Genomic DNA, 72089 nt, shown 5'->3' on the forward strand with positions numbered 1-72089 from the left:
CCCCCTTATTTTCTTTGCCCCCCGAACCTGTGCGCCTGTTTCTTTTTGCACCCTCAAACCTATGCACTTTTTTTTTTTTTTTTCGCCCTTCGGGTTCGGGAATGAAGGTTGGCCCACTCTTAGGAGACTCAGTCCGCCCCTGGTAGAAAGATCCGTTTTGTGGTCCAAAACCTCAATTTCAAATAAAAAAGAATTATTCATCGACTTTTTTTCGAAAAGGTCTATAAACCTTCCTAGCACTAACCTAGGCAAAGTGAAAAATTTAACGGAATCGGTCCGATATTTTCCGAGTTGACTCCGGACATATTAATTTGGAGTTTGTGTTTTTTATTTTCCGTTTTTCACGAGAAGACACTTCACTTCTCCTTCTTCACGTAGTATCCAATGATTCTATTTCGCTGATTTCGGCAGAAGGTATATTCGGATTATAGAGTATTTTGTTGTAAAAGCAGCAGTTTTTTAAAATGCAAGAAAAACTAAATTACAACAGACAAGTGAAGTAACTGATGTAAAGGACGCTAAGACTTTTTTGCACATTAAAATGCACGCCCAGGTTAAGGCTGTGTGGTTGTCTCCTTTAGAAGCGCGTGGATTGCTTACCGATCACCCCGCGCAAAATGGAACTCTGCGTTCGAGGAGGCGTGGCGATGTGCCTTCTCGTGAAAAACGGACAGTGATCGTAACTTCAATAAATATAAATAATTCGAAAAGGTTTGCAACTAAAGGTCTGTGACGCGACTCATATGCAACATACGTTGCTTCAAGATTTATAATTTTTTAAAAGTTGCATTTATTTTATTTTATTTATTTAACTTTATTTTTTCAACGTGCACATTTTTTCGGATATGGAGCTCATGGAAATGAAGCCGAGACTTTGATTTTGCATCGAGAAGTACAATCGAAAGCAAATTGTTCGAAAAAAAAAATCGTTTTGATGATTTTTTTAAATATATTAAGGTACCACCTTGAGGGTCCCTCCTTGCGACAAATGTTCATGTTTTTTAACTTTTATTTTCTTTAGTCTCTCAGAAGAATGTTAACGGTAAACATAATGTCCTCTCTCGCTCCAAATAAAAATAACGGCTTTAAAACAGTCAAAAAAAAAAAAAAAAAAAAAAAAGGAGGGGGAGGAAGTGGCACTGTTTCCAACACTCTAAAATGGGAGGCGTAGGGGGGAAACGGTGGTCATATTTGGATTCAGGGTGTCATTTTATATAACGACATTTTATACAACATTTTACAGAACAGACTGATACAATCGACATTGATAGTGTTGTTAAAGATTTTCCGTTGATGACAGGTAGAAAATTAATAGTTAAGGTTAAGAAGAAAAAATATTTCTAAGTATAAATATATGTATTTATCAGGTAATTTATAATCATATTTTTGTTTCTTCTTCTTTCCAATAAAAGGTTTAAGAATTACTTCTAGTATATACAGTTTTTGATCACGTTTAAAATGTTTTGATTTAAGATAATCTTTGAATGATAGTAGTTGACCAATAACTTAATTTTAATGTAATACAAAAAAGTGTGGGGTGCTGTCTACACTTTTGCTGGGTTACACTATTGCTTGGACAACAAACGGAAGAAATTCAAGACAACTGATAAGAAGCCCCCCACGCTTTTTTGTATTACATTAAAATTAAGCGATTGGTCAACTACTATCATTCAAAGATTATTTTTCACTTTTTAGTTCATTTTGCTACGAAAGCGTGTTTTTTTAGTTTTTTAAACGATTATTTTATTTTTCTGTTTTTTAGTCTTATGTTAGAGAATTATCAGGTAAAGTTTTTTTTTTTTTTTTTTTTTTGTGTGTGTGTGTGTGTGGTATTTGAAAATTTGAATCAGATTGTATTTATAAAACGAGTGCGAGGTAATATCTTAAAGTTAAGACAAGGGCATCCCGATGGGAAACTACTGTGAGTCATCGATGTATGTTTGCGGAAATCATATTTATTTATATTACTTTGAAAATTTGAGATGCATTTGAATAAAAGTTTTGTTCAACAATGGTCTGATCAGCAATGAATTTCCAATTGAAGGCTCACCTAAATTTTGGCATGAAATTAGCTAAAAACAATTATATTTCATGTTCTAATTACCTTGGAACATTGGAACAAATTTTGTCTGATGCAGAAAAATTAAAGGTTTTTGCAGATATTTTTAAATAATTTTTGCGAGCATTTTTTAATGTATTTTTTTAAATTTTTCCTTTTTCACATTGTTGGATTTATGCCAAAATATTGATTAAAATTGGAGGAAACTAACAATTAAAAACGTTAATTAATTAATTTGATTATAGAATATTGTATTGTCATCGGGTCTGAGGTCGCGTGCCAAATTTCAAAAGAATCCGATCGCAAGAAGTGGGCGAAATTTGAGCTGCAAGATTCCGTTACAAGATACATACATACATACATACATACAGGTGAAACTAATAAAAGCGTGTTAAAAAAGGGAAGATTTCGATAATTGGGAATCTGGCAATCTTTTTTCATTAGCGTCAATTTTTGGCACCAGTGCCCGCGCGAGAGGTATTTTTCGTTGCAAATCTAAACAAAGCGAACCGAAACATCTATTCACATAGAGTTACTAAAACCAGCAGGGTTACCAAAATAAAATTTTTTACGCAATAAATGAGACGACCGCGCCAGATTCCCAATTATCGAAATATCCCCAAGAAAAATGTCGCTCATAATTCAAAAATTTTTGAAAAATATTTCGATCAACAATATTTCCTGTTGACGTAAGATTATATTAAAATGTAAAACATGTTTTGAATAATAAAATCCTGTTTTCGTTCTGTAAAATACTAAAAATGTCGTTTTATAGGGGGGAGGGGGGCAATTAGCAGTAGAGTGTAAGAAGGGCGGCAAATTTGGTGCCTGCCCCGGGCGGCAGAAACATACGCTACGCCGCTGGATAACAGTTATGTGAACAATTTTTGTACAGCTAATTCCTCATCATGTTTCTATGTCCCTTTTTGCACTTTCTAATAGAACCATGGAAAAGAACTTACGTTTCAATAACGACTAAGAAAATGTTAACAACAAGAGACTTGCAGATTTATCTCTTGGCTGAAAAGATGGTAACCTATCAATTTAGCTCCCGCCCTCAATAAAGGATGAGGAATTGCTCCCTCACAAAAGAGGTAAAGGAGCAAATGATAAAAACGACAGCAAGAATTTTCCCAGTGGATGGTTAGTTTCGTTTCTAAAAATTAAACAAGCAAAAATCAAATCAAAGCAATTTGGGACCGCCTAAAAACTTCGACAAATACGGAAACTTGAGTTCAGCGAAGTTGAGATACTAAGATTTGACTGTACTTTTAATAACAATTCTGCCCAACCTACGGTTAACCGATGTGGCTTATAGTTATGTTCAATGTTATGAACTGAAAACTATGTTCTAAATTCTAGAACCTTCCAAAACAATCTGTCATTTTCATTCTGTATTAAAAATTATTGTTGTACATTTGGAGTTAAATAAAATGGATTTGAACTGATAAAATATAAGCAGACACAATTCTTGGTTCATAATCTTCTTTCCTTCCTTGTTTTCCCATGTTATCTAAGGAAAAGTTATTAATTATAATTTATTTATTATCAATAAACTCTCAATCTATTTATTTAATACTTATTTTGACCATATGTGCATCCACGGAGGAGAAACTGGGGAACCTTCCACTCCCAAAACCTCAAATGTATCTGAAATCATTCAGCACAGAGCACTGAAATACTCTTCTGTTTATACTCATATTGCTACAGTGAAACGTGTCAATAAAACTTAAACTCGAAGAAAGACAGCAGGAGACAATTGCAGCATGACACTTCAATGATGGGTCATGCTTTACGCAAACTTTACTAACAGAAGCGTTTATGAAATTTAAAAAGCTTGCAGTTTCGGATAATGCTGTATTGTTTCAATATTTTATTGTTATTATTTTTTATTTCGTATCATTTGAAAGCTCGTAAAAACAAGACTAACTGGAGTTTGCTCAGTCTAAATGAAATTGAAGCACTTTGAAGTAACTGTTTCTTAAGATACAGAATTGAAAGCTTATTTTGATTTCTCATATGCTTTTGCTTTTTCCTCACAAGTCAAATTGTAAAAGGCGTAAAGTGGACCTAATCATAAAAATAAGATAGGAGTAATGACAGTAATAGGAAGTTTCATTCATGAATTTCAGGTGACATATTAATATTTTAATCAAAGGTTTAATACTCTTATTCCATGTGATGTCTGTAATAGATGCATGAGGCTGTTGACAAGCATGTTGGATATCCAATTTTGTCACATCCTTTAACATGTGTATTTGTATGCCTTATAAACTTTTCTGCACACAGCATGTCATTTGAAATTTTTTCTCTTAAAAATTTACACAAAAAATGGATACAATACACCCTTGATATCTCAAATCTCTCAGGACGGGAAAAACATTTGAGATATCAAGTTTTTGAGTTATCAAGGTTTTAAAAAAATTACACAACTCTCATAATTACACACACATACGCTATATGCACTTATATATAAAAATGCATATAGCGTATATGTAATATGAAACCACTTTGAATTACGATCAATAAAGTAGTCTTCAATATTTTACTAGATTTGAAATTTTATAATTGTCCAAAGTGCACAGGAAGAGATTTTGAAATGAACAACAATTTCAACTTGATTTTTCACCTAAAAATTTAAAAATTCTTATCTTCAACTAGTAGTTCCCCACATTCAAAAAGTTTTCAGCGGCCATTTTGTAGGCGTTAAAAAAGCAGAATGATGAAAATGAGAAACGCATTTTCCGTTTTCGCTTGAAAACCGACTGGCGAAAAATCAACCCTCTTTCCTCAAAGTGGACAACATGTTCGAGAGAAATGCACAAAGATTCGAGAGGGAGGGGGATTACTCTGGGGAAAACACAGCACCCCTTACATACCAACACTCCGCCATTATCTTGCTTCAATCCCCCAATCAAAGTTTCCAAGAAAAAAGATGAAAACTGGTCCCCCCCGGAACTGGTTTTACTACAAAAATTTCCAAAGAAAAACAACAACCGAAACTTGCTTCTGTGCAAAAATTTAGACACATCAAGGGTTTCAAAAAATAAATTTCGAGATAACTATGGAAAATACATAGGGTTTTTTACAGAAAATGCAGGGGGAAAATGTTTTTCAAGGCATCAAGGGTTTCGAGATAAGGAGGTTCGAGATATCAAGGTTCGACTGTACTTGATTTTTTTTGTTTCTAAATTATATAATTTTTAGACTTTAGGCCTCATAAGAAGTCAAAAAACTTATTTCCTCTTCATTCATCATGTTTTTCAGCAGTCTTCACCCAATTGTATGCATGCTTAGAATGTAAACAGAGTCGTCGAGAGTGCATCCAGCTCAAAATAAAAGAGGGGGGTGGGGAATAACCACCCTTTTCTGATCAGAAACAGGGTAAAAATGCATTTGTGTATGTGTTTTGCTGTTTTATCCAGTGAAATGCATAGAATTGCCCTTCACCCCCCCCCCCCCACCGGAAAATTCTGATGAGCCTGGGGGGGACACTTTTCTAAATTTAAACTATATGTGTGCTATAACATTTTTAGAGCTTTTTTGGGGGGAATTAGTAGAAAATGGTTGCGAATTTTGCACTGTATTACCTTACATTTCCTTTATAGTGTTACATAACTAAACACCTATAGATTTCCCTTTTCAATGAGCTTCAAAGGAAGAAATAAAGTAAAATCCAGACTATCTGCAATCATTCATTTTCAAAACAACATTTTTTTCCAACAATGATTAATTGATAAAAGATAAATGCATGCATTTTAACTTAGCAAATGAAAAATCTATTTTTAGATATTCAGATTTCCTTCTTTCTCTCTGACCCTCCTCCAATGACATCCAAGTTATTTTGAGCCTATTAAGTTCAGAAAACTTAAAGTGGGTGGAATCAAATTAAACCTTTTATAGACATTCAGGGGTACTATATGTGCTCAGGCTTCATGGAAAAAAAAAGGTCCTGAAAAAATTAAATTTTTGAATAGCACCCTAAGCGTCATTCCCTCACTAGTAAGGGAATGACAAATTCATTTAGATTGGCTGCTAGTAGTAATGTCTAACTGATTCTCAAACGAGGGTGAGTTACTTAAGATTATTCAGTTTTCAAGCAAGCATTATTTTATTTTTCTGTAAAAGCAGATGTAAGGGAATGATGGATGTAAAAAATCTTATCTGGTTTTATGCTAAAAAATTTCCAACAACTTAAAGATGCAAGTATGCTGATATTTTTTCTTGAGTTTCCAGCAGTAACTTACAAGACTTTTCGCTAAAAGAAAATTATTTCGTTGTGATTCTGGAAATTGACCGTGACTGTCATGAGGGAATGACACTAAGCGCTGGGGACAAACTTGAAAATAATTATGTGAACTAATTTTCTATGAAAAAATTTTGAACTAATTTTTTTAACTTAAATTCTTCAATATTTTAAAATAAAAACGACAAAAATGTGAACTTATTGTTTGCTTAAAAATAATTTGTGCTTACTTTTTACTAACAGTGGGGACAAGTTAGTTAATGACATTTGGGTACTTTTGACTTACTCTTACACTCAAGACATTTAAAATAAAATACAGAAATTTTACTTTTAGTTATCTTGGTTAAACTCTATCCTGAAAAGTATTTAAACCCCTTAAAATATGTATGAGACATAAAACATTCTAAATTATAACAAGGACATGAAAATGATCATTTCTGTGAGAGTAACCCATATGAAACCTGATTTTCAGATCTACGCTACTTACGGATTTTAAGATCAACACTTCTTGCGAGCATAAACCACTTTGACGAGATAAAATAGAGGGAGTGAAGACTTTCATTCGTGAAAGCGAAAATTCCAAGTCATGTGATAGATTTAAAAGCAAAGCATTGGAAAAAATCAGGGGTTTTTTTGCTAGTTTCACGTAAAACGTGTCAACTGTTTGTCTTTGTTGAGTCCTGTGACAAGGGGTCTTTCCCTCCAAGACCATATCCATAATTTATTTTCGGGAGGGGCCCGGTTTCAATTTTCGCACATTGCCCTAACACAAATACATGCACACGTTTTTTGTCTCGTTCTTTTATGCTCCGTGCTGTTTTAATTCTTATAACAAATTCCTTACTATTTTTTTTTCACCTTGTAGTGGGAAGAGTAACAGGAAAGTGGACCTTTAAATGGGATGTAGAATATCCACAATTTCATGGGTTCTGGTTGCTTTCAAATGTACTGCAAAAACTCGAGAATCATGTTTTTTTCCTTTTTTTTACGCAGGATGTATCAAGGAGCTGAATTAGGCACATCTTGGTAATCACACTAGCCTAATCAAAGACTAGGGGCCCGACACTTGGGGATTCCCAAAATCAGCATAGTATAAGTTTTGTAAGAGTTTTTTTGGGGGGGGGGGAGGAGTCTACCAAACTGAGAAGGGGCCTGCCTTGGTCCTGGATATCCCTGAATTGAGAAAGAGAGCAGGAAATCCTAACAAGTGTCTAAATTTCAAGTATGCTTTGCAGCTAATGAGAACTAGAATTGCTTATTCTGTATTTCTTCAAATTTTCACTCGCTTAATTGTTACACAATTAAGAATTAAAAAAAACTTTATTATTTTCCTTTCTGAAATAAGAAAGTAAAAAAAAAACTTTCCTCTGTTTTAAGTTACAAAACATTCCGGGGGGGGGGGGGGGTCGAGGCCCCCCCTCCTGGATACAGCCCTGTTTTCCTCAGCTTTTGCTAAGCAGAGGATTGAATTTGCTCCCTTAATTTACTAATTCCTGCTCTAAGGTGTAAACCTGTGACCAGACCAATTTTGTATATGTAAAAATTCCTCTACCTTCCACTAGGAGGTTTTGGTTTGACCTAGCTTGGATCTGTTTGCATGATTTGCCCACATATGTCTGTAATTCGTTTGCAATAAAAAGCAATCCTAGTTTAGCTTTTACATACACTGTTGTCGTTTTAGCTATAGTTTGAATGTATGCAAGAGTTATTGATATTTTTAGACTACTGCATACACTAGTACAGCTTTTTACCTATTTTGCGGAGTATCCGCCAAATTCGTCGATCTGCGTTCACGGTGCCACCCCATTCCGTGGATAATCGGGTGAAATTCAAAGACAAAGTAACTAGAACGGAACTCGTTGATAAATTTAGAATTTGAAGCAACTGCAAATTACCCAACTGTTTGAAAATTTATTTTTCTTGGTTTTATTTTAAACATCTTTTATTTGAAAGAGGAGCCAAAAGGAATTCTACGCTTCCTTGCCAAACTCTGGTTACGACCATGCACAAAACTCAGTGAGATTATTTCTGTTTTATAAATTGAAATACCTCATCAAATTTCACGCTATTCAGCTCTTTATTTTATGCAATTAACATCACATTGAGTCAGTGTATTAATATTAGCTTGAATTGATTTATTCCTCATAGTTTTTATCACAGATTTCAGCGTATTTGTTTTCTTCTGCAAATGCAAGAAATAATTCGAAATGTGAAAATATGTAGCAATAAATTCAGTTCTACATTACCAACCTCCTTTTTTTAAGGAAAAAACAGTTGTCACTTCAGAGAAGTTTCACTGTATATTGCATGGATTTTAAATCATATAAAATGATGTTGACAGTTTAATTTTAAGCCAATATGTGTGGAATTTAAAATTAAGTAATTAATTCAAAATTACTTTTATATTGAATTGTGTCCATGTTTTTCCCTCAACTAATGCTATTTAGCTAAAGTATTTTATTAGAACAGAGAAAATCTAGGTCCAAAATATTTACTCCAATTTTATGTTACATATTTTTCTTTCTTAAACAAAGTGGTATAGAAATTATATTTTATATTGCCCCCCCCCCTCCCCTTTTTTAATGAAATCAATAAGAATAGAGCTGCTGGTAAGTTGATTCTAACACTCATATAAAAAATGATGAACTTTAAAAAAAGGAATATGAGACAATCAATGTATGAAAATTAAGAACAAACAAAGAATAAACATATAATACAGATTTTATTACGTATCAATATTTACACTTTCTTTAACAACTTTAACAGTATCTCTGCCCCTTTGTAATTTTTTTTAGCTAAGTACTTCTTACACCCTGTCAGTTCTTCCTTTACTTTCTCAACAACTTCTGGTATTTCAGTTTCTAAGAGACTGGGAAACAAATTTAAAAATAAATACATGTTCATTTTCTACATTACATAGAACTTTTTATAAAACATTACAAATAAATCCTACTTTATAAAACAGCTAAAGAAATAATTTATAAGAAAAACTACAAAAAAAAGGAGCAATTGATGCACTTACACTGATCTAAGTTAAAATTCATAAATTGCAAGTTTTTATGAACAGGTTTCTTTTCCCCCAATGTTCAAATGATATAGAAAAAAGTATTGGATTAGTAAAACTTTTTAAATTTTCACGGATTTACACGTTTTGAAGGAGCAAATTCAGAATAATTCTTTTTGCAGTAAAATGTAAAGGGTAAACAAAATTTGGTTACAGACATGAATCTTGTGAAAACTGGTGCTGATCATTTTTGTGGCACTAATCACTCCAAACATTACTCAGAAATAAAATGCTTTACATGTTGTATGACTACTATAGCACAAATAATACAGTTGAACTCTCTTAATACGATCACGTTTAATACGAAATCCCGGCTAAAGCGAACATTTTGTTCGTTAAGTTTGGTTTGTTATCTAATTACATTAAAAATTTCATGTATAATACGTAAATTAAATTGAAAGTCTCAGCTAAGAGGAACAAAAATTTCTGACCTCTTTACTTAAAATGTTCGGGGTTGAATATTGTAATTTTCTTTTTCAGAAAATATTCATCATTTTGTTTAGGTAGTAGAAGTCCCAGTGTGTAAAGAGAAGAAAATATTAAATATTTTATACAGAAAATAAAGCCCGTACATTTGTTTACCTGTGGATAGTGATGTAAAATACCCGGGTATTTATTTTTAGGGGTAAATACCCAGGGTATATACCCGGGTAAATACCCAAAATGGGTAAATACCCGGGTATTTATTTCAAAAATTTATATTCAACTAAAATACTTTTCTGCATACAACCAACAATATACAAAACAATAAATTTTTGCCCAAAAATTGTATTTTGATCACATATTTAAAGAATTATTGTGTGAAACAGCTTAGCAATCTAATATGATATTCACATTAAATGTGTTGGATATGCCTGATCAATGTCGATAGCCAAATTTCAGATATAAAAAGCCATTCTACAAAAAGTAAAAAGATTAACTGGTTACAAAAAAAGCAAACATCAATTTTTTAAGATCCTGGTCTTTTATAACGCAGTAATATGTCCCTGCATGACGAAATATCGCTCAATTTATTATTACTATTTATTTAAGTATATCTTTTGCAGAAATTTCCTCCAAACTTAGTTCAATTGTTCAGGTGTATTCTGTATCACACACACACATATATATATATACACACACACATAATACACATAAACATTTAAAATTTTTAATCTTTTATTTTAGGATCTATGTTTAAAAAAGAAAATAGTCACCTTTTAATACCACCTAAATTTTTTTTGCAAAATGCGCAATTATTAGGGGATTTACCCTGCCTTCGGAAAAACACCCAAAAAAATATTTACCTTCCCACCCTACAGGGGAGCAAATGCAAATGAGCAAGGCAACAGAAAAGAATATTTTGCTTTTTTTTGCTTATTAATGTGAAAACTGTTTCTATATTTTCCATGTTATCACTTAAATATCAATAAAATAAATAACACGATAGTCTTAATAACTTCTCAGTTTATTCTGCCAAACATCCTTCATGCTTCCTTTTTTTTTCATTTTTTGTATGATTGACTAACCTAGATTGTGATTTTGAAATCCTGAAGTTCATAATGAATTGCTTATACTTCTCCAATTATGACATTGAAAAGAAAGATTCTTTGGTTCACCATATGTTTCTTTCATGATTTCATCAAGTCTTTCAATAAAAAAATATTATAAACTGTGTAATACATATATGTATCTATCAGTTTTACCAATTATTTCACATTTAGATTTTTTTAAAAAATCCCATTCACTTCTTTGCAATTCTTGTAAAATACCCAGTTTTTGGGTATTTACCCAGGCCTTGGGTAAATACCCGGGTAAATACCCAAAAAATATTTACCTACCCGCTGGGTATTTACCCGATCCACATCACTACCTGTGGACAATATATTCTGCGGTTGTCGATTATCATTTTTCTTTTTTAACATTTTCCAAACACATTCATTTAATTAACATATTCACATTTATCATAATATTCATTTAATCACATTCATAATTATAAGAAATGAGTGATTAATTTTCTGAATATACTAATAGTTAGATTACAATGTGTGAATTAGTAGTAATGGTTTTTAAATATAGGTAAGCATTTCTTCGTTTTTTAGCAGTATCACTCCTTTATGGTTGTTACGAATAACGGCTAATACGAACAAATTCCTTGATTTTTGACAGTTCATATTAACCGAGTTCAACTGTATAGTGAAATCCTGTTACAAAGAACTTGAAGAAATAGCATTTTTTGCTGTTGTAATGGAATTCAAGCAATGTATTAAAAATTAAATCAAGGCTGAAAATTGATTTCGTTGAAACAGATATTTTGCTGTATTGGTATTTGTTTTATCATGGTTTTACTGTTCAAAGGTTCATAAAAAATATTGTTATGCAGGTAGACTTCAATGCACTCATATGCTTATTAAGTTCTGGAATCTTTCAAACAAAAATTCATAAACAGGAAGACCTCAAATAGGAGCAAATGCTAATTAATTTTGGTATCAATTGCTCTAAGTGGGGTTCGCACAGTTGAACATTTTTCTGGCTGAGTGACTATGGTCATAATCTACTATTATTTTCCAAAGATTTCATCAAATTTTTTTGCAGCATCTTTTTACAATAATGAAAAATGCTATTTTCAAAAGATTTCAAATATGGCAACGCCAATTTGAAGATTTCATGACAAATATTGCGACCCCTTTAAACTACTGAAAAGAAAAGGCCTTATCTGGAAAACCATTTTACTCAAAGAACAAACATTAATCCTTCGTAAGCATTTTTAAAGAAATAAGAGAAAATACCTGACTAAAAGGAAAGCACCTCGATTACATTCAATCCAAGTTTTCAAAACACCAGATGGAACCGTATTGGCCAATACATAACTAAAAGTATCTGTAAAGGAAAGAACCACTGTACTGTATTTTATGAAGGTAGAAAAGCATGATGCATAAATATCATAACAAATATACTTCTAAACATTTAATGCATTCATCCATGCCTGACTCACATGGTCAATCTTATATCTCACATTATTTTATTTCTAATGCCCCTCTGAGATCTGTTCCAGTAAAAACAGACAGGCTAGATTATAATCAAACTTATTTACCACAGATGGCATGAATGTTTAGCAGTTTTCTTGAGTAAACCACATGGTGCATTTTGATTATTAGCCATAGTTTTGTTAGAAATTCTTTGTTATGCACAGTTGTTGGGAGTGAAAAAGGTAATTTTTCCATTTTTATTGCTTTAAATATCATTAAGTATGACAATTTTTATTTGATTTGCTGTTAGTGTATTAAAATTCAAAACAAACGTGTAATCAAAATGTTTACTTTTTTTTGTATAATATTTTAAAAATTACTTTTATCCCACTCCTGCTCCCTAGTTTCACCCACAACTGAAAATGACCCCATAAAATGACATATATACTATACTCGGGTGTCCATTTTCTGTCAAAAAAAAAAGATTATCTATATTTTTACTAAAACAAGCCTCATGTTTTAAGGGGTTAAAAGCAGGCCCGTCAATTGGGTCAATTTTTCCCCTCCAAGACTTCAGAAACAGTGAAATTGGGCATTTTTGTATGTATTTTTTTTTTTTTTTCATATAATATGCATTGAACACAAACCATTTAAAGGAAAATTTAGAAATGATGGACCTGGTTAAAAGAGTACAGTAGTTCAATCAACTAAAAATATTTACTCTACCAACTCTTTGATTGTAATGAAATCTAATCTTTCCAAGTGATATGGAGGAAATTTGACAACATTAAAACAGAAAATATGTTAATACGAAATTTCCATACAGACATCTTTATATTTAATGGCTCTGAAGTACAATATAATGAATAAAACTCACCAGTACTGGTGCAGTCTTTTTCCTTTAACACACTGGCATCATTTAAAATAAGTTGCTTCAGCATAAAATTAGACCCTGAAACCTCTATTATATGTTTGTTTTTGTTATCAGAGTTATATGGCTCAGCAGCTATTTTTGCTATAGAACGGAACGCAGCAGTTCTATCACCTATACATCAAAATAAAATAGGATGCATTATTAGAGCAATTCAAAGCAGCTCGGTTAATAATAAAAGAAACACAAATAAGCCTGCAGCAAAATATCAGAGAACTGAACAAAAAAAAAACATACTCACCAGCAATATGTTTCAAAATAACAGCAGAGAACAGGCAAAATGCATTATCAGTATACAGTGCTGGAATGTTTGAGACAATAAGTTGGATTAAAGGTTCCGAAATTATACTTTTCAGCTCTGAGCTTCGAACAACAGGATTCTTTTTGCTGCAACAAAGTAACACGAATTAATGTTAAAAATTTACGATAAAAATTATTCACTAAACTGAAAAAAAAAAAAAAATAGTTGCCAATTGTGATGATTATGTCATTAATTATTAATTTTCCAGTAGCAAAATATAAAAGTACAGTTGGACTCCCTTAATACAACCATGCTTAAAACAAAATGTACCACATACATTTTTTTTTGATAAATTCGGTATGATATTTAATTACATTACAACTTTAATGCATAATAAGCATTAAATTGAAAAACTTGGCTACCACAAACAAAAATTTTTGACCTCTTCACTGAACATGTTTGTGATTGTATACTGTTACTTTCTTATTTAGAAAATATTCATCATTTGCAAGGTTGTAGAAAGCCCATTGTCTATCAAGGAAAAAATGCTAAATCTTTTGCAGAAAAAAAAAAGCCTGTTGTTTACTTTATTCCTGTTCACATGTGGACATGACAATTTGGCTTCGAATATTTTTTTTTACTGCAGATGACAGCCAGTCCAGCATTGTCATCATTTTCCAATTTTTTCCCCAAAGATATTTTAATTTTGAGAAATAAATAAAATTGTTCTGATTGTACTATTAGATTACAATGCAGGTATTTACAGTAAGAAATAGTAGTAATTAATTTTTTCACATTGGTTAAGCATATCTCTTTTTCACACAGTATCACTTATTCATGGTTGTTCAGGGATGTGCCAACCAAAACTTGCTTTTGGAGCAATCTTGGGAGTAGGAAAATGGTGGATTTGGAGCAGCCTGGAGCAGTAAAATTGCAAATTTGGTGAAGCTTGCAGCAGCAAAAATTTAAATTTTGCATCAATTTAGATCAACTATATATATTTCACCTACAGAAACACGTGTGACATGATAAAATAATAAACTAGTATGTTGTGGCCATCACGAAACTTTCTTCTATATTTTTCCTTTTTCTGATCCCTCCTCATGCTTGACGAGGAAGCAATATTCCTAACAAAAACAAAATTACACATGCAAAAACTTGACGACCATCCCAATGTCTGAATTTTTGTAATAACAAAACAAAGAGCAAAAATTGAAAGTTACTTTAAAAGCCTTACTTCAATTATTTACAAATATTTTATTTATTAACAAACATAAGATGGAAACAGTTAAAAATTTTAAATCATTGAGATAATATTTCCGATCATTTCCATACAATTAAAATCACAAGAAATACGCAGACGACAATCTATTACGATTTATCTTTCTTATTGTTGCATTAATAAAACTATTTTTATTCAAAAAAAAAAAAAAAAAAAAAAAATCAACACCTCTTGGAGCGATTGGAATCAAAATTGAACCAAAGTCTGTTTACGTATGGATTCACATATATTCCAAATTTCAACCAGAACGTAGCATTACTTCTTGAGATAGGGCACTCACAATGGAAAAAAAGAACGAGCGATTGCGCTACCCCCCTTTTAGCTGTTGACACCAAAATAAAATCAGCTCTTATATCCACTAAGGGCTACTTGTCAAAAAAATTTTGTTTGATTCCGTTCGTTATTTCTTGAGATACAGCAGTCACAATTGACGATAAAAAACGTTCTATAACTCAACCCCCGTTTGAGCTATTGACACCAAAATTGAATCAGCACCTGCTCCTGTTAGGGGAAACATATGGACCAAATTTTGTTTGATTCCGCCAGTTACTTCCTGAGGAATAGCAAGCACGCGTAACTCAAAAAACGTCCCATTGCTCCACCCCCCTTGGAGGAATTCGCGCCAAAAACTAATGGGCACAAGTTCACATAGGGGCACATATGTGTACCAAATTTCGGTCAATTTCATGCGGTAGTTTTTGCTGTAGAGCAGCCACAAAAAACTGGTCACACACAGACGTGACACACACACATACACACATACATACACACACACATACATACACACACACAGACAGACAGACATTTTCCAAAAATAGTCGAAATGGACTCAGCACACCTCAAAACGTTCGAATCCGTCAAAATTCGAAATTCGAAAATTTGCACGAATCCAATACTTTCTTTTATATATTAGATATAGAAGAAAGTAAAAAGGATATTAAGGATGCAAAAACAACATAACTACAACTACAAATTGAAGCTTTTTTTTTGTTTTGTTTTTAATTTTGTTTTTCTAATATTTTTCACAAAAGACGAGTTCTGTCCTGCTCTACTCTTTTCTTACACTTCCTTTGATTTAAATTTAGTTCACACATTTGCTTTGTTTAATACATCACTGCTTTAGTGCACATCATTTAAGTTAGAGTGCTTTGATACTTATTTTTAAAATTTGTTTGCTTTCATGTAACATATTCAAAAAGGCTTTTAAAAAAAGCACAAAAGAATGGTTGAATTTAAAAACTTGACCTCAACAGTTACAAATGAGTTTTAAAGAGTTATTAGATTTCTTCTTCTTCTTCTTTTTTTTTTTTTGGTATGTTTAAATTATTCACTTATATATGACATTATTATTATTACTTTTTTTTTTTGGCATATATGTTTATATACTGAACTACTTGATTAACAAATCTGAAGATCAAGCAAAGGCAACATTAAAACCTTTTTTTTAACTGCTTGATATTTAATCATAAAATTAATAATGAAATTACAATGAAAAAAAAATGATTTTGAGAAATGATGTGACAGAAAAGGAATTTTTAAATACACATGAAAAAAATATGAAAAGAAAAAAATAATAAATAAATAAATAAAGATTTTAAGACAGACTACAACTGGAAAAAAATGCCTGAATCTGAGAAACTTGAAATGTCTGCATATTCATTAGCAGAGCATTAGAATTCCCAGATTTTTGCTATGTTAATTGTCTCCAACCAAAATTAGAAATCAATTTTCTGTCCTAAAATCTTAAGAAACCCAAGTTTAAAAACTGGTGAACAATATTAATTTTCACAGATGGCATTCATTTAAATTAATTTGGATGCAACCGGATTAAAATTTTTGAGTGGGCATAGCAAAAAGACCAACTTACAAGTCCTCATCTTCTAAAAACATAGGATAAGAATGGTTGAAAATGATGGTCAATGCAAAATTTTTCAAGTCAATGGAACAAAATTACATAATACATTAAAACGATCGAGTTTTTCAAAAGCAAATGCAATCGAACTTTGAAATGAGCAAAAAATCGGAACTAAATCAAAAAACTCTTAAATACAAGTTGAAAATGCATTAACTTGATAATAATCTACCAAACATGTTAAAGGAACCGCAACATTACATACAAAATCACACTTTTGGGGCAAGTTTGTCTGAATTTGGCACAGAAAAGTCCATTTAGCGGTCTTTTGGAGCAGTTTGGCTCAATTGGCGCAGCTGGCACATCCCTGGTTGTTGCAAAAACGGCTAATAAGAGCAAATTTTTAGATTTTTGACATTTCATATTAACCGAATTAAACTGTAAATGGTAGTGTTAGTTTAAAAAAAAGGATGCAAACACAATAAAACACAAGTATTGGCTAAAAACAAATATGTATCTGATTCAATTTAAAAGTATAATAATTACTAAAACATACAATTAAGAAATAAAATATATTGTCAATGTTTTACGTATTTCTCCCTGCTCGGTTCGATTTGGATAACTAATGGTCCTGAAGTATGAGTCTTTATTTTTATTTTTTTGTATTTGCAATCTATGTTTATTATTACTCACTTATGTAAATTTTTAAACAGTAAAAACATTTTTACATAACATGGCATATGCAACTTTAGTTGGCACTACTCTATGCATAATAATTAGAATCAGTACTATCTTCATCATTGAGATGAGATGATTTAGCTTATTTTTTCCAGGAACATTGAGCCCAGACACTTGGAAAACCCATAGCGCATAGCCATCACAGATCTTATAATTCATAAGACAAAAGCGAGCCATTAGAATAAACAAAAATATACAACAAAAGTATTTCCTTAAATTCAAAGCTACTATACAAAATGATTTTTCCACTGAAAGACCCAACAGATTCCAGTAGCAAAATAATAGGATGTACTTAAAAAACATAAAGCAAAACCATATTTTAAGTACATCCTATTATTTTGAAACAAATTAACTGGCAATTTTCCCGTGAACTATGGTAAAATTACAAGTCTTGCAGCAGGCTGAAACTGCAGGAACAAGTTGCGGAGGGTTATGTTGATAAAACTTTAATCTACTAAATTGTTTTCAAGGTATCTCAGCAGGAAGCGTAAAGTTTGATTCTTTGCACTTTACTTTTCATTAAGATTTTTGAGCCATTACAAAGCACCAACAGCAACCCTACATTTTCCCACAAATCATCTTGAATTCTTTGCAAAATGTATAATAAATTTATAACAAATATTTTTATTCATGTACATGAGAAGCTTACCTGTTTACATTGCCATCACCAGTTTTTAAAATACTAATTATATCTGGATGTATAAAATGTGGATCTCTGGGATTTACAAGATAAATCAGAACTTTTTTTCCATGAATATTTTGAGAAAGTTCAAGCAAATTCTTCACAAGTTCCTGCAATACAATATTGTAAAACACAATAATTATATAAATACACATTTTGTAACATCTAATTTCAGAGATGTCAAGCTGAAAAAGCAAGGCAGCTTTTTTTTTCCTTATTATTTTTAAAATTTCTGTTGTTTATCAGGAAAATGCCTTTTTTTCTCCTTAACATAAGTTCAGAATAAAAATTTAAGATTTTTAAACTCGAAATGAGAAATAACGCTATCTTGTCACAGTGTGCCGTAGTATATAACTAGGACCAAGTTTATATGCAATTGCATATTTTTGTTTCTTTTGATGTTGGTTAGGGTACATATAAATGCATAAAAATGGTAAAGTTATAAAATAAAGCTTTCCACTTGGGTTTGGATTTTATTTTAACTTGAACAAGATTTAAAACAAATATTTTGTTTTTCACAAAGAACAATAAATCAGGTCACCTATGGAAAGCTATCTTGTAATAATGTACAATGACATTTCCAGTGCCCAATAGAACAAGAAAAGAAGAACAATTTTGTAAATAGAACACTTTTATGCTATGGAATTTTGTGAAGTAAGTTTGAAAGCGAACTTTAATTGTGTCTGGCTTGACCTCTGGAATTATTGAACATAAAACTTAATGTTTGTTAAAGTAAATTTAATAGCTGTATAATACTTTAAATTTTAAATCTTCTTGGAAATATTTAGTATTTGTATTAAATCACAAAAGAAGGAAATACTTGAACTTACTTTAATTATGTACTTTCCAAGAGCAACAGTATCATCAACACAATCAAATAAGGCCAGTAAAACCATATGGCCATGTTCTTCAATAGCAATTTTAGGCACAAAAGTAGTCATTGCTTTCATGATAACTTTACGATCCTTCAAAAAAAAAAAAAACATTATGTGAACTACATGAAAAATAACTATATATGTTACTGTGAGGGACCAAAACCTGGTAAATGTTAATATTCAACGGAGAATGTCAAAATTCACATAGAAAAGACATTAAGGGAAGAGTGAATATTTCCAGTGAAGTACCTGTGAATGTTGACACTCCCTAATTTCAGTCTTTCACAGCAACATTTATTTATAATTATGAAAGTAAAAACATCAAAAAGTGGTAATTTAAAATATATAATGCTAAAACAGTAAATGACAATAAGACACTAATTGAAATTGTCGCTTCTAAAATTTTCAAGAGAAAACATATTTTCCTCTGCTCCTCCTCCCCCTTTTGACATAATTGTTTCTTGTTAGCTATATCACTATTACTATTCTTTGTGAAGCAAATTACCAGGCATAAATCAATTACTCTACATAGTAGAGACGTACCGAGTACTCGGTAACTACTCGGTACTCGGCCTACTCGGCCAATTTGCCGAGTACTCGGTACTCGGCCAAATTCTGATCAGATACTCGGCCAATACCGAGTAGTTGCAAAAAATTGAATATTGTCCAAGACAGATACTAAAATTTATAAAAAAAAAAAAAAAAAAAAAGAGCAAGCATTATATTCTGCAATCATTTACAATTAAAATTTATAAGTCAAATTTTAATTTTGAGAATAATGAAGTTTGTAATGCTTCAATGGAATAAATCTTTATTTTAATGTCTTCAAAGTTAATAAAACTTATTTATTAAAAATTAAGCAAAAAAGGTAAGTATAGAAAATATGGAATTTTTATATTAAAAATGGATTTTTGCATCAACCAAAAATTAGTTATAAAAAATATAAAAATATCTTTGCTTAAAAAATAAAAGGAAAACGTTAAAAGTACAGTGCATGAATACTGCAGACACATGTTTTGGCGTTACAAGGAATTCTTTTTTCAATGCACAAAATGGGAGCTCGTGGATTTAAAGACAAAACTCGGATTTTTTTGTCGAATGTCTTTACATTCTTTAGCTCACATGTTATGCACTGAAGAAGACGTTCCTTGTAATGGGGGGGGGGAGGGGGCAGAAACACGTGTCTGCAGCGTTCCTGCACATTTGTTTTATCTGCTTTTAAGAATTATTTATATTTGGCGGACTAGAACTATAATTGAAGCAAAAATACCCGGCGTTGCCTGGGTCAGTATTAAAGACAAAACTCGGATTTTTTTGTCGAATGTCTTTACATTCTTTAGCTCACATGTTATGCACTGAAGAAGACGTTCCTTGTAATGGGGGGGGGAGGGGGCAGAAACACGTGTCTGCAGCGTTCCTGCACATTTGTTTTATCTGCTTTTAAGAATTATTTATATTTGGCGGACTAGAACTATAATTGATTGATATACAGTGAAAACCCTCCAAACGTACACCCCTCAAAGGCAGACACCCTTCTTATGCGGACAATTTTTAATTCCCCAGTTCCAATGCAAATAACATTCTTAAACTCCTGTCCTGCGGACACCTCTCTATTGCGGACAAAAAAAATTGTCCTGTTAGTGTCGGCTTTAGAGGGAGTTTACTGTAATTTGTTTTAATTCCAACTTGATTAATCATACCTTTTATTTATTTTTAATTTTAAAAATAATTTTTTTGTAAAATTTTAGACACAAACAAAATCGTTTATATAATGCGTAATTAAATTTCAGCAGGAATTTAGTTTTAAAAACTATTATATGGACAAGGAGGTCTATACTAATTCCAATAAGTTCAAAATTCATCACATGTGTGTTGGTGGTGGTTCTTAAAACATAATTGTTACTTGGTAACTCGTCCGAGTAGTGAAAGGCCGAGTACTCGGTAACTCGGTACTCGGCCGAGTAGTGAAAGGCCGAGTACTCGGTACTCGGCCAAAGTGCTACTCGGTACGTCTCTACTACATAGTGATCTATTTCTTGAAATACAGAAGTAAGAATTTTTTATGAAATATATTTTTTTGCAAGATAAAAAAGGCTCCTATAATATTTCCTGAAGCAGGGGTCTGTCCAGGATTTTTCACAGGGTCCGTTTTTTGTGAAAAATCAAAAAATTTTGCAAAAAAAAAAATTTTTTTTTTTGTTAAAACGAAATTTTAGAATTTAGAGATGGCACAAACTGCATCAATTAAACTTAAAGTTGAGTGTTTTCCTCTTCTATGACAAGAAAATCATTCTGGATTTTTTTTTGATATTTGGCGGGGGGGGGGGGGGGGCATCGCTCTTTCAAGTATCAATATTTATCTACCATTCTGCATTATGTTAAATTTTATACTAGATATATTTCTGTACAATATTTAAAATAATTGTAACAAAAATATAAATAAATAAAACAAAATTCAGAATAGGGTTCAGCATTCAACTTTTTGACCCAAGACACTCTTAAAAAGCACAGAATTTCGTTTAAAACTTATAAATTCTGTGATTTTAACAAAAATAAAAAAGGTATTTCAATTGTTTACCTCTTAACAAAGCGTAATAATCATCAAAAATTCGAAAAATCGGATTCCCATAGTGGATGTAAAGAGATTGCAATTCTCAAAGTGAAGGCATCAAAAGTATAAAAACGGCTTGTAAAAGAAATATTTTTGATAAAATTATTTTAAAATTGCATTTTAGAGTCCTATGATAACATATCATTAATATCTGTGGACACAGTTGACCCCCCCCCCCCAAAAAAAAAAAAAAAAATTAATAAAATAAAATAAACCATCAGCATTTTAATTTTTGACTCATAACATAAAATGGAATTTTGCTTTAAAAACTTAAAATGAGAGTTCGAATAGAAATAAAGAGACTTTTCATTTATTTGAATCCTAATAAAGCAAAGTTAGCTTGAAAAAAGAACAAAATATAATTCTCATATCGGATGTTAAAAGATTGCATTTTTCAAAATGTAGACATCTAAAGAAAAAAAAACGGTAATTAAAAGAGTTTATTTAAAGTTAATCATCCTTGTTAGCATCGAAAAATCAAAACCCATATAATTTTCTCCCAAAATAACAATTAAACATCGCACTGCACCGTAAAAACGCAAATATTGACAAGCCGACAAAATGATGAGAATATTTTCTAATCAAGTCATTATAAAGGTTCAACGCCAGACGCTAAGTGGTGATAGTTTTGAAGTTGGTAACCCTACTTGAAGCGATCATATTTTTTCCTCACCCTTACTATCCCTTTGCAGTTCTAAGTTCATTTTGCAGATATATATTATTATTGTTTATTAAATCATGAGCGGAGAAAAGTGCTTACCAATACCTTTTCAGAAAAGTTTACAACAACACCGCTGCTAAATAGCTGTGATAAAACAAACAACCATTATATTTATTTGGCAGTAGCAATTATTTATCGCTTGCAGGAGCATTGCAAGAGTGCCGATTTTTTTTTTTTTCAAAATTTGCCGATTTTGTATAAGCTGATCCCTCTAATTTGACTTAAAAAAAGGTTCCAAAAATTATCGGTTTATACACAGAAATATGCGTTATTTTGCTTTCAGATCCGATCTTGTTTATCAGAATTTTGTGAAGGGTCCGTTTTGTTTGATCGGGATTTTGTGAAAGGTCCGTTTTGTTTGATCGGGATTTTGTGAAAGGTCCGTTTTGTTTGATCGGGATTTTGTGAAAGGTCCGTTTTGGTTGATCGGATTTTTGTGAAGGGTCCGTTAACGGACTCAAATATCCTCTGGCCAGACCCCTGTGAAGGCCAATCATCATTCATACTACAGTGGTAACAATTTATATTAATACAATTTTTTCAAAACTCTGTAAAATGTTGCATGGGCAATTTATAGATAAACTATTACATTGAAAAAAATAGAAGTTAATTCCAAAAAATGTTCAAGGGCAATTCTCTAAAAATTTTCCTGTGCTTAACGCTAAGTTTATTTTATTTTATTCAAGTAACTAATAATTAAATATGAGATTAACTGTTATGCTTTGATAGTATATTAAAGCATGTATTATTCCCCAACAGCATTATTTCTTGAAGACTTTGTTTAGCTAGAAAAAATAAAAAACTAGCCTAACGCATGGGACATTTTTTGATAATCACCTTCAAAATGTTTACAAAACCCTTTTTATAACATGCAATTTACAAGGCTGAAAACAGTCAAGTTGCAAAAAGGAGGAAAATAACTTTCGATATCGTCACATACAACAAACAAAAATAGTTTAACAAAATATAACAGACGAAGGAGGAAAAACAAGAATTTTTGCATGAAATCATAATTAAAATTTACACAAAACACCTTTCTTTTATATTTTATGCTCCTTACTGCACCAATTTTACATCAATTTTAAACAGAGCTATAACACTTCAACTTTTGATTTGGAATGATATTTATGGGGGGGGGGGTGGCTATTTTGAAAGTAACTAAACTATCTAATTTGAATTTTTACATCTAATTAACATAATGTAACTTTATTTCAAATAATATGAAAATCTGCACACAGACACTGAATAAAATTTTGAAATATTCTTTTGGGGAGGGAGGTGGTAATGAAGAAATTGTAGTGTTAAAAATAATCATGATCATTAATCGGCCAACTATCAACAGCTGATTAATCATTAATTGGCCAACTTGCTTATCAGTGCATCCCTAATCCAAAATATTGCAAAATTATTAACAGTACAACTTAGTCATCCACATCTCCTTTGACTTTTTAAATCCATAAATTTGTTTTCAAAGTTTATGATTCTAACATAACTATTACTATAATACTTACTTTGATATTTCCATGCCAAATACAATGCATAGCAACCCTTGAGCCATCCTTAGTGTGCAATATTTCAGGCACAACAGGACGAAGAGATTCTATCACTTCTGATCTAGAAGCAGGGTCACAATAAAGCATGAACTGCAACAAGATGTAATGTACAATGCTGTGCTTCACAACTGACCTATGAAAGCATTAAAATAAGTACATATCATTCACATTGTAATAAACATGACTTTAATACTAATTGCAAAATTCCATCGCTCGGTAGCTTTCATCACTGTAGCTACTTATTCTTACAAAAAAAAAAAGTTGGCTTCCATTGCTGTAATTTACTTCTATAGAAAAGAGATAGAAAAAGAACAAATACAAGAAATAGAGAGATAAAATATTTAAAAGGAAAAAAGAAAATGCTGAATGCTTTTTAGCATTCAGTGGAAATAATGATCAGCAACTTGTAGTAACAGTATCAAGATTAGTAATGCACCCTAAAAGCATTTCTCTTTTTTTTACTACATTCCTCATATAATATACTTCTAAAAACTAACTTTTAAAAAGTCCAGTAATGACCATTGCTATTGAATAAAGAGATGCATACACATCAGGAGATTTTTGGAATATAATATACAGAAAAAGCACAAATGATGGATGCAATTTTAAAAAATCATGTTTTTGAAAACTTTACGCATATTACAATAAGAGACATATAAATATAAAGAGAAATATTTCAAGTTTTTTTTTTTTTTTGAAGTAACAAATATTTGATGTGTATCCTCTTAAAAACAAGCATCTAATCTGCAAGCCAAGTCGATCGACATACTGTTGGATTTCCTTTTTTGGAGTTACATCAAAGACAAAAAAAATCATATTTCTTAAATTACAGCACATATTACAATAAGTGATACAGGAATGTAAAGATAAATGTACCAAGTTTTCTTTAGCTACAAATGTTTGATGTGTCAGGGTTGCCACGGAAATTCAAGAATGAAATTCCCTGACATTTCCAGGTTTTCCAGGTGGTTTTGAGAAAAATTCCAGGTTATCGATCTCCACCTTCATTTTGTAACATTAATATATATACATCTCAAATTTTGATAAAACTTACCTCATTTTCAAACTTTGCAGACAATGGTTACCAAATTTAATTTACTCAAGTTGAAATAATCAAAAATATTTACTAAGGGTGGTTCATTTTTTTTTTTTTTTTTTCTCTCAGGTCAAGTCCAAGGCACCCCTTACCTTTTTTTAACTTACTAATAGTATTGTGCTGTAAAAGTTTTAGCTTCTTACTCAAATTTTAAGAGGTTGCTCAATGATCCCTTAATTTAACATTAGCCCCAGAATAGAAAAAGTCACAAATTTAGAAACATTTGATTTCCCCAGCTGTTTTTTTTTATGTAAGTAATTATTTTATTGCAATAAATATGCATATAACTCGTGTAGATTATAGCGTGTAACATTGTTTTTTCAGTTCAATGTATTTTTTTAACCCCCTCCTCATACTTATGAAGTTTGGGGAGGGGGTCAGGCACCGGCTTTCAGTTGGGATAGGAAGTTCCAGTATTTTACCATCCACAAGTCTAAAAACATTGAGTGGTGTCTTGTTTTCTAGGAGAAACCTTTTTTTTTTAAGTGTATTTTTGAACTACCCTAATGTACTAACACAAGTGAAGCAAATAACTGTAATAAAGAATTAATGTAAATGTAACATATCTAATTTTCAATAGCGAGGAGCCACTGTCTTACATCAAGTGAAAGAACTGCGAAATTAACAATTGTGACATCCGTATCACGAAAATAAAGTTAATTGCTAAAATAATCTGAACTAAAAAAATATGAAACCTAAATTTTTTCAATTATTGCCTTCCATCCCTCCAATTCATTGAATTCACAGTGCTTTTAGGCTTTGGCCTGTAAAAAAAATCATGCATCTTTTAGCTTCACATATTTCCCCCGTTTGTTGCTCATAAAACAGGGGTGCTCCCCTCCCCCAAGTTCAATGGCACAACCTCCCCCCCCCCCAATATTTCTGAACACCTTAGCGCTTTTTTTGTTTTTAACCCTCTTTTTTTATTTATTTATTTTTTCCTATTTATTTATTTTTAATTATTATTGTTTTGAAAGAAAAGTGTGCTCGCTCCTCTGCAATAAAATACACACACACAGATGAAAATAATAAAGTAAAATAATATGAGTAAATAATTTGAATAAAAATAAAGTGAAATAAATAATTAAAAAATCCCCCCTCCCCCCCCCCCAAAAAAAAAAAATTTGATGGCAATTTTTTGATTTTTGGAAAATAAACCTATTATATTTTTCTTTAAACTGATTTTTGTATCACTTGGTGTAAAATGTGCAGTAGATTCGAAAAAATGATTTTTTGAAATCAGATCTACCATTTGTGCTCATCTTGAACATGCAACTTGAAAAGACTTATTGAAGCTAAATTTTCAGATGAGGAAGATTAATACTTGATAATAGCATACAATTTTAAATACTTAAACTAAAATGAAGAAATAAGTTTTAATCTCACTTTTCTAAGACCTTCATAAGTTCTCTTTTGATGTTGTCTATAATGACTGATTTAGTTTCTGGGCTCTTTTCTAAAATTTCTCCTAAAGATTGAATGTTTGAAGTCTAGAAAAGAAAAATGCCATTAACAGCATTTTTATCAAAAAATTGACAACATATAACAAACACATACACACACACACACCTGCAAAGCAATTCCAACTTACTTTGAAAAATTTATAATCAGCACCGAAAAATTCTTGAATTAACTCAAATCGTTGCAAAGAATTAGCACACTCATTGAATGCTGCTTCTACAACTTCTGCAGCTTCCTGATACAAAATAAAAATAATGTATTTAAAAAAATGTTTTAAATATTTATAACACTTTTGCTAGTTTGAATAAAGAGGATTTTGCCAATTTAAACAAAAAGGCCCTTTTTGGTAGCAATATATTTGGATTGATGATATTCAAAATGCATAATTTTAAACAAAATTCAGAGATACAGCAAGACATTCATGTTCAACCATTTAACTACATACTATGGAGAAAATTTGACTGTTAAAGTTCATACACAGTTAGCAAAATGTATTTCATTGACATTTTTATTAGTTCAAGACAACTTTATTGAAATATTTTTAGAAAATAAATGCTTTTATAAAAAATAAAAAAAAACATTCCTCTCATTAATAACTAACTTGATGAGAGTTTTTTTTTTCGATAACTTCAACAGCTAAAGTGATTGAATAAGTGATCTTAAAAATTAGTTTAACAAAATTGTCAAATTAAAAATTATAAATTATTTTAAATTATAAAATAAGTCATTTTTGAATAACAAAATAATATAATAATAACATACACACATATAAGTTGAAGATAACAGCAATAAAATCCATTAATGTAAAATTTTACATAACCTGATGACTTTAAATTAAAAGCTTTGCTTGAATTAATTACAAATATTTTATTTGTTAACAAACGCAAGATGGCAACAGTTAAAAATTTTAACTCATTGAGATAATATTTCCTATCATTTCCATACAATTAAAATCACGAGAAATACGCAGACGACAATCTATTACGATTTATCTTTCTTATTGTTGCATTAATGAAAATATTTTTATTTGCAAAAAAAAAAAAAAAAAAAAAACCCACCTCTTGGAGCGATTGGCGTCAAAATTGAACCAAAGCCTGTCTACATATGGATTTACATATATTCCAAATTTCAACCAGAACATAGCATTACTTCTTGAGATAGGGCACTCACAATGGAAAAAAAGAACAGGCGATTTCGCTACCCCCTTTTTAGCTGCTGACACCAAAATAAAACCAGTTCTTATACCCACTAAGGGCTACTTGCTGATAAATTTTTCTTTCATTTCCTTCATTATTTCTTGAGCTACAGCAGTCACAATGGACGACAAAAAACGTTCTATAGCTCAACCCCCGTTTGAGTTACTGACACCAAAATTGAATCAGCACCTGTTCCTGTTAATGGCAACATATGGACCAATTTTGTTTGATTCCGCCAGTTACTTCCTGAGGAATAGCAAGCACGCGTAACTCAAAAAACGTCCCATTGCTCCACCTCCCTTGGAGGAATTCGTGCCAAAAACCAATGGGCACAAGTTCACATAGGGGCACATATGTGTACCAAATTTCGTTCAATTTCATGCGGTAGTTTTTGCTGTAGAGCGGCCACAAAAAACTGGTCACACACAGACGTGACACACACATACACACAGACAGACAGACATTTTCCAAAAATGGTCGAAATGGACTAAGCACACCTCAAAACGTTTGAATCCGTCAAAATTCGAAATTCGAAAATTTGCATGAATCCAATACTTTCTTCTATATATTAGATATAGAAGAAAGTAATAACATGTATCTTTTTAGCAGAGTAAACTGTGAACTATAAATATGTAGAGACAAAGTTATTATTAAAGAAACTTTATTTCTAATAACTAGATGATCGCCGTTGCAAAACTTCAAGAAGCACTTAGGGTTGCCAAACAATAATAAAGAAATATATATATAAACAATAATACAATTTTAACATAATGATGTTGTATTTGACACTAAATCTTATTATTAAAGCTAAAATATTTTAAACAAATAAATTTTAAAATAAAACATATTACTAATTTGCTAAACTAATAATAGAATAGAAGTTTTTCACTTACATTATGGCGAATAAGGGAAATAACATGTCCGTGAAATGTTTTCATGATTTCTTCTTTTTGTCGCTTTGATCTGCAATAAATGTCAATTATTGATGCTCTTGAAAATTGATAAATTGCAATCATTCATTATTTTATTGAGAGAGCAGGAAAGTAAATTTCGCAAAATCTTACCCATATCGCAACATTTTTAAGACACAAAACTTTCCATATTTTGCTTTTGAGAGTGAAATAATATCACCTAGAAAAAATAATCCTTAATTAAAAACACACACAGCTTAGAAATTAAATATTCCGACTTAAAAATAGTACTTTAAGATCAACTTAATAAAACTGATTATTAACAAGAAAATAATGTAGGAAATGTAATTGCATGCTACTAATTCTTTTTTTTCTTCAGGGTACGTGAATTGTCACTAAAACAATTTAAAAATAAATATTTGAAAGGGGAAAAAAATGTTCCTCTTTCTTCCTCACTATAATTTCATTTTTCCCAACTGTCTATTACTTTCTACTCAAACAATATTTCAGTACAATTTAACCATGCGAAGTGTACTGCAGTGGGCAAGTAAAGCAATTTTTTTTTTGCATTTTCGTCATAATTGTATGTGAAGAATAATAACGTGAAGAAACATCTAATTCCTATTAATACATTTCTCAAGTATTAGAATTGAATCCAAAACTTCTTCAAATATCTCAAAAATTCATTTCTACCAATGCTGCCGGTTACCTACCCACAGCAGTCTAGATGTCCATTTCCTAATGAAGTGAATAAAACAAATGACATAATTAATATTTCAATGGCTTTAAAATAATTAATTTTAGCTAGTAGTATAAGAATGAATCTAATAATTCATTAGAGGAAGAAAGTAAAGAAAATTAATATAAGAGGTTTTAAATTTTGTGCTGAGAATATTTTCATTGATTTACTTAGGAAATGAATGTATAACTATGCCACAAGAGTAGATATTGATCTCCATAAAATTACACAGCTGGGTCTGGCCAGAGAAAGCTAAATTCCATCTACGGAACCTTCACAAAATTCCGATCAATCAAAACGCTTTTTCACAACATATCAATGGGTCAAATCACCTATAACAAAAAATATTTTAGAAAAGCCTGGTAATTCCTAGTCACAAACCGGGAATTATCAGGAATTTTGAGGTTTCTGAAAAGAAATATCAGGAATTGGAATTCGAGAAGATCATAACCAGTTTTCAAACAATGAGGAGCTACTGTTCCTGTACTTCTGAAATGTTCCAGTTAGATATTTACACATGCATTTAGCCTTAGTTTCGTAGGCAAAAATGATGCATAACAATAACAGGGTCCGTGCGAGGAAGTTCAAACAGTTAGCCAGTAAATTAGCCAAATTTTGAAAGTAGTCAAAGATTATGTTGACCACCTTTTCTATAGAACTTAAGAGAATACAGTAGAATTTTCTAAAATATAAAATACCACCAATTACTAATTTTAAAGATGTAGCATTCACTGTGAAACACTCTTTTTTGGGGGGGGGGGAGGGGGGGTCTTTCCCCTCTCTTTTGAAATTTTTTTAACAGTCTTAACAAAATTTTAAGAATTGATGGGAAAAAAAATTTCTTGGAAAATTTGAGAATTCTTTTTGCCAATACATTGCCAAATGAGAGTGTGTTTCGTCGAATTTACAATTTTAAAGCATTTGGCATACTGGTGTAGAGTAGGCTATGTGTGTGGGATTCCAAATTTAAGGGCAGAGAAATTATCAAACCAATGCAGGAAAATAAAGACTTGAGTTAAATCTCACAAAAACACCGAGTGAGCAAAAACCAGGGGTATATATGAAGAAGGTCTGTGGCGAAATCTGCTCCATTGAAACTTTTAAGGGGGGGGGGGGATTTTTTATACAGCCTTTGATCTCTTTTGGGCGGCGGGGTTCGCTCTTAGGGAGGTGTTCCACAGTATTTGAGGGGTGGAGTGTGATATCGCCTTGGGAGAAATACGCACCCTTGCCCTACCCCTACACAGCTTGCGCAAACATAGCAAGCCTAACCACCCACTACAGCTATATCATCAGTGCATTCCATCAGCAGAGAGTAGTAGAAATTTATTGCACACTTTAAATACCTTTCAGTTCTTCAAACACTAGAGAGCGGTGACTTTCGGTTCCACTTGCAAGAACACATTCCAAAACACGGACAGTATCATGAGCAAATGTGAACTGGAAAAGTCAAAGTTAAAAAGATCAATTTACATATGCAGGGTGTCCACCCTTATAGTGGACCAATAGCTAATTCCTAAACCATTAGAGATAAGCGTATAGTTCAATTTTGAAAAAATGTTTAAATTGCGCAAAGACTCGAAATTCGTGAAATTTTTGTCAAAAAATCAAATTTTTAAAAAGTTACAAAATTTAACTTTTTATACAGTCCCTTAACTTATTATACTTAACTTAAATTTAACTTATTATACATAATATTTAATAAAACATTCCGGACACACTAACATTTAACATTGATATTTACAACTAAAAAAAATCACTCTTCTACGACAAAAATTGATCACCAAGTTATGAATATTTGAAAAATCATTATTTTCGAAGATATTATGACATCAGCGAGCGAGTTGTTAAGGGCACCTATGCGAATTGACAAAGTGTGTTAATAGGTTTAAATTTATTTTAGGTCTTGTTATCGGGGGCAAGATTAAGGGTTGAAAAGATTTAGCAAGTGCTATTTATAAGCTCGAAGTCTATTTATGGTTAAAAGGCTGGGGGGGGGGGGGGGTATTAAAGTAATTTGTCGTTTTGTTTTAAGAACCTCTAATTTCTATCCCCTGAATATCATTAAGTAAATGGACTTTTTTTTTTTTAAATTCAAATCAAATGTTATTCTTTAAACAATTATACTCTCTTTTTTTTCTGCTTAAATCACGAGTTGCTTATTGTCTGCATTTGACCAAAGTTGATGTTGCTCTTATTTTTCAGATTGCTATGATGACGGTTGTTTTTAATATTTATTCAGGGAGTAAAATTTTTGTTGTCATAGTTACAAATCATCTGTGGTTTGATTTTATTCATTTTTTTTTTCTGGGCTTAAAACTCAAGCAGACCTTTAGAAATAAAAAATTAAAAAAAAAAAAAAAGCGTTCTGTATGTAAAATTAAATTTTTTTCAGAAAAAACACCTATATAGATGAACTTAAACAGAAAAACTTCATCTTCACACAAAATTTCAAGATTACTAATTCTCATCATTTAAGATTGATCAGAAATAAAAATACCTTACGTTATACGCTGTAAATAATCTTTATAAGTGTACTGGTGAATATCGGCCATAAAATCTTTATCTTTACTACCACATCCAAATCACCATTTCTTTTTTTTTTTTTTTATGGATAAGCCTCTATTACCTAGTCTAGAAAATTAAATCATAATATTATGGCAGGTGCAAATTTCTTAGTCATTTCTATTTCATTCCATTTGTGCAAACAAAAAACCCAAGGAATAGGCTTTCGCAATTCATGATTGTGAAAAACATAATTTAAATTCAAATTATGTTCCTCTCCACCACGAATTGCGATAGGACCCTACTCGTTGAATTTTTGTTCTACGAATGGAATGGGTCGGAAATGAGAAACAAATTCACACCCATCAATTAATTTATGAAACATGACAAGCAATCATATCAGTTTTATAAAAGGATAAGAAAAATGAGACCAACGAGAATATTTAAGTTAAAGAGCACCTAAAGTCTAGCATTGTTTCAGAAAAAGAATTTATATTCTAACAAAAGATTGAAGCCACCGCTTATATCGTCTGCACATTTTTTTTTCTTTCTTGGCCGGAAACTTTCGTTACACCATTAAATGAAATGCGTAGATAGAAAAAAACATTTTTTCAACATTACAAAATTATCGTCTGTCCTCTGAAATACCATGACAAAAATTCTAAATAATTCAAACATTTACGGTTTTCCTTTTCTTTTAAATATACTATTGTTTTCCTTTATCAGTACTCTGTAAATTTAAATACAGTGATAACCTTTTACATAAATTGAGATACATAATATGTTTTCCAATCAAATTCACGCGCGTATGGTAGATATTCTTGAAACAAATAAGATTTTAAAAAAAGCTTTTAATCATAAATATACCTTTGAGCTTATAAATAGTACTTGCAGAGTCTTTTGAACCCAAATATTGCCTCTTGATGACAAGAATCCAAAATAAATTTTAACCTATTAACACACTTTGTCAATTCGCATATGTGCCTTTTAGAGCTATCTCGCTGACGTCATAAAATTTTCGAAAATAGCGATTTTTCAAAACTTCATAACTCGGTCAATTTTGGTCGTAGAAAAGCGATTTTTTTTTTTAAGTTGTAAATGTTAGTGTGTCCAGAATGTTTTACTAAATATCATTGATAAGACTGGAGGACTGTGTAAAAAGTTAAATTTTGTAACTTTTTCAAAATTTCATGAATTTCGAGTTTTTGCTCAATTTAAAGATATTTTAAAAATGGAATTATACGCTTATCTCTAACGGTTTAGGAATTAGCTATTGGTCCACTTTTAGGGTGGACATCCTGTATATCAAAATTCAACAACATTTTCAAGCAAAGCAAAAAACATTTTTTCATCAATACAGTATAACTTCGATTAAACAATTTACTCAATTTAATGATACATTTCACTGGTCTGGATTTGACTATATTAAATGTCTATGCTCCCCAATTTATGATCCTGATTTAACAATAACTTTTTCCAATCCCTTGACAATCGTTTAATCGAGATTTCACTGCATATCAATTAACAGAAGCGGACCAAGATCCAATTAGGTTTGTGACGTACACAATTCAAGAAATTCAGATTCTGAGACAACAGAACTAATTCCAAGATCCCCCCCCCCCAAAAAAAAAATGCTTTGAAGAACTAAATCAAGATACTTCCCTTTAAATGGCCATTTTTGATTCAATGTTTATGTGGTTTGTTGTTTCAATGGGGTTGCATTGTGGCTACTAACAATTCACACCTAGTGCATTCCCCAGAGTATGGCACCCATTCTTTCTTGTGGTACCACTATTGATGGATGCCATTACCAAGAGAACTTGTACGGCCCAGTTACCCCCTCACATGATGGCACCTGGTCCCTACAAGGTGAAATTGCACAAGGAATTTAATTTTGCCAAGATACTCAAAGTCAAAATAATATTCAAGGGATCTTTTACATGCCATTTAATCATATGAGAACGAAAATGTCAATTTTTTGACCCTTGAAAATCTAAGAATTGGTGCAAGGTTCAAACCTGCTCTTTTGGGAGTAAGAGGGCAATGCCTCATTTGATTAATATCTTTGGAAGGAGGGTTTATTGCTATTTATAAGAAGTGAAACAGTTTTAATGTGGCAGTTTTTGTTTGAATCAACCTCATTACTCACTATCAACTGAAACAGAAAAATTAAAACTTTTCTGTCCGAGTAGCATATAGCAAATATGTAGATATCCAACATGTAAGGTTTCAACTTTCAAACAATGTAATCTTCTGGTTCAAAAAAAAAAAAAAATACTACTAATAATAATAATTGCAGCAAATCAAAACTACTATTGAATACAGTCCTTGCCTATTTAATGAAGTTGCAAAATTCAATAAGAAAGTGCAATAGAAGACTTCATTAAATAGAGATTTACATTTAAAGACACATTTTCACTTGCTCATTGCTAAGCTGAAAATTTTAATTTTGTTGTGCCAGCCTCATTTTTTAAATTAACTATTTAATGTGTTCAAAATCATTATTATTTGTATACTTTTATTTCAAAAAACTAAACTTTGTGGCACAACAGCAAATGGAGGCCAACACTGTGCACATCTCAGTTTTGATGATAGAGGGCTCTGGGGTGCAAAAAATGATGTTCCTATTATGTGGTCAGCAAAATGTGGAACTCCCTGTGTATAGTTTTTAAGCTCATTTAATCGACCCACTGAATGAAAGGCTGAATCGACGGTGTACAACACGCAAATACTTTTATGATATAAATAGAATTTATGTTCTCTAAATATCTATCACCCAATACGCCTTGATTGGCCAATGGCAAATACATCATGCAATTATTAACTACACAGCGAAATTGTGATATCTCAAGTTCTCCAGATAAGTAATTCGGTCAAGAGTCATTTCAAGGTATTTTGGAGAATTATGTCCAGTCTGTAACATGACTTTTTTGTCTTAACTATTTAATTTACTGTTTGGTTAGCACATTATTTTATTTTGAGTTTTTCCTACCAATACACAAACTCAAATTAAAATAATGTGCTAACCAAACAGTAAATTAAATAGTTATGGCAAAAAAAGTGTCATGTTAAGAACTCTTCATTTGTCTAAAATGCTGTAAAATGGCCCTCAAATAAGTTAATATAATTTTACATTTTTAAAACATTTAAATAAGAAAATAACAACTTTAATTGTCCATCTTTAGAATCACATACAGTTTTTAAAAAAGCAAACAAATAGGAACAAAATTATTTTAAAAAATCAACATTCATTGGAAACTTACTAGTTTTAATATAGTTGCACTAATTGGTTTCATAACCGCACATATTATAATACCACTAAAAAAAATTATATAAATGCTGAACTTACTCTCAGGGTTGGCAAGTTTTTGCCGGGGGCGGGAAAAACCACGGTTTTTACCGCCCGGCAAAAATAGGTATTTGCCAGTTTTTGCCAAAGTGGCAAAAATAGATTTTGTGTTAACAACTTACGGACAGTTTTTTTCCTTTTTATATTAAAGTAAAAGCATGAAAAGATTTTGATAAAATTTTAATTCAATTATTTTTATAGTTTAAAAAAAATTTAAGGTTTAACTTACTTTTAAAGTTATGGAGCATTTTTATTTTGAAAATTTTAAACATTAACATAAAATTTCAGTTACTAACATCTAAGCCAAATAATTAACTTACAATGAAAATGTACTTAGCTTGTTTATTATAGCATTTTTTACAGAATACTAAAAATCTATATAAAGTATACTTAATCAAGATGCATCTATAAAATAAAAGAAATAAAATTTGACTCATTCTGAAAAAAATGTTTTAGCAAACATTTAAAATCTTAAGTTTTGCAATCCCAACATTTGTTTTTAATTTATTTTTCACCTTATAAATTAGAAGAAACATGGGGAGAATTAAATTATTAAAGTGCATTATTTATATTATATTGTCCCTATTTCTTGATTAACAATATAATGCTACTTTATTTGCAATTAGGTTTTTGCCGTTTTTTCCATTTTTGCCGTTTTTTTTCCATTTTTGCCATGGTTTTTCCACTGTCCTGGCAAAAAACCCAACCCTGCTTACTCTTGTCTAGGCGCAAATAGAATAACATCTATCATAAAATGCAGTTTTACAAAAAAGCGAACCATCTAGTCACCAAAGCTGACTAGTAAAGCAATAAAACTTAGTACAATAGTTCTTAAAAAACGACAGTAGTTTCCCAGCAATCAGTAAACTTTCAAATGATGAACTTCACATGACAGGAACTTACTTCTTTAACTCTGCCTTTAATTAATTCACATATCTGGGACAATAATTGGCTTTTTCTTTCAGGATGACAGTCTTCTCTGAAAGATTTGATTAAATTATATTTAAGTTCAAATATTAATAAAAATTAATGATTTTTCAGTCTACAATTAGCAGCAACACATTATCTGGAACAAATTTCAGTATTTTCCCCTGGTTGCCGACATTTTGTGAAGCAGAACCAAGCAAACGCATTTTAATTTTACGGCAGCCTTTGGCAGGCATTAAGATCACATTAATGTTAAGGCAAAACAAAACACAATTGGCGAGTTTTTACCAAAACAAATCGCAAAAAAAAAAAAAAAAGTTGCCAGCCCGGGGATTATACTGAAACTGTTTCCGTTATTCTACTGATTAAAGGACATGGAAACATTTGAAAAACCTCAACCAATACTGACTAAAAAATAAAAGTCTTAATCCATAATCAGTAATAAATGCAATATCATGTGTAGCTCTTATGACAACTGCATTTTTACAAAATTGATTAAAAATATATACATTTTTAATCAATTATTTATTATTGCATTATTTTTGCAAAAAAAAAAAAAAAAGAAAAGAAAAGAAAAGAAAGTAGGTGACATTTTCCAAAACACAAACCATGCATGAATGCATGTAAAAATTGGAAAACTAAATTTCCGACATAAAGCATTAAAAAAGTGTCCAAAGGTGTGCCTTTTATGATGGTGTCCAAACCATGCAATCTTACAATTCTCGCAAATAAAGATTTATATTTCATAATTGATGCTTAAACAAAAATACTTATGTTGGAGGTTACTAGGAAAAATACAACTGTTAGAGCAACAATTTAGCAAACCAACAATACATTTTACAAATAAATATGTATACAACAGTTGAAAATAATTGACAATCATTGCTGCAAGCCTAAAACTGCCTCTAAGAGTAACAATTGCGAGATTACCTGAAAGATAGATTAGTTAATTAAAACCTAATTTTGAACAATACTTGATTTCAAATACTTAGAAAATACATACTGTCAGCCTCGCTTAATCGAGTAACGGATAAACGAATACCCCGCTCATACAATAAAACCTCCCGGAATCCAATCTTCTCCATAGGCGCAATGTTAAAGATCACTGCTTTATTTAATAATTTCTCCACATAATCCAATAATACTAATCATCATTCTCTAATATTTTTGCTGAACACTTTTTAGAATAAATTAAGAAAGAACAATTACTGACGAAAAAATATAAAGTAATATTTTTTGCCGACAACATGGGGAGAAAAACAACATTCTTATTCCATCAAAATGCTTCCTTTATTCTATAGTTTCTTTTGCCTTTGCCATTACAAAAAAAAAGGACAGCACAGTCGATAATGGAATTAAATAACACAAAGAAATATACACATTTTAGACCATAATAAATTGATAAATATTAAATGTAAAACACAGCAGACAAGGGAATAGTAGGGGCGGGGAGTCAGAAATATGTTCTCGAAAGACCTTGAGCAAGCAATCTACTGTTATGGAATTTTTCGAAAAATAATGTACTGAAAAAAGGTGCCAAACCAAAGATTTCATAACTCAGGTTGAAAGTTACTTATAATAGTTATTGTATGTAGTTGTAATATATATACTAATTATTAAACTATTTCGTTATTAACTTAGCTTATTTCAAAAACTTTTTGCCAATAACATTAATAATTCATTTATATAGCTATTGCATTCTTATTACGTTTTGAGACAAATGTTTTTATTTTAGAAAGGTAAAGAAAATTTCCCCGCTTAATCAAACAATATCTCTTGGAACCGACAATCTGCGATTAGGTGGGGCGGACAGTATATAAAAAAATAATAATAAAGAAAAAAGAAATGAGGCAGTGAGAAGCAAAGGGGTCTAAGTGCCAAAATTAAAAATTTGGAGACAACCAGTACAAACGGTAGGTGAAACTCTCCTCCGTTTTAGCGCAAGAGATAGTACCAGCAACCCTGGTGGGTGCTGTTACAAAGCATGATTTAGAAAAACTTTCAATAAAACCCTACCGTAACTTTAAATGTGTTTTATTCAAAACTTGAAAATGTCCACTGATACCCCTTTGCTTCTCACTGCCGCAAATATAGTCTACTTCTTTAATAAATCTTTTCCAAAAATATGATATCAATTTTAAAGACATCTAAATTATAAAATATTTAAATAGTTCACACCTTCGAAGCTCTTCCCATAGTTTCAACAAATTTTTTCCAACTTCAAAATTCTTCTGATCACTTTTCTTTCTAACTAATTTACGAGCCTTTTTTTTCAGCTCACAAAGTTTTATTTTTTTGTTTTCGGATTCAGTTTGATTTTCATTTTTTCTTTTTAATGATGGTTCTGTTTTATCAGGTTGCAGATCATGCTTTATTTTCTTAATTTTAGAGAAATCATGTTTCTTTTGATTTGGAGAGAGCTTGTTTTTTCCACTCTCGTGATTTGATTCTTTCTTCAGAATACTTTTCAAAGCTGGTGTATCTTCTTGAAGTAATTTCTGAAACAAATTAAAACAAGACTTGAGAAAACAGAACATTTCAAAAGAAATTTAAAAGCAGAATCAAGATTTGACAAAATTATCAACCACAATTTAATATAAAGATTAGGGTGGTCCAAAAAAGGCCCTTTTTTAAAAATGTCTTATTTTTACTGGTCTTACCCTCCTATTTGGTTCCATTTATGTAAAAATAATAACTGTGAAGTTTGAGCTCATAATTTTAACTTTTAGAGGTAGCTCAACATCCTCGAAGTTTGGCAATATTTGATTTCACGCAATAAATGCAGAAGGGAAGAAAAAAGCTAAGCAATACAACTTTGTTCCATTTAATTGTTAAGCATATTTAAGTTGAAAATTGCATGACAATAACTATATTTAAATCACTATGGATGTGATTGGGCTAGTAACTACCGATCTATTTTTTGCTACCTGTATAACTGCAAAAATGTTTTTTAACAGCCTGAAACAAGAATTGAAATTTATCTTCTCATTGGTTATTATTTTTCCATTAAACTCTTATAATATATTAATTTTTTTCAGAAAGATTATTAACTAGCTTCCTTCAATAAATTTTAAAGCTTTGGGGTAATTCTTCCAAAACTCGCAGATTTGTTTCATCTTCCGAATTTTGCATGATAAAACCTGTCAGGTAAATTCATTCTTTCAGATAATGAAACTGATCACATAGTTAGGAAGTCCTTCAATTTCATGAAATTTTCGGCATAATCTCAGGGACTTTGCAGCATTATTTTTTCATTCATTTCTTTAACAGCTTTACCCAATGGTCTTCGATTCAAGTGTGTCACTTAATTGTCAAAAAGAACCATGCAATTTTTCTTACTTCTTTATGAATATTTTTATATTGTAATTATGAAACTGAAATCATTACATGTGCATTCTGAAGTATAAGAGCAGTCATCGAATAATTTAAATAAACATGTTTAGCAAATATTACCATATCTTTTGCAATCCAATATCTTCTAATGAAGTGATGGTGAACGAGTGGTTTAAAATTTATTTTAAAACAGTACTAGATTTTTACCATCCATTATGGTGCACTAGGCATTAGGTAAAATAAATCTTCTTCTATCAGAAGGGGTTTTATGCAGAACTATTAAAATAATCCAGTTCAAAAAAATTTTCGATAACCAACTTTTGAGTAGGAGTCCTACAGCATTTTTTTTTTCACAAATTGTATTCTATAGTCCTTTACATCAGCTACTTTTCCTTATTATTGACTCTTGTAATGCATTTATCCTAATTAATCAACTCTCAGTAGGCCTAGCATCGGTTACAGGAGAGTAATTTTGGTGCAGAAGAGAACTTGCATTTATTTAAAAAGGCCCCATTAATCAGTTCCATAATGTGATGTTAACATTCCAGATTTAATCGTTTCTCCCTTTTATTTTTTTACCAGTAAAACAGGTGCTTTACTTTTGTCAGTATTGATGGCTCTTCAGTCAGAACACAACACAGGTCAACTTACAAAGAATTGTAGAGAATTTCATAAGTTGCAACATTTTACAAAAAACATTTGTATATTTGCAGAATGTATATCATGGCTAATGTTGAAATAGTATACATAAAATAACAATTTCACAATGTAGTCAAACCTCCGAATAGCGGACACCGTCAGGACCAAAGTTTTTGACCGTTAACGAGGAGTGTCCGCTATAGGGGAGTCTGAATTTACTATGGCATTTTAATTTTGTATTTTAAACCTTAACCCTAGAACTATACACTGTATGTGTATAGTTATAATTTAATTTAGAACTATACACATACAGTGTATAGTTCTAAATTAAATTAATGAGTATTGCTTATATAAGTGAACTTAACTAATAAGTAAATAATCCGCTGAATCTTTCGGGGAAAATAAAATAGGAAGGCATTTTCGTAAAGTGTTTCCTCTAGCTCAGCGGTTCCCAAACTTTTTGAGCTACGGAACCCTTAGTGCATCACTTACACTTCAAGAAACCCCTAAGACAAAATGCTAATGATCTGAAAGTCAAATGATAAATAACAATCATTCGCTATCATAATTAATTCTTCTATATAGAGGAAACTATCGGTTTCGAGAAATTTTTCACATTTTGACACATTAACCAGTTTTAAGTTGTGTCCAACCTACTTTAAGCATTTTTTGAAGCTATCTGTCTATGCGTCTGCATTTATATGTATTTGACTCATTTTTTGTGGGCATTCCAACTTAAAGCGTAAAGCATGGAATTGGACGAAATTTTGCAATCCCTATCGCTCCGCATGCAAAACATTCAAAGCTTACAAATACCGATGTTTTTTGTTCCAGTTAAAAAAGCTTCAGTTTGTCAGGAAGTTCATACAATCTCCTAAAAACTACAGAAAGCCAGCATATTTCTGTATGGAAAAGTAGTTATTTGTGTTAACTAATTTTACTGTCTCAACTATGAATAATATAAGTATAGCTGAATAGTCATCACTGGAGGGGATTAAACTTGATAAAACTACTGTTAAAGCTCAGGGAAGAATTTGCTTCAAATCAGATGGAATTTTCCTTGTTATGCTGGCATGGCGATGAAAAACACAATGACGACTACAATCTAGCATAGCATTTTAAATCCTTGAAATCTTTTTTTTTTTTAAATTTTTTGTTATTGCAAAAATTATTTTCCACAGTAAATTAGCTTGCGGCGGAACCCTTCTTATTGTTTGATGGAACCCTAGGATTCCGCGGAACACACTTTGGGAATCGTTGCTCTAGTTGAACAAAACCAGTCAAGCACAATGGAATCAATGTTGTTGATTTTCAGCACCTTTTTTATTTTAGATTATAGCAAAATGTAGCGCAATCGGCAACTTTTCACTTAATCTGGCAATACGGTGCCGATTCCTCATCAAAGTCTGGTGGGAAAGGAGGCAGAGCTGACGCTCGTCTCCCAAAATCTAGTAGAAAGGAAGGGGGGATGACGTTAAGTTGCAAGAGAGTATTTTTTTTTTTTTTTTGCTTTTTGCTGGAATTTCGTGCATGAAATGAAAACAAAACTTTTATAAGCTGCGACTAAACAATTCGACTTGAATGGCTCCTGTTTTCAGAGAAAAGGGGGGTTAACCCTTCTATCGGTACTGGTTAGTCCCAGAACATCGTTAAGGAGTAGAAAAAATGCTTGCCACAAAAGCAGTGCTGAGCAAAAGCTTACCAGACACAGAAAAATAAAACGAAACTCGGCTGATTTACTGTTTGCTTACGGGAGTGTCCACTAACGAGGAGTGAAATACATTATACGCCCATCTGGAGGGTCTCAAGATTCAGAAACTGTCCGCTAACGGAGTGTCTGTTAAGGGAGGTTTGACTGTAATTAATTTCTGTTAAGGGAAACTGCAATCATATTTGTGATTAGTTTGATCCTTTTGCATTGGCTGTGTGTGGTTCCAGTGAACTTTCACATGCTGTCATCCTATTGCACGATAACGCTTGACCACAGACAGAAAGCAACTGAGGAACTTTTGCGGAAATTTAAGTCGGAAGTCTCGAATCACCCCTTTATAATCTAGATGTATCCCCATATGATCCCACATCTTTGGGAAACTCAAGAAGGCACTTTGGGGACAGCGATTTTATTTGAACGATGAAGTAAAGGAGTGCTTTGTTTGGTTAATTGGTGCCAGCAGCAGTCAAAAGACTTTTATGAGTACAGAATTATACGACTAATTTCTCAGAGGGATAAGTGTTCATACAATTTCAGTCAGTATTTTTGAAGAACGTCAAATAGAGTCTATTTTAGAGCCCCGTCTCGTTATTTAGTGACTGACCCTCATATAACTTAACTGTAACAAGTAACCAAAATTAAAATTGTAAAATAACCCTGACTGAGTTGCAAATGTAGAATCAGGAGGGAAAATTGAAAATCTTTTTTAAAGTCTCATCTATTAAAATTCAATTACAAGTATTTTATTTGTTCAAACAAATAGGAACTGGCAACTGACAAAAATTTTAAATCATCTTGTTTTCTTTCCTTGTTGGCCAACAATGAATTTGGTTACCAGTCACGTGAAAAAAGGCTTAGCCGCATTTAAAATCAGTTTTTTAAAAACTTTGAAGTTCAAATTCTCTTACATAGAAGTCTTTATTTTGGTCTAAATTTTTAAATACGTTTTCATTGCAAAAATTGCAAGAAAAACTTTTAGAGGCTTTTAATTAATATCTTTGTTGATTAATGTCATCTGAATATGCAACCTAGTTAAGAACTTTTGATCAACTCTCCTTTCGAACAAAAAAATTTTCAAACTCGATCCATCAGTTTAGGCGTTAGAGTGAAACAGACAAATACACAGGCGTACAGATACAGATACACGTCAAACTTATAACCCCCTTCCTTTGTATGTTGGGGTTAAAACTTAAAAATTTAAGAAGAAATAGAATTGTATTGTTAAATCATACAATCTAGTAAGCCAATTCTGGATGCTAAAGCACACAAGCTGAAAATGATTAGTGTAATAATTAATCAGGGGTCTGTCCAGGATTTTTCACAGGGTCCGTTTTTTGTGAAAAATCAATTATTTTTGTGAAAAATCAATTAATTTTGTAAAAAATCAAATTAAAAAAAAAAATTGTAAAAACGAGATTTTTGAATTTTGAGATGGCGCAACTGCATCATTGACACTTAATGTTGAGTGTTTTCCCTCTTTTCTGTTGAGAATGTCATTCTTGAGTGTTTTTCGAGCATTGGAGTATGGGAGGGCGGCATCGCTCTTTGGGAGATGGGTATGCCTCAAGTATCAGTACTTATTTACCATTCTACATTATGTTAAATTATACTAGAAATGTTATATGTATAGTATTTAAAATAATTGTAATAAAGAAATACAGGCAGGGGTTCAGCATTTAACTTTTTGAACCAAGACATTGTTAAAAAATACAAAATTTCATTTAAAATTTAAAAACTCCATGATTTTTACAAAAATAAACAAATATTTTAATTGTTGACCCCTTAACAAAGCGTACTAAACATCGAAAATTCGAAAAATCCAATTCCCGTAACGGATGCAAACAGATCGCAATCCTCGAAGTGAAAACATCAAAAGTATAAAAACGGCTTGTAAAATAAATATTTCTCACAACATAATTTTAGAATTGCACTTTAGAGTCCTATGATAAACATTTCATTAATGTCTGGACAGAGTTGAATCAAAAATAAATAAATAAATAAAAAATGACCATCGGTTCAGCATTTAAATTTTTGACTCCTAAAAGAAAATTGAATTCCGCTCTAAAAACTTAAAATAAGCGTTGTTACAAAAACAAAGAGACTTTTCATTCATTTGCATCCTAATAAAGCGAAGTTAGCTTGAAAAAAGAATAAAGTATGATTCTCATATCGAATCTAAAAAGATTGCGCTTTTCAAAATGTAGGCATCTAAAGAAAAAAACGATGAATAAAATTAATTAGGCCTTTTTAGCATCGAAAAATCAAACCCATATAACTTTCTCCCAAAATAACAAGTAAACGTCGCTCCGCTAGACGCTAAGTAGCGATAAACAGTTAAACATCGCAACCGCCAGACGCTAAGTGACAGTGGCGATAAGTTTAAAGTTGGCAACCCTATATGAAGCAATCACATCCCCCCCCCCATCCCTTCTATCCTTTGCAGTTCTAAGTTCATTTCGCTGTATATTATTGTTTATTAAATCATGAGCGGGGAGAAAAGTGCTTACGGCTGACTTTTTCATAGAAGTTTGCAGCAACACCGCTGCATAAAACAGACAAGCAAAATTATAAACCAAACTGACTTTCAGCAGTTAATTTCTTTCATAGAAACCAACAACAAGCATTATATTTATTTGGCCTTAGTAGTTATTTATCGCTTGCAGGAACGTCTTTTTTTTTCTTTTGCAAAATTAGCAGGTTTTGTATAAGTTGATGCCTCTAATTAAAGTTTAAAAAAGGTTCCAAACATTATCGTTGGAAATATGCTGCGTTATTTTAATTTGAGATTTGCTCTTCCAATAAACAATTTGTGAAAGATCCGTTTTTGTTTATCAGAATTTTGTGAAGGGTCCGTTTTGGTTGGTCGGGATTTTGTGAAAGGTCCGTTTTGGTTGGTCAGATTTTTGTGAAGGGTCCGTTAACGGACCCAAATTTCCTCTGGCCAGACCCCTGTTAATGCCATCCTTTCTCATAATATGTGGAAGCGGTCCAGTTTAAACTATCTGTTTTTAATAACTATATACCATCCCATTGAGTTATAAAAAATGCTTTAACTATTCAAACCAACTTAAATTTTATTCGAATGATAAATATCAAGGTAAAAATTTAAGACAGTCCAACTCTCCCAATTTATTCCAAAATACAATCAAATGATTCTTATCTTTCTCAATGTAACCTTACGTTTACACAAGAACAGACAGAGAGAGAGACAGAAAATTCAAACACAAGTAAAAGATCTCCAGATAGCATATCCCTCCCCCCTTCAGGTAAATTAACTTACCATGACTCAACACAACATAAATATTTCTAGTCAAAGAATGAAATTGCATGATAAATGGAAAACCCTGACTTGTTTGATGCTTTTTTTTTTTTTCAAATTTTTGCCAGGGTAGTTCCAAAACAAATATATAAAATTGGGAAAATTTATCTTTTGAAGAATAACTCAAAACTCAAATTCAATCACCATTGATCATAAAATGTACTTACTGATTTTTTATTTTTAGAATTCTTCCATAGCTTTGCATTTTTTCTTTTGCCTAACTTAGTATTTATTTTTGATGAATCTTCAGTCATTATTCTAGAAGGTAAATTGAAAAAAATAAATTACATTGTAAAAAAACTGGAAAAACAAACATTAAACAAATATAAAACATTTACATCAATGTCTAGAAGTTATTCCAGGCATTTTTACAAGTGTGTATTTTTATGAATTTTTTAAGAAACAAATTCGGTTTTGTGAAAACTCTCATTCAATTTTGTAAAATTTAGTTTTTAGCAATAGTTTTTTTTTTTTTTTGTTACTATTATAAAAGGGGGCATTCCAAGGTATTTTTGACATTTATGTAGAGTTCGTAACGTGACCTTTTTTGCCATAACTTTTTAATTTACTGTTTGATTAGCAAAATTTTTTATTTTGATCTTTTCCCACCAACACACCAGCTAATATTAAAATAATTTGCAAATCAAACAGTAAATTAAAAAGTTATGGCAAAAAAAGGTCACGTTACGGACTCTACATAATGTCAAAAATACCGTGGAATGTCCCAGCAACAAGATAGGTCATAAATTGGTCATTAACTAGAAAGTGTTAAACTTTGTCATAATGATCAGGTGTCTCAATTTTAAATTTTTTTATGGAATGATTTTAAACTTAACACATTAAAGACACACTTGGAAATGTGAAGGCACCTGTAGCAGGAATAGTAGGTCTGTTTTGCAGATTTTGGAGACCTTATGCAAACTATTTCTTAATTGAGTGAAAAAAAAGCTCAAATTTTGGAAGGAAGGAAGTTTGCAAATTTCAGCTAATGAAGATTTGCATCATATTTTCTGGGATATAATCCATAGGTCAGCGGTACAAGGGGAGGATCAAGGGGTCATGAACCCTCTAAACCGTCGACGTAATTAAATAATTACATACCCAGCCAGGCATGTTCAGGGTAAAAGATATAATGCCCAGTCAGAGTTTTTACATGCCCTCGGCATGTCAGGCAATGCAATAGGAAAGTTTTCGATTTTTCAATTTTATTTTTATATGATAGAGTAACATGTATGAACATCATAGGTGAAAAAATTTTTACGATACGATAAGTAGTTTTTTTAAAATTAATTTTTAAAGTTCAAGCGCTTGTGACATCAAATGACATAGGAAGTGACGTCATGCACTCTTCAGAAGCCGAAGGGCATGCAGTTGGCTTCGAAGACGAAATGTAAAAGGCTTATCTCCTCGCATTTAACTCCTTACGTTTCTGGAACATTAAATCTCTCATCCTCTCGGAAATATATGAATATCATCATTGATGTTACTTGAGGAATATTATTTAAATTGTGCTTTAACGAATCCGGCCTCCATAGTGTGTTCAAAAGGATTACTGAATTTCTAAAAAATAAAAATGTCAGCGCGCTCAAAATGTCCGTACGAAAACAAGGGATCTTCGGCGGAAGGCTGCCCATTAGTGCCTTGTGACGTAAGCTCGTGACCTTTCAGAAGAGCGCACTTTTGTGCATGGATTTTTAAAAATTCATTAAAAATCAATCACGGTGTTTCAAAATTCGGCGATGGTGAATTTTTTAGTTTTGAGGGTCAATTAACAATATCCAATAGTCAAAATATGAACATTTAATAGGTTGCAACTTCCCTATTTTCGAGCCCTAGTCAGCAATAGTATCTGTAATACATTGTGTACAAGCAATGTATGAATAAAACGTAAACGATTTGAGTTGATAACGCTTTATCATCAGCTAAGTTTTTTGATGACGATGAAAGAGGATCTAGTGAATTTTTGTTATACTACTATATCAAAAAATGGAGGACTTCCTAACGAGTCAACCGGGCATTATTTGGCACTCACCTTACATATACATTGATAACACGGACACTTCGCGGTACCCCTCTCTTCTTTCCACCGAACCTAGGTTGAGGACCCATGCAAGTAGACTACAAAACCCCCTCACATCAAACTATACTTTGTTTACTAACACCACCTATACTTTTGGTCTCATTTTGCACTCTTGTAAACAGAGCACTAAATCAAAATGTTTAAGATACACATTTAGTTAGCATTGTTGAAACCTTTTTCAAGATTTGAAGCATTGTATACAGATAAATAAGGGTTTAAATGACAATTCTAATTTCGATACACTGAAACTGAAAGTATCCAGATAAAAAGACAGAACTTGTTCAAGAATCTTTATGACATATCATACATTCTGCAGAAATTATGTGGTATTTCAGCTGAAACTTACATACTTCTCGGAAGCAAACCATTAATAAATATATTCACAAAAATACTCAAACTCAAAACACGTTGCTCTAAAAAAAAAAGTTTGTTTATATGAAATTAGTTGAGATGTTTCACTACTTCTTGTATCATTAATAATTGTTCTAGAGGCACGACTTCGGCAAGTGACGTCGTGCAAGAAGCGTGACAGTGACACGTGCACTTGGAAACATTCAAAATTAGACTAACTTTTTGAGCAATCACGATTGCTTATTGTTCTCACTTGACAGTCCTTGACTTTACGGTTCCTTTTTCAGCTTGGACCAGGGCTGCAGCACCACCGTCCACCGGCGGCGGTGCGGCTGGTCTTGAGCACTGTCCACCGGAATCCACTTGGGCTCGGCGGTGGCGTCCATGTCCTACACACGCATGCTCATACACACTCCCCTACGCGCACACGCCTTCACTCACCTTCACACGTAAGCCTACACACACAATTATACATACGTTACCACCCAGGAGGAGGGACATGCTTGGGGAGGGGGAGCCATTTCTAGAAACAATAACTATAATCAGTAGGATCTTGTCGCAACTCGTGATTGCGAAAAACATAATTTGAATTTAAAGTTTCGGAATTCCAATTAGAGTTAATTGGGGGAAGTGGGTCACAGATCTTTTTTTTTTAAACTTTCATTTAATGTTTTGCGCCCTCGAACCTGTGCGTCTTCGTTTCATTGCTCACTCTTGAATCTGTGCATCTTTTGAGGTTGGGGGGAGGGGGGTTGCACCTTCAAGCTGCACCTTGTTTCCTTTTTTTGGTTGAGCAGTCACGATTGCTTATTGTTCTCACTTGACAGTTTTGAATTCTTATTATTTTATTTCCCCCTCGCCTCCCTTTGTAGCACCACCGTCGACCGGCCGCCTCACGAAGCTGCTTCTCTCTTGCGAAAACCGTCTCCATGTTGCGTCACTTACTTGCCTACACTTACACATACACCTACACACACACCGACACATACACACAACTACTCACAAACGCACACACATGTCTACGTACACACGCATACACATACCCCTCACACACAAACAAACATACTTCCCACCCACACACGTTTACATACACACACACACACTCGTGATTGCGAAAAACATATTTTGAATTCAAAATGTCAAAGTTCAAGTTTTTTTTTTTTTTTGTTCGCGCTCAAACCTCTGTGCTTTCGTTTTTATTTATTTATGTTGCACCCTTAAACTTTAATGCCTTTTTTTTTTTTTTTAATCGCTTTTTGGGAGTCAAGGTTGACGCCCTCTGGCGGGACCCAGTCCGCCCATGGGTTTATCAGGGATTATGGGAACTGTGCAAAATACGTAGTTGCATTTTTGGATCCCCTTCGAGGCCCCTATTATTTAAAAGGTCCATTGCAACGATTCAGCGTAGCAAAACAAAAACACTAAAAGTTGCTAGCTTCGAATTAAATAGTCTTTGCGATTCTAATAATTTCTATTAATATCAAAATTTATGAAAACATTAGAAGCTCCGCCCCTCGATGGTCTACCCACCGTTCGTCGGAGTGCTTCCAGGCAATCTGTCCGAGTTCGAGTGACAAGCCGTAACTCTGGGAGGGGGGATCTCCCTCCCAGTCTAGGATTGGGCGCAGATAATTTTGGGTCTTGAGTGCCGAGCACATTGGACCCAATGTTTTCCCGGCGCCCAATGCACAGAGCTCACGGCGCTATATACAGGGCCCTGCTCGGCGGGTTTACGGGGAGGGGGGGCGATCGTTCCCTCCAAAAGGTTTGTAAATTCAAAAGTGTTCTGGGAAAAGGTCACTAAATTCTTCCCCTCCCCAGCACATCACAAAAATTGTCTAACAACTGTATTTTTACGACGTTAATCCCGAAAATTTTCCAGAGGATGAGAGTTCTTTATCCCCTCTCTCTCCAATGTCATCGTAGATCGTCAAAACTTTTGAATTTCTGGTGCTTCAATTTCGAAAAAATCACCGGAATCGAAAATTTTTTCGAAAATGTCGTTAATGAGGGCATTTAATTACGTTTTCAGAACTTCAATTCCGAGAGAATTCCGGGGGAGAGCCCTCGATCTCGAGTCTTTCCCCTAGAGTCCCTCTAACATAACGTTTTTGAACTTTCAATATTGAAGAGTTGAGGATTAACTCCTGACTCCATCCCTTCCCTTAACGCTACCAATGATGGCAAACCATCGCAAGGCTCCAATTTCGAACAATTCCCCCCCCCCCCCCCCCGATAGAAAGTTCCAAACTCCGTTCCTTCCTCCAACGACCTACGTCACAAAAGATGACGTATAACTGCGTTTTTGAGACTTCAACTTCCGGAGAGGAACTCCCATGTTCTTCTTTCCTCATAGTTCAACATCATTCAAAGATCGTCTAAAGCAGCGTTTTTGGAACTCCTACTTTGAAAGTTTCTCAGGAAAAGTTCTGAACCCCATGTCTTCTGCTACGCCATCAAAGATGGCCTATAATTTAGTTTTTAGGACTTCAATTGCAAAAAATTTTCCGGGGGAACCCCCTGGTTTTTAGCATTACTAAAGATATCTAAAATTGCGTTTTGGAAGCTCTAATATCATAACCTTTCCTATTAACCACCAAATTGTGTAAAAAGTATTCCTAACAAACATTTTCGGGGGAGAGCCTGCAAACACTCCTACTTATGAGCGAATATTAAACAACTCAATCAACAAACAAATCCATAATTATATCTTCAAATTTTATTTACAAAAGCAATTTTAGTATTTTATTATGCTCCGTATGAAAACTGATAAAAAGAGATGACATTCTAATACTGCAACCTTTTTCTTTTATAAGGAAAAAAGTACAATTGAGGACCTGAATAGCAACTGAAGAAAACTTCACCATTCCTCAAACGAATCAAAAGTTGAAAGGTTTAATTTAGATAATAGATCCAGAATACTAGTAGAATTTTTTTTTTTTTTTAATTTTTTATTCTTCTGTGTTGTACTCGAAAAACTTAACTTTCATTCAAACTCTTTGAACGATACACATTACTCCAAAAAATATTGAAAAAATATGCTTCAGTTCTTAAAATTTTTTATATTCATTAGTTCCCCCTCCCCCCCCCCCCTTAATGCATTACTCTATCACCTCTCCCAACTGGATCCGCCAGTAGTCCTGCTGACACTGCAAAGATCAAACACTATTTTGCGTTTACTTAAAATGAGAGGGGGTCTTCAAAGTTCCGTAGGCCTTGGCCTCACTTTTAATTAGTCTGGCCTTGCATATCGCAGTGCTTGAAACAATTGCTTGGATCTCACTTGGACTGTTTACAGCCAAACATAAGTGCATACACTATATGACCAAAAGTTTTGGGACACTATTAAAAATTCACACTTTTACGGCTTTCTCGTAGACTAATTGCACTAATTTTTTTTCACGTAAAAGGTATACTCCAGCTGTCACTTTCCATTCACTTAGGGCACCAGCCAAAATTAAGAAAACAAAAAAAAAAGGTTTTTGATCATCCTTCATTGTAAATATCTGGGAATAAGCTATAAATTTCAGAAATAAGTTAACGAACTGTGTCGATTTTTTTTAAACATTTTCGTGAAAGTATCTCTTATATCCACAGAGATAAAAGCATTTTTTTCAAAAATACAATTTTTTTTCAAGGTTTTCGGCTCATGCTCATAACACACAGTTTTCCGTCAAAAGTTATTTAACTTTCAGAATATTTGACAGCATGCAAGAAAAACATAATAAAATTTGAAATTAAAAAGATTGAAAACTTTATGAAATATGAATGTTTAAAGCAATTAATTTTTCACTGTGCATGTGCGAAAGAAAGCAATTTATAACCTTCATAATCCAAAACCCAGGTAGATGCTGATCCTGCAACTCAGATTAAAATTATAGCTGTATACCTTAAAACTTGAAAAACTTATTAGCAATCTAAGACGAATCGTGAGGGATCAATTGCAAATAATTCCCTTTTATCATGAATCACTCTGCACGATAACAGGAAAGTGTTGCCGGTTTGCGAATGACGCCTTATGATTTGTTTTGCCTATCCAAGAATTATTGAAATTTAGTTCATTAGATCGCTTTATTGAAAGATGTTGAGCTGGAATTTTATTATGAGTTGCAGGATCTACTAGCGCTTTGGATTATGAAGTTTATAAATTGTTATCTTTCGTGCATGAAATAGGAAAACTCGATTGCTTTAAACGTCCACATATCACCCGATTTTCAATATTTTAACTTCAAATTGTATTATTTTGTTTCTCTTGTATGCTGTCAAATATTCTGAAAGTTTAGTATTGTTCGATGGAAAACACTGTGTGCTATGAGCCGAAAACCTTCAAATAAAATTTATATTTTTGAAAGAAATGTTTAAATCTCCGTGAGTTTAAGAGATACTTTCACGAATATACACTATGTGTCCAAAAATAAAGTCGCATGCCTTAATGTTTGGTTAGACCACCTTTTGCGCATATCACAACTTTCATACGCCATGGCATTGCTTCAGTGAGCTTTTGTAGAGTATCCGTTTTTATTTTCGCCCACGATTCCATCAAGAAGTCTCCTAATCGTTCGATAAATGAAGGAAGTGTGGTGCGTGATCTTAAATCCTTTTTGAGTACGTCCCACAGATTCTCGATTGGACTGAGGTTTGGACTTTGTGGTGGCCAAATCATATGTTGAAATGATGCATCGTGCTCATCAAACCAAGATTTAACAATTGTAGCCCAGTGCACTCCGGCATAATCGTCTTGGAGTACACCACTACCGTCAAGAAAATAAAAGTCCATTGGATTTTGCTCTCACATAAGGCCACTAATATTTCAGGTGAGAGAAGAGAAAATAAAAAAAGAGCAATATCAAAAAAGGTTTGCAAATAATTGGATTTTTTTTTTTAAAATCTTAATGAGCTCAAAATTTGAGGCATTTTTCATTATTTTCATCAGAAACTTAATTTTGTGACATGTAAACACTCTGAAGTATATCTATTTAGAAACCCATATGATAGGTATAAGAATCCAAACTTGGTATCCTCCATTTATCCCTATTTAGGAAACAATCTTAAATAGACTAATAAACAATTATCAAAAAATAATTACATGGTGAAATCATTAACTCGATAATACTCAATGACTCAGATTTAAAAGTGAAATTTATTCATCTATATATAGTTTACAACTCCAATCCTAAGAAAATGTACAAAGATCATTTCCAACAATGAACAGCCATTATATGGTTGTGATATTCAAACAAAATATTGCAGTCAATTTCTCATGCTAAGGAGGCCTTTCGTGATTATAGATAACAGAAAACTTGACGTAATTTGGTTGAAACAATAAATATTTGATATTTGATTTATGGAATGTTACACAAATGCAAGGCAAAAATATAATGACTGCAAATGATTCACGCATAAGATTCAACATTGAATTCGTAAAAAATAGAGACATTTAAAAATTTAATTTCTGCAATGACATCAACAAGCTGCATATTAAACAACTGCAAGTAAAGAGATATTGGAGAAAAAATAATTTGTATAACAGAATCCCTTTAAAAGTATAATATGCAACTGCTTCAATTGTAGAATAGTAAAAATCTGCTTTTCACATAAAACTCATGTATTTCTAATTTTTCCTGGAACATAATTTTTGTCGATAGATGGATCTTGCAAAAACATATGAAGGCAACGTTCATTTTGAGCCAAAGGATGACCAGCAACCCTGGAAAGCAAACAAATACTTTTTTAAAAAGATGCTACAGTAAAACACTTGAGCATTAACTGAAAAGGTAATGAACACATAATTAGCAGTTAATTACCGCCCCCTAAGCTAGGGATAAAGTAGAACTACATGCAATATACCAGACAGCCTGATTATCACATCCAGAGACTGCAGTTTGTTCTTGTAGGAACTCATCAGTCTGGATTAGTGAATAAACAAGCTGGAGGCAGATGTCATCTCATTGAAGTTGAGAATGCCAACAAACTTACAGATAAATTAAATTCATCTCACCATCAAGAGCCCCTAGCGAGATAAAGCAAAACTACATGCAATATACCAGACAGCCTGGTTATCTCATCCAGAGACTGCAGTTTGTTCTTGTAGGAACTCATCAGTCTGGATTAGTGAGTAAACAAGCTGGAGGCACATGTCATCTCATTGAAGTTGAGAATGTCAACAAACTAACAGATAAATTTATCTCACCATCAAGAGCCCCTAGCATGAATAGTAGGTATAGTTTAGGTATTGAGCAGTAAGTTACCGCCCCTAAGTCAGAGATAAAGCAAAACTACATGCGATATACCAGACAGCCTGGTTATCTCATCCAGAGACTGCAGTTTTGTTCTTGTAAGAACTCATCAGTCTGGATTAGTGAACAACCAAGTTGGAGGCAGATGACCAGTTTGTTTTCACTTTCAGCTTCAATGAGTTGACACCTGCTTCCAGCTCAGTTATTCACAAATCCAGATGATTTGAAAAATCCAGATCCATTGATGAGTTCCAGTAACAACAAAACTGCAGTCTTTGGATGTGATCATCGGGCAGTCTGGCATATTGCATGAATTATCAGACAGCCATTAGTACAATACCCAGTTTTTAAGCACAAAAACAATATACAGTAACCCCTTGCTACATGGTGCTTGTTGGGAGATGACAAAAAAACATGATTATACAATAGACCCTCGTTTAACATGGGGGTTATGTTCCACGGAAATGCCGCGTAAAACGAAGTCGCATAAGTTGAGACTTAATAATAGTGTTAACATAGAGGTTAGGTTCCGTAGATGAAAAAAAATCCATTCTAGTGACAGATAAAGGTATATAGTAAGTTTAATGTGTACTTATTCCAATATATACGCACAACGTGCATATAGAAAATGTGAATTAACTTAGTGCTTATTAAAAAGAGCTGTTTATGGTATACAATAAAAAAAAATCTCTGTAATTCGATGTGGGGCATTAATGCTCAGGGGTGCCGACTTGCAAAAATTATTGGGGGGGGGGGCCACCCATCACTGGGGGGTTTAGAGGGGTTATCAAATCCCACGGAGGTCCTCCCCCCCAAAATAATGGTCATATTTGTGTACCTTGAAAATGCCATATTTTCTGGTGTGAATAATTTAAACAGTATGTGACATGGCGTTTTTGAAGTAAAACAATCTAAAAATTGGTATACAAATTTTCTGGTTCAACTAGACCATGTCACTTGTCTTAGTAAGGGACATGTTTTTGTTCTATTTTATGGGGAGGCATGCAGTGCTGTAGCTAGGCATTGATATAAGATAGAGCACAAGACTTGCATGGAAGAGTACTCCCAGAGACGCAGACTTAAAAATATTTAATTTGTGCATGTTTTTAAGACCAGTTGTTTTTTCATTAATAATATCAGCTAACATATTCAAGTGTAAACGCAGTCTCTCAATATCTAGATCATTTTTGAAAAAATCAGTTGATTTTTCAAAATTTGTTTCACCTCTGTTTGAAACCAGCTGATGGTAGCAAGGAAACACTAAATATTTTCACCCTTAGTTTCTTGCGAACCAAAGTAAAAAAACTTTTTACACACATTTATTTCCCCATTATTGGCAATTTTAATGTGATTTAGTGGTTAACTCTTTAAATATCACCAACATTGGCCAAATAAACACCAGATTTAAAAATTGAAAAAAAAAATCACCAAGTTTTTCGCCAAGCCGAAAGTTTGGCGATATCGCCAAGTGTTTGACAAATTATAACACCATTTGAGTTAGCATTGAAATTAACAATTCTTCCCCCCCCCCCCAAAAAAAGAGGTGTAAAAAACCCCCTTAGGAACAGCCGAATGCAACCAAAAGGATAGGTGCACAACTAGACTCCACTAGAAGTCTACGTACCAAATTTCAACTTTCTAGGACATGCCGTTTTTGAGTTATGCAAGACACATATGCACATAGGTACGTCACGAGAAAACTCGTTGTAATTAACTCGGAGATCGTCAAAATAGATATTTTGGGTGTCTGTATGTTCCTAAGCATATATCCACGTGTGGTCAGGTCAAAAAAAAAAAAAAAAAAAACTCAACATTCATTCGGGGTGAGCAAAATGGAAATCAAGGCCGATTTTTGAGCGAAAACTTTTTTGTGAATACAATACTTCCTTTTTCTGTAAAAGGAAGTAAAAAGCAAGCACTCTTGTTCAACTGCAATGACCTGTGTGAGACCAGTTGATGTAAACCGCCCAAAAATTCAAGATTGCATCGTTTCACAAACCTCAATATAAAGTGCCTTGCAGTACTCCTTTGGGATTTTGAAAGTGTGCTGTGAGCTGGCTTTGTTGTTTTCATACCTCTTTGATACATGTCAATTCCGAGGAAGCAAATGATCATCATTTTGTGAAGGTTTTTCTTTTAAACATAATTCCCAAAAGAATTTAAAACTATATCACGCCTCCCATTTAATATACAAATGAAACCCTCAAATATTTTTTTTCCATATCAGCAACACTATCATTATTTACACCACTCATTTTCAATTGACCTGCTTACTACCATAATAATTATTTGTTTTAACTCAATACAATGTATTTTACGAGGTAAACTCTTCAAACGAAGAAAATAAAAGATACATTTACGAGCTTAGAAAGTATAATATAACTAATAATTTTCTTGATTCATTGGAGGGGCTCTGCCTCTTCAAAAATATTTGAGAGGGCTTGGGCCCCTCAGGCCCCATGGAGCCAGCGCCAGTTAACACTTCCATAATCAATTGCTTAATCTCCATGACAGGATTTTCCTTCACTAATAAACCAGAACATTTGTCAGTGTCTAGGAATGGCTCAAAATTTTCAGTGAAAGCTTTTGGTTGTGTGTCATTGATGTTCTCATTGGTTTTGTTCTCCCCTTTGTCACTTCTAAAAGTACTTTCTGATAATTCTAAATTGTGCGAATTTAATAACTTTACTTCTGGAAAGTGCTCTGGAACCAATCTACAACCTAGGAGTTGAAGAGAGGGAAATTTTATTTGTCTGCAATTCTGCATCCACGTAAAATAAAAGTGTCAAATCTTAAACCAAGTATATTCGAAACCGCATAAAATGCGAGTCTACTGTATATCCAAAAACGCAATAACAAGGAAGTCGTTAAAAAAAAAAAACTAGAATTGTAAAATTATGAGAAATTTTAAAAACTTTGAAAAATAAAACTAATTTTTTTTACAAATTAAAATGGAGTTTTACAAAAGAAAAAACATTATCACTTGCTCATCAGCCCCAAAGCAGAATACTACGAATTTTGCGATGTACGTCGCAGAACAGATTCCTGAGCTGCAGAACAATTCTGTTCAAATATGAGAGGAAAGCTGACAAATTTTCTGCAGAGATTCTGCAAGTTTCAGTGAAATTTCTGCAGAAAATCTGCAGAAACCATGGTGCAGAAAATCGGCAGAAACTGCGGTGCCGAAAATCTGCAGAAACCGCGATGCCGAAAACCTGCAAAAACCGCAATGCAGAAAATCTGCTGAAACCTTGATTTACCGATAATCTACAAACACGGCAGTGCCGAAAATCTGCAGAAAATTTGTAGAAACTGCAGATTTTCTACAGATATCTTCCAACTCAAGACAGAATTTTGCAGAACTTTAGCAGATTTCTTAAAACTAGAAGAAAAGCTAAAATTCTCGCAAATTACGATAATTTGGCGGAAAGCTCACGATGTTGAATTCGATATGCTTTTTTTAAACACAGTTAACTGTACACTACTTCTTAGCTGTTGTAATTGCGAAAAAGCTAGCACATGTTCAGAAACATAGTACATTAAACCAATAGAAAAACAATAATAAAAACATACTTATTTATAAAAGTTTCTAAGCCTTTTCTTCTATCCTCGATGAACTCTTCATCATAAATTCCGTCATCTCCTCTTAACGGTAGCTGTCTTTTCCAAGCTTTTCCAGGAAGAGGTGGCACTACAATCTTAATCAAAAGAAATTCTACGTTATACAATGATTGCACTCGCAAAACTATTTATTCCATCTTCAAAGAACAAATATCAGTTTAACATTAGAACCATGGAAATTTCCATCTACCTAAAACCGTGGGCAAGGGTCAATTTGACCCAAACTTAAAATGGGTTCTTTGATGTTTAGAAAGAGGTAAAAAAATATTTTTGATGAACAAGAGTAATACTAAGATTATACAATATAATAGTAAGATATAAAATTCTCTCCCATTAACTTTAATCATTTATTCATTTCACTTTGTAGTGGAAATTTTTTAGCGCATGTTAAAAATATTAATATTTTAAATAGAGACGTACCAAGTACTCGGTACTTGGCCAAATTCTGATCAGATACTCGGCCAATACCGAGTAGTTGCAAAAAATTGAATATTGTCCAAGGTAGTACTGAAATTTATCAAAAAAAGAGCAAGCATTATTTTCTGCAATCATTTACAATTAAAATTTATAAGTCAAATTGAAATTTTGAGAATAATGAAATTTGTAATAGTTTAATGGAATAAATTTTTATTTTAATGTCTCTAAAGTTAACAAAACTTATTTATCAAAAATTATGCAAAAAAGGTAAGTATAGAAAATATGGAATTTTTATATGAAAAATGGATTTTTGCTACAAAGAAACATTAGTTATAAAAATATAAAAATACCTTTGCTTAAAAAATAAAAGGAAATAAAACATTAAAAGTACAGTGCAGGAACACTACTGACACATGTTTTGGCGTTACAAGGAATTCCTTTTCCAATGCACAAAATGGGAGCTAGTGGTTTTAAAGGCATCCGACAAAAGTCGGATTTTTTTGTCGAATGTCTTTACATTCTTTAGCTCACATGTTATGCACTGAAAAAGACGTTCCTTGTAACGGGGGGGAGGGGGGGCGGGCAGAAACACGTGTCTGCAGTGTTCCTGCACATTTGTTGTATTAAAAAAATTATTTATGTTTCACGGACTAAAACTATAATTGATTGGTATACAGTGAAACCCCTCCTAACGGACACCCCTCTTATGCGAACAATTTTTAATTCCCCAGTTCCAATGCAAATAAAATTATTAAACCCCTATCCAGCGAACACCTCTCTATTGCAGACAAAAAAAATTGTCCTATTAGTGTCTGCATTAGAAGGATTTTACTGTAATTTGTTTTAATTCCAACTTGATTAATCATACCTTTCATTTATTTATTTTTAATTTTAAAAATAATTTTTTTTGTAAAATTTTTGACACAAACAAAATTGTTTATATAATGTGTAATTGAATTGCAGCAGGAATTTAGTTTTAAAAAATATATGGACAAGGAGGTCTATACTACTATTCCAATAAGTTCAAAATTCATCCAATGTGTGTCGGTGGTTCTTCTTAAAACATAATTGGTACTTGGTAACTCAGCCGAGTAGTGAAAGGCCGAGTACTCGGTACTCGGCCAAAGTGCTACTCGGTACGTTTCTAATTTTAAAGAAAATTCTGTAATTTTAGGAAGAAGGAAACATTCCATGATTTATTTTAATTGTATTGCTTGCTTATTTTTTATGAATAAATCTACAAAAAATTCTTAAATTAAAATGACAAAGCTCTTACCAGCAATATGGATAAATTCTTTGTGTGTTACCTGCAATTAACACAGCTCCTTTTTATACACTTAGTGCACTTGCCACATATTGGTTTTTTACAGTCAAAACAGTTGTCAACAGTTTGATTATTGCATTTTGGGACATGACAACGCACTCTTTTTGGAACTACCGACATATCTTTTTAAGATCCGGGTGTCAGTTTGGCTAAATTCCGGCTTTGCAATATGTCTGGATATGTTCTTTTAAGTTTTGTTGAAATGTATGTTGTTCTCGGTTCTTCGACGAGCTGCTGAAGAAACTCTTTCCTTGAAATGTTTTTTCCTGTAGCTTGTTTATACAAAATCCTGGAGTTTATTCCCGCAAGGTCAAGGATATTGTAAAAGACGTGAAAGGTCATCTCCTAGGACCCAGCTTTTACGGTGTACTTTCGAGCCATTTGGTCTGCGACATCCACACCACATTTTGTAGAGTTATAAAATGATACTGTCTCTGGTAACATTTTCTTATTATTAGTGTCAATATGAACAGTTGGATGCAATGAGCTAAGTATTTTGTAGTAGTTACCGCCCTAAGCCAGGGTTAAGGCAGAAATACTTTAAATACACCACCAGCTCAGTTATTCCATCCGAGGACTGCAGTTTCGTGCTGGTGGTGTATTTAAAGTATTTCTGCCTCAGCCCTGGCTTAGGGCGGTAACTTACTACAAAATACCATGCTTTGGCATCAATCTTTGAGTTGAACCGCACCATTGCTGCGGTCACTCATCTGGTGTACTAATTCTACATTAGCTACCAGTTTGTTTGGCTCTCTTAGCTCCCTTAAGAGGTTTTTCGCCTCCAGCTCATGCAATTCCTATTCCGAGCTGATGAGTGCTAAAAAGCACGAAACTGCAGTCCTTGGATGGAATAACTGAGCTGGTGGTGTATTTAAAGTAATGAGCTAAGTAGTATGACATTTTTCTTTTGCTTCCCTTGATAAACTGTCATGGTGCTTTAGTAATGTCGTTTCATGCAAGGGTGTCTTCATTTTTTTTTAAATACAATTGTAGGCACTTCTTTACGATTTCGTTTTACTGTTCTAATTAAGCTTGTATTTTTTCTTTTAAAATTTTTGCTAGGTTCAAAGTTGTAAAATAATTGTCCGTGGTGACATTTCTTCCTTTATTTTCAAACGGTTTGATTAAATTCAGAACAACATATTCGCAAAGATTCTGATTAGTAAGATGATTCTTATTTTTACCTAGATATGGAAAACCATTCACTATGTACTTTGTGTCAGCATCTGCGGCAATCCAGAATTTTATCCCAAACTTGTCAGGTTTATTCGGCATGTATTGCGTAAACTTGCATCTGGCTTTTTGTGGGAAAGATTTGTTCATTAACTGTAACGTAGGGTCCGGGTTTATAACAAATGATAGAATTTTCAGTAAACATGTCCCAAATTTTTGAAATTAGACAAAATTTGTCCGTTTTCAAACGTTTTGATCTGGTTGTTTTTTTGATTGAAGCGTAAAAATCTCAAAATCTCTAAACCTGTCTCTCGCCATTGTTTCACGAAAAAGAGGAGGACGCCAAACAGTTTACCATAAACTGTCAAGTTCTAGCCCTTTTGCGCAGTATAGACCTTGAGCATATAAAATTGCAATGAATGCATCAATTTCTTCTAATTTTAGGGTTCAATCATTGTTTCCCAGCTGTCCATGAGCTTCTTCTTCTGTACACATTTTTATGTGATGAAGCAAATTTTCATTTATGAGTAGTCTCCACGAGCTGGACGCAAATTCATCATCAATGTTCCGCTTTGCGTACAATGTCGGGCCGCAAGCTTCTTTACAAACATTATGTTGTGAAATTCTTCCACAATCGTTAGTTTCAGAAGAAATAATTTTCAATTTTGATCCATCTACCGTAAAAATTTCTCCATTTTCTACCTATTTTGGTGTTATATTTGGAGATTTTGCTTTACGCTTTTTTCCTCTTGCTTTTGATGTTACACATTGGTTGTCGGATAAGCGATTCGTATCATTGTCAGATTGAGTCGCAAAATCAACGTATAAATTATCATCTGATGATTCATTCTTCGTTTGATGACGGGGCATATTCTTCACGGAATAAATCATGGTCATAATTTTCATCTTCGGACTCATTTTCCTACAGCTCTTGCATGTATTCAAGAGCTTCCTTGACCGAAAGCAAACAACGTTTTCTTGACATTATTCTGCCGAGACCAAGAATGGTTTGCAACTAGCAGTATAAACACAGCTCTGTCAGATAAGAAAAGAAAGAGAAATAGCTAGTTTTTCTTATCAGTAACCTGTCTTGTTCCATGACCTTGACCCATTTAACCTTCAGTGTCTACTATATGTCCTTTTCATACCAATTGGGGAGCAGTTTTGACTCTTACCGATTCCAAGAATCGTTTTGTTTTGCATCTACTAAGCGAAGGGTCATTCTGACCCTTACCGCGGTTTAAGGTATAAGGGGGTAAACAATATGCAGGGAGGCCCGTTAAAGCCATTTGTGATGGGCTCCAAAACTCCTCTGCATGCACCTATGTGGAAATGGTAGGAGAAGTTTTCAACATTGAAAATGAAATATGGTAAACAGCTGAAGAAGTTTGCTTGTATCACAAAAATATAACAACTACAAAGATGAGTTTAGAACAATGATACGGGTACAATTATTTCTTTAATGAACACAAACACAGGAATAGATGCACTAATATACATTTTGTTGAAAGACAAAATCAAATCTAATTTAATTTTAAAACCTACCTTGCTATCTCTTTCTAGTTCATTCCTTAGCCATTCAAAGTCACTGTATCTCCTTCGAACACTTGAATCTTTCAATTTAAATACAGGTAAATTTGTCTATAAGAAAAAAACAATAATTACTTTAATAAAACCATTAAGTTAATTTAAGTTAAATTTAAACTAAGTATTTACTTACAATCAAGTGCAACCCATTTAAAAAAAAAAATACTGAACAATAACCAGATTTTTAACACATTAACTTTTGAGAAAATAAGAATCCGAAACACTTTTACAAAATCTTAAATTCATATCATTAAATCAAATAGTTAAGACCAATAAATTTTTTTGGCTTTACGACAGAATACTAGAAAAGAAGATGAAGAAAATTCAGTTGTAATATTGAAGAGATTTAGTTCGTTACTCGGAACCACTTTTTAACCTTTTCATAATGCCAACAGAAAATTTTTTCAGAAAGTGAGATATTTGTTTGACATATTAGATTGCTAGTTCAATAGCCAATAACATTTAGACAAACAAAGTATCTAACTGAAACATATCTTTTCATTCAATGCGAGTGTAGTTTTTATCTTCTCTCAAGCACTTGTCTTAAGTCTTGGTCTTGATAATCAGTATTGTGCTAAATTTATTTTGTGATTTTTTATTATTAGTTAACTTCATCAGTTGGATTGAGTACACTTTACAAATAAGAGCAGACTTATTCAGAGTAGTGATTCTGGATGTATACACATCTGGAGGGAGCCAGGCACCAAGCAATAACCCTCCGACAGCCTCGAAAGTAGTTTCTAGGTCCTGCAGTTCTCGTTTGGGGAGGCATGCTACTCAGATACTGTACAGACCTCCAAAGTTACTTAAAGTCAAAAAATGTAATTTTTTACTTCAGTTCAGAAAACATTTCCAAGATACTCGACCCTCTTTTCCTTGCCACTCAAAATTTAAAACTGCTTTTCTAGGACTCTCATTTTGCAAAATTTTCGACTTTTATCTCCCGCACTTCCGTCCTGCTAACTTAACCCAAGGCAGACTAAAATGGAATTTTAAACTTTTGATATGTTTTTCTTGAAAGCAATAAATTACACGTAAATAGTTTTTCGGTATTAACCTTATCTTAAGTTTCTTAAATCATCCCTATTTCTGTTGTTAATTTTAAATTCCAACTTGGCAAAAGAACAAAGATGGGTAGAGGTGGTGGTTTTTCGGAAAAATCAACGATTCCCTACTGTTTGCGAGGTGGACAAACACCCCAAGCAAGTTTCTGTTAAGATTTGGAATGGCCCCTCACAAACTGATCGGCTAAATCCGCCACTGGTCTCTTTAGTCCTGAGACAGCATACCGCCAAGGTTAGGACCTGATGACTTCTCCTCATAGTGAAGGGGAACTGTAAGACTGTAATACAGCCCTACTTAGACATAAGTTGTTACATTGCAATAAACAAGTTCTTAGATCTTCAATGCCAAAAATTTTCTCACCAATGAGATTTCAAAACATCCATTCCTCCTGCAAAGTCTTAACATTTTAGCCTAAAACTTAAGTTTTTAAAATTTCAATATCAAAAAAGTGTCAGGCGCAACCTCCAAACCCTGCTCTTTTATCAAACGTGATCGTTAGGAGTTCTCCAAAGACTGCCTTAAATTAATGAGTGAAGTTCTCTATTTCAAAAAATTCCAAGTGGATCTTCTTAAAGTGCAAATTTCCTCTCTCCTGCAATATTTCCAAAAGTATACTCCAGTTATGTATTTAAAATTCTAACTTCGACAAATTTTCAAGGGAGTGGCTTTAAACCTCTAAGATCCTGGCCTTAAAACCTAATGGCCCTCTAAGTAACATAGTACCCTTTTCACTATGATCATCACTTATAGCTCAAAAATTAGCTTTCAGAACATTTCACAGGACTCTCTTTAAAAGAGACTAAAATTGATGTCAGTTTTGAAAAACATTCTAGATGGTTTAATCTCTCCTTTCCTCCATATCAAAACAGATTAAAATCGCAAATTTAGTCTTCAATATCTAAAAATTATCAGAGGGTCTTCGGATCCCCTGATGTCGCAAAAGGTAAATTAAATTCGACTTCAGTTTGAAAATAATTCAGTCAAGGATCCCTAATCCCTTTCCCTCAATTTTACCAAAAATTGCTGAAACTTGCTATTTTGGCGTCAGTTTTCGAAATTCATAAGTTTTCAAGGGCCTCCCTCGGAGGCCCTTGAACTCCTCTCCCATTTTGAACCTCTCCTTACCAAAACTCTTTTAAAGACTTCATTTTCTAAAATTTTCCAAGAGAGGTCGAGTGACTATCCACCTCTGTCCCATTGCTATTGTCACAAAAGACAGTCCAAATTCCGTTTTTAGGGCTTGTAGCAATTGGCACATTACTTTTTCGTCAAAACAGTAAAACTGCACATCAAGAATTTCTCAGTGTTAAAACTTGTCTAACGTTTTTAAAGTTCACTCTCTTCTTTCTCTGTGTCTTAAATTAAATGCAATCATTCTGTTTGTAAAAGGAACTGCCAGAATTCTCTGATTGGGCAGCGCATTCGTTAAAGCCGGCTCTGATCCTCTCTCAAGTAAGCATGGTAGGGGAATGCGGAACAAAGTGAAATAGTTAAAATAACTTACTTTTCTCAAAATGAACAAATTGGAGTTTCGCTTTGAAAATTACGATGCATAAAGAAAGAACAATGTTTTTGAATAAAAATTTCTTTAAAAACATCATTTTTATTTTTTGCAGTCCATTAGTGCCTTCACACAAAATTGTCACTTTGTTTTTCATGGGGGGAGGGGGGACGATGAAAAATAAAATATTTTTGTTCAAATGAGTGAGCAAATAAAAGAATGAATGAAGAAATTAATAGATAAAAATAATTCAACGTATAAATAAATAAAATAATCAATGCATTGAGAAAAATAAATGAGTGAATGAATAAGAAAATAGGTGAATGAATGAAAAAAAGGGAAGTAATTAGACAAAGAAATGTAAATAAATCAGTGACAAACACAAGAAGGGGGGGGGGTCACGCGGGTCATGCCCCCCCTCCCCCAAATTGCGAACATATTCGAATGTTTGCTTTGGAAAAAAAAAAAAAATTGATCAAAAATATGAAAAAGAATGTTTTTTTTAAATTTAATATTTTTTGGACATTACATGAAGGGGTGGATACAAGGGGGGGGGGGGTCATGTGGGTCGTGAACTCTGCCCCCCCCCCCATTATCTGCGAAATTTCTTTGTAATCGTATAAGATTCATTGCATTCGAGTCTTGAATATGACTGCTTGAAAAAATTTTTAAAATCTGAATGGAACTATAAGAAAAAAGAAATTTTTTAATTTGTTTTGTAGCATAACATGTCATTTGCTATTAATATATAGCTTTGCTTGAGACAGACTTTCTACGGCGCTGTTTTCAGGCGCCATTAAACTGAATAAACAAAGTGTCTGCTGCCCCAATCGGTTTTTATGCTAAAAATTTAATGGATGACAGAAATATTTTTAGAGCTGTAAGGCATCGCTTCAATTGATAAAACATTTGATTGTGAAATTACACTGGTAAACAAAGGTTTTGTTACATGAAACATTTATAGTGTTCTAAAGATAATTTTTGACACTGATTTTAAACATTTTTCCATCACCTATAGTTTTTGCGTAGTAATAGGTTTTAAGTTATTTATTTTCCCCATGTTTTCCTATTCCACGTAATGATAAAAACTAATAGACTGGTTGACAAAAATTTTGTTAAATGAAACATTTATAGCTTTCTAGAGTAATTTTTGACACTGATTTCAAATATCCAATCAGAATTACCCACAGTTTTTGCGTAGTCATTGGTTTTAAGTGATTTATTCTTCTTGTGTTTTCACATATCACGTAATGATAAAAACTCATAATTAACAATTAAAATCTTGTCATAAAGACAAGGAATATGGAGATAGTCAGGTTTGCTGGTACTGCAGTGGGAACATGGTAGTCAATCTTAATGGCACCCCATTGTCGTGATAGAGGCTACCTGAATTGATTGAATTATTTTCTTTGTTATTTGAATGCAAACATAAAGAATTCCTAGATTTTACTCTAAGGGAAATGCTTTAGTATACTGTAACAGTATTGATTCTAATAGATATGTTTGTATTTTAAAATCAAACAGATGAGACTTGGTATTCTTTCGAAATTAGTTTAAAAGCTTTCCTAATGCACGATTGAAACACGTTGCCTTTGTTATCACTAGCATGTTCAGTTGCAATGAAAGAAACATGTGGAAATTTTAAAGTCCTTTTTAGATAAAAATTTAGAACAACACATATCATGAGACATTTATTTCTGGCCTAAAATTAAATTAAACAAATTTTATTAACTGATAAATTTTATTAAAACAATGCTGCTTTCTCCTATGGAAAAGGGATATCAGTGGCAAGAAAACTTCAAAAAAAAAAAAGACTGGACCTGTTATTCTACTGACTTTTCATACTAAATTAAGCCTTTTCAAAAACTTTGTAACTGCTTTAAAACACTGGAGCTAAATTTGAATACTTAAAACCAGAATTTCTAGGTATTATTAAAGTAAAGCTTTAAAAAAAAATCTTTGGAGTGGCCTCTATTGTCCAAGTAAACAAATTCTAGCTGATTAACGCTAGACAAGATCAGGTATTTTTCTTGATGTAACAGAAAAAAAGTTTTTTTTTTTTTTTTTTTGCAGATTAGTGTTATTTTTTATGCAAAGTCTCTAAATTAGTATTTCTTTCTGTTTGATTTTTAGACAGATTCTTTTTTGTTCGTGCTGAGTTTATTTGTAAATGTGTTGTGAATAGTTAATTAGTTAAAATCAGTGATTTGGATTTTAGGAAAAAACAATGAAGTTTTCGGCCGACAAAACATTGTCGTCTTTTTTTTCAAAGTTAAAAAAAAAACTGATGAACCCAAATCTGATGGAAACATATTTCTCGCTTCTGTATCAGACTGAGACTGTGACGTTCTCGTCTACCTCCGATTTTTCTACAACTGACAAGAATCAGTAGGTGAATATTGATCAATGTCTAAATTACATTCATAAAATACTTAATTTTTAATTAGGTTTTCGGTACATTTTAAAGCCAAGTTTTAATAGTATATTTCTGCATACAAGATAGATGTGTCATAATCAAATATATGAATGAAATGAACCTTATGTACAGAGATATCAGTACATAAAATTTAAAAAAAACGAGCAGAGACCATTGTAAGAAGATCTTAATGTTTATTTTATTGTAATTTAGTTTCGTCAGTTAGTTAATTACAACTTTTCTGCTAAACAATCCTTCATTTCAGGCCCAGATCCATAACATTCGGGTTCTACTACAAATATCAACAAGACCTAAACGTTTTTTCAACTCTTATCTGAGAAACCCATTCTATTCAAAGTCGCTGTGTAAATTTGAACAGGATTTAAACTTTTTTTCAGCACAAATTCAAAGTTCAATGTAAGAACAGGAAATATCACACTATCTCTTCACGGCGTTTCCAGATATCAAACCAAGTGATTTACTTTAATTATTTTAATTAAATGTAATCCAAGTTTAAGAAAATTGCCTTACGTGAGACTACATAATCTATGGTTGCCATTTCCGAAAATTTAGGGCTGACAACACATTCTAAAACCTGAAAAATTATTTAAAAGAAAAAACTTTAAAAATATGGTTATTTCAATAATTTTTTTATGCAATTTTGACTTTTTTTATGGGGGGCGAAGGGGGGAGGGTACAACAACTTTCTTATATTTTTGAAATTTTCAGAGCGTCTTCCAAAAATTTTACTTGAGTTCACTCTCACACCTGATCATGATCTCCCCCCCCCCTCAACATGAAATCCTGTATCCACCCGAGATAAATTAAGCAAAAAATGAAATGAAGCATTTAACTTTGCCCCTCATGCACTTAGATAATTGTACAAAATATTTAAAATACAAATAAGCATAATCTCAAACAAATAAATAACTGCACCAGGCACCAAATACAAGTAGATCTCAATTAAAATTTCAAAAAGAACTTAATTATTTTATAACTACATTTAGCAAAAATAACTTTTGGCTTAGCACAAAATATTGCAATAAGAGTCAATTTTTGAAAATTGCCTGCATTTTTTTATGCTTTGATCTTTAGAGATTTACTTTTGCCTGAATGGAATCTATTATATTGTCGCCTCAAAGCAACACTAGCATCTAATCCCAGGGACAATACTAAGATATTCTACTGTTGCTATGAGGCAACGACATGTGCTACAACATGAATAAAATGTTATCACATAGTTGGCACTACGAACAGTATTCCACCATTTCACTTTGCCCCACATTCATTTTTTTCCTTATTACAAATCTACTTCATGTGTTCAACATTACTTGGACTCCAAATGTTACTCTGGAGTTATGGCACTCTTGGAATTTTAAATATTATGACTCCTGATTCCTTTACTCCAAAATCAGTTCAACTCCACAACTCTATTCAACTTAGTTAAAATTTTGCTACTCTAAGTATTACATAATATTTTTAAGGCAATTTTATTTAATTTTATCAAAATTTTATGTATCAATTTTTATAGCAATCTCAACATTTTTCACGACAAAATACTACAAGTGCAAAGCTTCCAATTGTAAACAAGTTTCCCTTTTTAAGTTAGCTAGCGTGATGTTTACATTCTTGGTAACAGCTGAGGCTAACTGCAAATGGACTCTGGCGTAAGCAAACAGGTGCAATAAGCAAAATAAAGCATCACTTATGAATGTAGCTGCTTTTTAAATCACATTATGCAGTAAGTACAACTGCGGCATGGTAGCTCAAGTTTTGTATAAAATTTTATAAGTTTACTAGTTCGAAAAGTGTAAGCATAGCCCAGGATTACAATACGAATAACGTTGAATTTCTAAAGCCAGTATCACAAAATGTTTCATGAATTAAAAGTGTTACATAAGTTTTATAAGATGCGACAAGTCTTTAAAAGGCAACTTGTCTTCTGTCGAATTATACAAATTGTAAACAATCTCATACTTCGATAAAAATGTAAGTAATACAAATAAAAGTGAACTGTCAGTTTAAGGTGTGAAACAGAAACGTATAACTTACTCGTAAGCGTACTTCGTAGTCCGTGTACCGTTTCCGAGCGACTCCATGAGTAATTGGATTGAGTACGTCAATTTCGAGAAAATTGGCCGGCGCAGCATAAGCGTCATCTAAAGTCTGTTTTTTAGGCTGTAATCTTCGTGTGGCATCTTGTGGAGGTCCTTCTGTCGTCCCGTCCATCATTTTGTGAAAATACACAAATCACTCAATGCAGACGGCACTTGTTTTTCCAGTTATTTCTACTATAGGAAACCAGTGCAAGTGAAATCTGATTGGGGGCGGTTGACTTAGCGCATTGTTGCCATTTCTAAAACGGTAAACATGCTTTAAATTTCTGACAGAAATGTTTGCAAGTGATAAAACAACAATAATACTTTTTAAGTCACTGAAATAACTGTTGGATTAGGATTTGACTTTTCTACAGTGATTCGGATTAAATCATGGTAAGATCTTTCTTGACTCAACTAACTTTAATAATCATGCATCGAAAAAAGAATTCCTGCAATCACGTGCACTACCAAAAGAAGTAAAGAAAATTTGTAACTGAGCTCGAATACGCTACCTTGCGGCGATTAAAAATACTACAGAAAAAGGTAAAACATTTCGTTGTACGTGTTTTCTTTGGAGTAAATTACTGGTTTTAGACAGTTTATGGTGTAACGTAATTTCAGAAGAATAGAAAAGAAAGGTTTCCACAAACAGGAGGAAAGATTACTGTAGTTAACTAATAAGCTTCAAAGCAAGTTATAAATTACGGCACTTGTTTGTTTTCAACTCCTGACACACAGAGGAAGGGGGTTATAAGTTTGACGTGTCTGTATATCTGTCCAGGGCCGGATTAAGCCAGCGCGGGGCCCGTAGCAAATGTTTCCAAGGGGCCCTCGTTTTTGCATGATATAGTTAACAATAGAGCTCTTCTTCATGGAGATGGTAGGTGCACTTATAACTCGCATGAATACATAAATGTGGATATAATTTTACGGCTTTACGATGCTTAGGACCCTCTTATATTGCCCCTCGTCTTCCCGTTACTACGCGTTTTCAACTTTTAATTCCAAAAAGCAATGTTTGAACGATATAAAAAGAGGGGGGTCCGGGGGCTTCCCCCCGGAAAATTTTCGATATTTCAATACTAAAAACTCACTTCTAACGACTCCTGGTGATATTAGGAAGAGAAGATTCGGAGGTCATCATTTGGAGAAACTGAAGTCAAAGAACGCGATTGCATCCTATCTTAGGTAAGATCAAAGGAAAAAATTTGGGTTCACAACGACTCTCCTCACTCAGTGTTTTAAAATTGAAGCCTTACATAAAACTGTAGACAGAGGCGTAGGAACTTTGTAGAAGTAGGGGGAGCTGGGACACAGTATAAGAAGTGTCTGGAATCTAAGGGGCAGAAGCAGAGGCGCAACCAGAAAATAATTTGTTGGGGGGGGGGAGCTTTTTAAACGTTTTTCCCCTTAAAAAATTGGCTTCGAAGCTTCCATCTCTTATTGAATATTGTATATATACAATATTCAATAAGGTACAATTGCTTCTGGAGAGAATGAGGTGATTAAACTTCTGATTTTGAAAAGGAGTCGATTAGCACGTAGAAATAGAGGTGTTTCGGGGTCTCTCCCGGAAAATTTTCAAAATTCTTGTTCTAAAATCGAACTTATAGGTGATCTTTGATAATGTTAAAGGGAGAAAAGGTTCGAACACCCTCCCTGAAAATTTTTCGAAATTAATGTCTTAAAACGCGATTATGTACCATATTTGTTACCTTTAGTGAAAATATGACTCGAAGGATTGTCCTCGATCGATTTTTCGAACGATTTACATCTCCGTCCCAATATTTCGAATTGGAAGTCCTAAAAACGTAATTGTAGACAACCTTCAATGATGGCAGGAGAAAAGGCTGTACTAGGGCTCTACTCTGGAAATTTTTCAAAATTGAAGTCCTAATAGAGAGCTAAATAATTTTTCAATGATGTAATCAGAAAAGGTTCAGAGGTTTCTTCTTCTTAATTTTTTCGAAATTGTAGTTGCTGAAAAACGCGACTGTGGATCATATTTGTTGGCGTTAAGGGTTCAGCAATTTTTTTGAAATTGAAGTCCCAAAAACGGAATATTACAAAATCTCCCATGTGGTTGGAGGGCAAGGCATTCAAAGGACTCTCTTCCGGAAATTTTCAGGGAATTGAGCCTTGAAAACAAAATTTGAGGATCTCTGTAATAATTTTGGAGGCTTCGACTGCGTAGCATTTAGAAAACTTTCTTATTTTCTGAGAACTAGAAAAAGGGGAATAGACGAAACAGGAGGGCGGAAAAACAGAACGATGGATATGTGTTAAAATGAATTGTTCACTATATATTATATTGTTCAGATAAATTTTTAGTTTAAAGTCTTTGAGTCTTTGATAGAAACTATAAAATATTGTTGGCTTTTTTTCTGCAATAATAGATGAAAGGTAACAATTTTGGCATAAAAATATATCTGCAAGTGATGAAAAAATCGTAATTTTGAGAAAGCAAAAAAAAAAGAAAAGAAAAAGAAAATTAATTTGAATTTTGACATCTGGAATTCAAATTCAGTTTTTCGCAATCACGAGTGTGTGTGTGTATGTATGCGTGTTTGTGTATGTGTGTAGGTGTATGTATGTGTGTATGTATGTGTTTGTTTGTACGTGCGTGTATGTATGCGTGTAAGTGTAGGATATTGACACTCCCTGGAGATGGTTTTCGCTAGAGGAGCAGCATCCGGAGGCCGGTCGACGGTGGTGCTGCAGAGGGTGCTGGCGGGAAAATAAAATGATAGCACATTAAAACAGTCAAATGAAAGCAATAAGCAATCGTGATTGCTCAAAAAACAAGAATAACTGTAACTTCGTAAAGTATAATCTGAGGGGTCAGATAACTCAAAATGAGATACAGTGGCTCCCAAAAGTGTTCGTACACCTTGAAATTTTGCAGTAAAATCAAAATAACGCGAAACTGAATTCGAATATGAAGTCCATTTTTTTCACACCATTCCTATGCCATTCTAAATAAAACACAGTAGTAGTTTTTTTTCAAAATATTGCCAGATTTTATTTTTGAAATTTGTCAAAAGACGAAGGGTCAGAGAAAAAAATACGCCACAAAAGTCATCGCACACTGAAATATTTTCGAATAAATTCATGATTAAAATTATAATAAGTTGTTTTTTATTATTTTTGCATTGTGATGACACACTGTAAAGTCATTTGGCTTTAATTTTTTATTTATTTATGCCCTAATATTCTGTTTATTATTTTTA

The 72089-nt window shown here is 32.7% G+C and overlaps 2 protein-coding genes across 3 annotated transcripts; both read right to left on the reverse strand.

Moving 5' to 3' along the window:
- Positions 1-9010: 9010 nt before the first annotated feature.
- On the reverse strand, positions 9011-47508 carry LOC129224349 (pumilio homolog 3-like). 2 transcript variants are annotated; one of them, XM_054858790.1, is made up of 16 exons: positions 47416-47508; positions 45157-45247; positions 38166-38485; positions 35964-36039; positions 30553-30646; positions 28621-28687; positions 28450-28519; positions 26491-26595; positions 26286-26389; positions 23762-23936; positions 18874-19008; positions 18011-18153; positions 13490-13635; positions 13195-13362; positions 12138-12228; positions 9011-9174 (listed from the first exon to the last, which is right to left on the reverse strand). In XM_054858790.1, the coding sequence occupies exons 2-16, from the start codon at positions 45241-45243 to the stop codon at positions 9045-9047; spliced, it is 1911 nt and encodes a 636-aa protein (XP_054714765.1). In that variant the 5' UTR covers positions 45244-45247; positions 47416-47508; the 3' UTR covers positions 9011-9044. The 2 variants fall into 2 exon arrangements, with proteins under 2 accessions (XP_054714765.1, XP_054714766.1); XM_054858791.1 differs by having other exon boundaries at positions 47420-47494.
- A 5033-nt stretch (positions 47509-52541) lies between these two features.
- Positions 52542-69092, reverse strand: LOC129224127 (sorting nexin-12-like). Its single transcript, XM_054858540.1, has 4 exons — positions 68813-69092; positions 61737-61832; positions 57230-57354; positions 52542-53127 (listed from the first exon to the last, which is right to left on the reverse strand). The coding sequence occupies exons 1-4, from the start codon at positions 68990-68992 to the stop codon at positions 53022-53024; spliced, it is 507 nt and encodes a 168-aa protein (XP_054714515.1). The 5' UTR covers positions 68993-69092; the 3' UTR covers positions 52542-53021.
- Between the last annotated feature and the right edge of the window lie 2997 nt (positions 69093-72089).

This window comes from Uloborus diversus, chromosome 6 (genome assembly GCF_026930045.1).
Source record: "Uloborus diversus isolate 005 chromosome 6, Udiv.v.3.1, whole genome shotgun sequence".
NCBI lineage: Eukaryota > Metazoa > Arthropoda > Arachnida > Araneae > Uloboridae > Uloborus > Uloborus diversus.

Bases quoted from the DNA above. Each gene is read 5' to 3' on its own strand.
- LOC129224127 (XM_054858540.1), bottom strand. From the start codon at position 68,992: ATGATGGACGGGACGACAGAAGGACCTCCACAAGATGCCACACGAAGA. The intron at 61,833-68,812 runs GTAAGTTATACG...TTTTTCTTATAG, and splicing joins ACTACGAAGTACGCTTACGA to ACAAATTTACCTGTATTTAA. The intron at 57,355-61,736 runs GTAGGTTTTAAA...CTTTTGATTAAG, and splicing joins AACTAGAAAGAGATAGCAAG to ATTGTAGTGCCACCTCTTCC.
- LOC129224349 (XM_054858790.1), bottom strand. From the start codon at position 45,243: ATGACTGAAGATTCATCAAAAATAAATACTAAGTTAGGCAAAAGAAAA. The intron at 28,520-28,620 runs GTAAGATTTTGC...CATTTATTGCAG, and splicing joins TTAAAAATGTTGCGATATGG to ATCAAAGCGACAAAAAGAAG. The intron at 13,636-18,010 runs GTAAGCTTCTCA...ACTTTGTTGCAG, and splicing joins GGTGATGGCAATGTAAACAG to CAAAAAGAATCCTGTTGTTC.